At 48.8% G+C, this 57,056-nt stretch overlaps 1 protein-coding gene across 1 annotated transcript; it reads left to right on the top strand.

The window, feature by feature from the left end:
• Positions 1 to 3,626: 3,626 nt before the first annotated feature.
• Btbd16 (BTB domain containing 16) lies at positions 3,627 to 54,877 on the top strand. Its single transcript, XM_045141768.1, has 16 exons — positions 3,627 to 3,638; positions 4,549 to 4,770; positions 6,034 to 6,230; positions 11,938 to 12,011; positions 14,311 to 14,454; positions 17,943 to 18,032; positions 19,326 to 19,440; positions 22,901 to 22,970; positions 24,873 to 25,003; positions 33,505 to 33,624; positions 44,066 to 44,157; positions 46,539 to 46,621; positions 48,399 to 48,476; positions 49,854 to 49,952; positions 52,290 to 52,478; positions 54,809 to 54,877. Exons 1-16 carry the CDS (start codon positions 3,627 to 3,629, stop codon positions 54,875 to 54,877), a joined length of 1,785 nt encoding a protein of 594 aa, XP_044997703.1.
• The last annotated feature ends 2,179 nt before the right edge of the window (positions 54,878 to 57,056 follow it).

Raw genomic sequence — 57,056 nt, 5'->3', positions numbered from 1 at the left:
CCATTCTCTCTCCTTTCTCTATCTCCCTCTCCTTCTCACTCTCTTTCTCCTTCTCTCTTAAATAAATAAATAAAACATTTTTTGATACAGAACACTAGAAATATGCCAGGGCTGGGTGAGCTCTAAGAGTCTTCTACTCAAATCTTTCATTTTCAGCTGAGGTCTACTGGTTTGAGGGTAGAGCCTCACTGAGGCCCTTTAAGGACTCCGCTAAGCAGCAGATGCTGTAGGGAAACCAGAGTGCCCCGAGGAATAGCAGTGACACCCCTGGCCACAGATGGGGGCCGAGGAGGAAGGACATGCCACCTGTCATCCACGGTCCACCCAGCCCTCCACTGAGAGCCTCGTCTCCCTCAGTGACAGCCTGGAGCCTCAGGCCACACTGACACCAGAACCCAGAACAAGAAGTGCTTAGAACCTTCCTGCTGTTGCCTTGGTACCACAAAGACCCCAGGAAGCGAAAGACAAACTCCCCCACCAAAGCACCTTGGCCCATAAGGAGTAAAGTGTGAGCCCCAAATGTCATGAGCGCTTTTAGGATTCAAGCTCAGAAAGTGACCAGCCTGCAGCTCTCCTGTAATCCAGAGACAAGAACAACGGGTGTTCCTCCTCTCTCCACACCTCTGTGAACGCTTCCTGTGGGCAGCTTCAGAACTGTAAGTGGGACTGGTCCCTTCACCCATTAGAGACCAAGGGGCCATCTAGTGAGGGGAGCTACCTGGCCATGGTGCCATCAGTCAAAGCGGGGTGGGAGAAGCTTCAGGGGTTCCTGGGATGGGTGTTGTGGGGTCCACCAGAGGAGGGGCCATCAGACAACCCTAGTTCACTCAGAGAGAATTAGAGGCCAACAATTAAAACCCACCAAGGACACATGGCCTGATGGGATATAAAAAGAACACATATATTTCAGGACTGCTTAGGTGCCCCAGGGTTCAAGATCTGCTAGTAAGACTCCTGGGTGTGGAGTCAACAGAACAAGAGCCAGGGTAGTTGGGGATGGGCCCGAGCCTCCTCCACACCGAACAGTCTCGCTGCATGGAATCCCGGACAAGTGTGGACCAGCTCTGCTATCGGCCATAGGGAGCCTTCGCTCTGCTCAGCTTCCTCTAGGCCACAATGAGGGCTCCAAAGTCCATAGCTAGGGCAGTGGGGAGCGAGGCAAAGATTGTCCGTGGGGAGTTGAAGGCCATTCTGAAGCCTGTGTAGAAGATAGGTTAGAAAAGCACCTGTGAATTCCCTGGGGGTGGGACAGACCTCCTTGTGCAACATGGAAAACCTGCCGGGAGAAAAAGGTTGAGCTTGTGTGTGTGTGTGTGTGTGTGTGTGTGTGTGTGTGTGTAATCCAGGGTCTCACTCTTGCAGCTTCACCAATGAGCTACTTTCCTGTCCCAGGGTAATTTTAAATGAGAGATGGTCGAAGAAAACACACACATGCATGTTTCCCACAGCCAATTAAATAATCTTTATACTGTAAACAAATACCAGAAGCTGCATCAAGGAGAACCTTTGCAGCACACAAGGCAGACCAGAAGCGTGTTCTGAGTACTGGAGACAGAAAGCGCAGCCCATTGGGAAATGTCCAAGATGAGGTCATTTGCAGGAAAAAAAGTATATCAAAGATTGTGTAAATATATTAAAGAACACTCAACTTTATTACTGGCCAGGGAAAGTCAAATTAGAGGAACAATTTGAAGCCGTCTGTCAGCAGCTTTGCAAAAATACTTACGGTGATTATACCAGGACTTGAAATGATGTGGGAAAAGTACTGAAAACTTGGTCCTGAGAATGCAAATTGGTACAACTTTTGGGAAAGTGATTTGGCATTTCTCTATGTTAACTAAATATGTATATCTCTAACACACTCCTTCCACTTGAAGAATCTTTTATAGAAATAAAGGCAGTAGCAGAAAAAGAGGTGTATTTATATGTATGTATATTTAGGTGCAGATATAGGTTTTATATATATACACACACATACCATGTGTATGTATGTGTATATATATATATATATATATATATATATATATATATATATATATATATATGAACACACATACACACACACAAGCTTAATAATGTGTGTTTTACTCTCGTTTATAGGAGTAGAACATAAGAAACAACCTGAATGGTTATTGATAGGGAGATATTTTGACCTAATAATGTGTCCACAGAATGAAATATTTATTTTTTAAATTACTTATTTATTTATTTGAGAGAGACAGAGAAAGAGGCAGAGAGAGAGAGAGAGACAGAGAGACAGAGAGAAGGAGAATGGGCACACCAGGGCATCCAGCCACTGCAAATGAACTGCAGAGCATGTGTCACCTTGTGCATCTGGCTTACATGGGTCCTGGGGAATTGAACCTGGGTCCTTAGGCTTCACAAGCCAGTGCCTCAACCACTAAGCCATCTCTCCAGTGCAGAATGAACTAGTTATACTCTTGTCAAATTTTTCTTTACCTGCTGTATCTGTTTTGCAATTTAAACAGTATCTAGTTATTAATTTAAAAGGAAAAGAAAATTATTTCATCCAAGATGGGGTAGAATTTCCATGAGGTAAGGATCATGTAAATTTTTCCCACTGATTATCTTAGAAAAAAGTGACCCTTCCTTGCATGTGGCAGCTATATACGAGGTACTCATGGAATAAATGGATGAGTGGGTGGGTGGGTGGGTGGGTGGATGGATGGATGGATGGATGGATGGGTGGATGGATGGATGGATGGATGGATGAGTGAATGAATGAATGAACACATTGCCATGGCTGCCATTCAGGTGAGGCACTGTCTGGGGATCACAGCACAGTAGTTGGAGGTCGTGACCAGTGAGTGTTGTGCATTTCTGGCATTTTCTGCTTGCCCAGTTCCCCTTCTCCCCAGTGTTGCTCTGGGGAGCCACCAACCCCCATTGGTGTTAGGCCAGTGGGCTTCTCACTCAGAGTTTGCTTGAGCAGAATCACGTGGCGGTGGGAGGTAGCTTCTGAGAGCGCGCTCCAGGTCTCGCTGGCATTCTGTGAGCACTCCTCTCTCTGCATCTTTCAATCAACCCCCCTCCACCTCCATAATGCCTATGGCATATCATGAATCAAACTGGTTTCTGTCGCTTGCATCCAAGTTGTGTTAATTCTGTTCTGGAACAGCTGAAGAAGCCTATTGATCCTCTTTCATGGCCTTGAAGCCGGAACAGCCATAAATCCATTGGGTCCAGGATGGCTGTCTCCATCCAAATGACAAGTTGCACAGTCTGTGAACTTACAGCCACCCTGAGCTCTTCAGCCCCTTGGAGGCTGCGTTTGGGGCTGTGAGGGCGGGAGCTCGGTGGAGACGGGGTGGGGGAGGCTGGGCGGGAGCTCGGTGGGGGAGCACTTCTGTGCACAGCGCCATCCTCAGCACCACAAGACAAAACAAACACAGAAAGCAGAGGTCCCAGTGATTTGTCAAAGGACGCCCATTGGAAGCTTGCTTGTTAGTACCTTTATGGCAAAGTCTAGATTCCTTTGGCTAGTTGCTTCTAGACTGTTTCGGAGAGACCCTTTGGAGATTTATTGGAAATTTCAAGCTCAGCTCTTTTCTCTTGCAGTTGCTCATCACCTTTCCACCGTGCCGTCTCCGCTCTCGTTCGTGAACATGTCGCGTCCGGTAAGCAGATTGGGTTTAAAAGAAGACAGATGATGGAGTCTGGGCAGACAGCTCAGTGATAAAGTGTTGACATACAAGCATGAAGACCTGAGTTCAGATCCCAGAACCTATATAAAATGCCAGCTGTGAAGCCAGGCATGGTGGTGCACATCTTTAATTCCAGCACTTGGGAGGCAGAGGTAGGAGGATCACCGTGAGTTCAAGGCCACCCTGAGACTCCATAGTGAGTTCCAGGTCAGCCTGGCCCAGAGTGAGACCCTACCTCAAAACAACAACAGCAAAAAAAGAGTCAGGTGTGCTAGATCGTACCTGTAATCCCAGCACTGGGGAGGGGGAGGCGAGAGAAACTTTGGGATTTGCTGGCCCTCCAGTCTAGCCGAACCAGTGAGCTGAAGGTTCATTGAGAGGTCCTTCTGAAAGAACAAATTTGAGAGTGACTGAGAAAGACCCTGGCGTGGGCCTTTAGCCTCCACGTACATATGTACTACACACGTGCACACCTGTATGGGCTTTATAGTCCCACACACATGGACATAAACACACAAGAAAAAAAAAAAAACACTTGAGGGTAAAGTGGTGTTGCTAGGATTCCTCAAGGGGCTGAGGCCCACACCACTGAGGACCGTAGGCATTCCTAGCTGGCTGCTGGGCAGGGCCTGACCCATAGGCGGCACGAGCCAGAATCCAGAGAGTAGCCACTGTGCTGGGCAGACCCCTGCTCATGCCTCACGCTCACCACAGCAGGACCGCATCTAGACTTCACGGCTTACAGTCGCCCCCCGTGGTCTTGGCACTGCACCATCATACTTCCCAAACTTATTTTGTTTTACCCCACTAACAACTCTGCAAATAGGGTGTCACAATTACAATCGCCCCATTGTCATCGCCACCCCCCCATCACCGCCATCAGCACCAACATCACCACTGCCACCATCGCCGTTACTACCACCACTGCCCCATCACCGTGACCACCGCCGCCATCCCGTCCGCCATCCTCACCCACATCGCTGTGGCCATCCCACCACCCGCTGTGGCCATCGCCTTCTCACTTGTCACCAACATCATGATCGTCTCTGTCACCACTTCTATTTTACCCAACTCCCGTCTGACACGCGGTCTGAGGAGCTCAAAGGTTAGAAGGGTGGCCCACCGCTGTACAAGTGATAAGTGACAATAACGAGGATGAACCCCAGGGGCCCCGTTCCAAAGCCCCGTGGTCGTTCCACAGCTAAGCCTCGATGGCTTAGGACAGATGGCGGCCACGCCCACGGGCCCCTCACGGGCAGCTTTTCTTACTCAGCTTCTTTGAGTCATTAGTCTCAGAGCTGTGGCCGTTCTCAGTGTTCTCCATCTCCATGAAGGACATTGTTTGACTCTCCCTGGCAATGCTGTTCATAGTATCTAAAGATAGACCATCCACACGTCCACCAAGTGACTAATGGGTAAACAAACTGTAGCATTGCCACACGGCAAAATGTAATCCAACCTTAAGAAGGAAGGAGGTGCCGATAACCAGGATGAACCTGGGAAACATTATGCCAAGTGAAACGAGCCAGACACAAAAGGCCACATGGTATGAGAGTCTATGTATATAATACCCAGAAGAGACACAGCTACGGAGTCTTTGGCAGGGGCTGAGGAACGGAGAATGGATGGGGAGCCGGATGGAGGAAGGGCTTTTTGGGGGTCTGGGGTAATGAGAGCGTTCTGGGCTTGGATAACAGTGATAGAGGTGCAAGACTGTAAGTGTCTCTAATCCCACTAAATTCTACTCTATAAAATGAGTTACATGATGAGCTTTATGGTTTGTATGTTTTTACTGAAAAATCTCCCTGCCCATGGCAACTCTGTGAATGTTAGACTAAGTACTGAAAGAACAGTACTTGAAGCACAGTACTCTCCCGGCTTGTAGAGTCTTAGCTTCTGGCAAAAAAAAAAACAAACACATTTATTTATTTATTTATTTGAGAGCAACAGACAGAGAGAGAAAGCGGCAGAGACAGAGAGAGAGAGAGAGAGAAATAAGGGGTGCACCAGGGCCTCCAGCCACTGCAAACGAACTCCAGACGCGTGCGCCCCCTTGTGCATCTGGCTAACGTGGGTCCTGAAGAATCGAGCCTCGAACCGGGGTCCTTAGGCTTTACAGGCAAGCACTTAATGACTAAGCCATCGCTCCAGCCCTAGAACATTTTTTCCCCCTCCCTGACCTTTTGCCCCAGCAGCTTCTGGTCTCAACCCTAAATTCCAAAGTGCTTCATGGCTTGAGGTCCTCCACCACAGAATGCAGCAGCCCGGCCTTGAGAAGACGCCCCCTGATAAACACTGGCTATGTCTGAAAAGGCACCAGTGGTTTCAAATTTGTACTGGTTTTCTTTGTGCCACACGGGCTGGGAAGCCTGAGCGGGAGGCGAGCTCACAGATCTTCTCTCTGACTGTCTCGCAGCACAAAGCCCGGCTGGAACGCCGGATCGTTGGCGCCACCAACCGGTGGCGTTTCCCCAAAGATCATTTCTCCACGGACCTGCTTGCACTTTCCCAGATATGCACCACGTTGAACGTAGACTTCAATGAAGCTCTGAAGGACCCAGACAGGTAGGGAGAGTGGAAAGCCTGGGGTAGAGCTGGCCCCTCAGAGGCCCTGCACTCCAGGGAGGGAAGGAACACCGGGGCTGGGCTGCTCTGACTGCATAGACCGGTCCTCATAGGCCCATCCTCCCTGGCCACCATCCCTTGCACATGGACAGGATCCAAAGTGACTCCTTCTGACAAGGGCTGTAATTTTTCTAGATTGTCCTTTGCATTAGGAATGTGGGGCCCTCGTGGGATTCTAAAGTCATCATCCAGGAACCAAATGATTTTTGGAAGAAACCCAGAGTTTAGGGTCTCAGGAGGGGCTGTTTCCACCCAACCCACGGATTCCCCTGCAGTGTCCGCTCATTCTCCTTTGAAGAGTGAAGATTACATGGCAGATTAAATCTTGTGGATTATGTCAGACAGTACATTGAACATTGGAAATGGTAGCTGCTCCACTGACTGAGCAATCAGCGTTTCAGTGTTAGTCATTGATCCTGGCTTCGGCCCGGCATCTTCCAGCCAGTACCTGCCATTCGATCTCTCAGCACTCCAGTCCTCATGGTCAGAACTCCTTGCCACCAACACCACAGGTACAGGAGAGCCAGTCCAGACATTTTCTTCTCAGGGGGTACAAATCCGCCCCTCCTTTGTGATGCCGGGAAACCCAGAGGCCACAACAGAGCTGATGCCTTCAGGCCTGGAGCAGGCTGCTCGCTCACACACTGGGGACCGAACTCAGTTCTGCTTGGGCACTTAGCTCTGCCCTGCGAGGCAGGAGGCTCGCTTGGACTTGTGATGATCGTGGGGACAGCCGAGGTTGGGTGGCAAGCCTGTATGCGCGAGTGCTTGCCAAATCGTGTCCCCTAGCATGTCATTATCCAAGGCAAGTCTCCATCTTATTGTTGAGAGAGTCATGACAGAGTCTACCACAGTGTGTGTGGGTGGGGAAAGATCCCCTTTTAATGAGTACAAGCTCACAGGTCTGAATCCATACAGTAGGCATTTATTGCATGTGATTGTGAGAAACTTCTTGGAAAGCACAGTAAAGGTTCCAGTTAAAATTTTTTATTTTGTTTATTTTTATTTATTTATTTGAGACAGACAGAGAGAGAAAGAGGCAAAGAGAGAATGGGCGCATCAGGGCCTCCAGCCACTGCAAACGAACTCCAGATACATGCACCACCTGTGTATCTGGCTTAAGTGGGTCCTGGGGAGTCGAGCCTCGAACCGAGGTCCTTAGGCTTCACAGGCAAGTGCTTAACAGCTAAGTCATCTCTCCATCCCCCAGCTGTTTTTTTTTTTTTTTTCATTCACGTATTTTATTCTTTATATTGGCAAATAATGAATGTCTACAATAAAAGACATTCCAAATTATTCTTACGTATAACCAGGCACCATGAAACTGTCAGATGTCAGACACCAAGGACAATAAACATCTAGCATTGTACCATGTAGCAAACTTGCGTGCCGAAGCGCTTGCCCTGACCAGCCAAGTCCCGATCCTGCCCTTGGTGCTGCAGTTGTGACTTCTCCCACTTGGGGGCACTGTTTACATTGACAGGAGCCCCATCCCACAGAGGTAGTTTTCTAGGTTACTCAGGTGAAAAGCTGGGGCGACTCGCTCCCAAATCCCTATGTAATTTAGGTCCTGTAGCTGTGCATTGTACAGGTCAGTGCCCCGAGTAGTGGCCAGCTGGCCAGCACTGCTAGTTATGTCTGTGGGTTCCCATGGTGTGGGGAAGTCTCAGGCCAGTCACACCAAGAAGCCACACAGGGCTACACATGGTTGCTGGCTGGCCTCGTCCAGGTTACAGAATGGCTACGGGGACCATAACCAAATGCTGACTTCCTTCCAAACAGCCTTAATTTCTTTATATGCAAATTAGATATGCTGTCAGACAGAGTCCCTGGGGCTGCCCAGCAGGTATGGGTGCACAATGTCACCTTCACCCAAGATGCGGCAGAGGCAGACGCTGCACAGTTAGGTGCTGGGGAAGGACCTCTCTCACGAAGGCTCCAGAGGTTGTGGTTGTGGGTGCTGGGCAGTGAGCCTGGAGCCCTCCCTGCTCCCCGGCTAGCGGCCATGCCTGATGTTTTCCTCTCATCCTGTCTGCAATGCCAAGTCCCTTCAGGAGTGGGAGGAGCTTGTGAAAAGAGCAGAGATGTCAAGGTGGGACCCCTTGAATTTTGCCTGAATGAACTTCCCAGAGAGGAGGGCTAGGGATGAGGGTCTGAGTAATAAAAGAAACAAGAGTGAACATCAACCAAGGCCGAGGCTATGGTGAGCACCCCAGACATTCATCTTCCTCCTCTGCCCAGGCATCTAGAAGAAAGTTCTGTGACCAAGGGGCTGGTCAAGGTCATGTGGCAGAAAATGAAAGGACTGGAATCCACCAGGGTCTGTGCGAGTTCCTCCCTGGGCATGTGCCAAGTACTGAGCCAACAGCTGACTTCCTTTAAACAGTCTTAAGTTCTTTCTTTCTTTCTTTCTTTCTTTCTTTTTTTTTTTTTTTTTTTTTTTTTGAGGTAGGTTCTCACTCTGGTCCAAGCTGACCTGGAATTCACTATGGAATCTCAGGATAGCCTCGAACTCATGGCAATTCTCCTACCTCTGCCTCCCGAGTGTTGGGATTAAAGGTGTGCCACCAGCCCCGGCCTCTGTCTTCATTTAAAAAATTTTTTTTTGTTTATTTTTATTTATTTGAGAGCAACAGAGAGAGAAAGAGGCAGAGAGACAGAGAGAATGGGCACACCAGGGCCTCCAGCCACTGCAAACGAACACTCGATGCATGCACCACCTTGTGCACCTGGTTTACGTGGGTCCTGGGGAATTGAGCCTTGAACCAGGGTCCTTAGGCTTCGCAAGCAAGTGCTTAACTGCTACGCCATCTCTCCAGGCCCCAGTCTTAATTTTTTTTATATACACATTAGATATGCTGTCAGGCAGAGGCCATGTGTGTGTGGCTTCCTTCAGGAGACCCATTTGTCCATGAGAAATTTACAGAATTCCTTTCTCCTTTCTTCATCATGGCTTACCACTTGGCGGAGGGAGCTCTCAGTCTATGATCACCCTCCACAGCCTTGAAAACCACTTCATCTCAGAATGAATAGCATTTATGCCATTGGCTTTTCCAGTGGTCCTAAGATGAGACTCTGCCCCAGGGCTTCAAAGTCTACACAGCAGACAGCATGTCTTGACACAGCCGTCACAGCCAGAGAGGCAGTGTGGTGACTCTGTCATCTGGCACCTCCTGGCTGAGTTAGTGGCAGGGATATTTACAAGTTGGTGGAGCTCATGAGCCTTAGCAGATGTTTCCCAAAGTCCATTGCTCCCTTTGAGGTTACAGTCTGAACTCTTAACCCTACCCAACTCTTCTTCTCAGAAACATCACCCAAGCCATGAGGGGGCATTGTGGGAAGTTAAAGAGAGTGGCCAGGTCCAGTCCACTACTCCCGCTGGGTAAACAACTCAGGCTCCCAGTGACTTCCGGGAGCTGAGTCACTTGCTGCCAGCTCTGCTTTGGAAACAGGGACATGTAGTCACTGTGCTTCCAGACACAGGCTCCCACCCAAGCTGCCTCCATGCACCTGGCCCACGAAGGCTCCCGAGATCACTGGGAAACAACATGCCCCAGAGGACACTGTGTTACACAGTCCAGCAGATGTGTGGTCACCAAGTGTCCCTTGGCTGGTTGGCTCTCTCAGGATGATCATCATCTAATGGTGTACATGTGACTCATGAGTTGGTTTATTTCCTTGCTCAGCATGCTGAGTACTTAGTGCGTGCGGAAAAGCACCTTATCCCTATTGTTGCTCCTATGTATTGATTCAGTGAATATTTATTGGGCACTTGGTGCAGTGGCTTGTGCTAGAACCACATGAGTAGACAGACAGCCTGCCTGCTGCTCAGAGGATGCAGGAGTGGAGGGGTAGTCAGAAGACAGCGTGGAAGTTTTCATGGGAGGTGTCCCCAGGGCTGAACAGGGTCAAGACACTTGAGCCAGTCTCCCCAGGGAAAGCAACAACGAGGTTCCTTTGGAGGGTGAATAGGGGCTCCTCAAAGCACACAGGAGAGCCCTGGGACATAGGAACAGGGTCTGGGAGAGAGTAGAAATGGAAGCTACACCCAGGGCTTCAGAAAGGGCTAGACCAGGGCTGGATAGATGGCTTAGTTTAGTGGTTAAGGCACTTGCCTGTAAAACCAAAGGATCTAGGTTCCATTTCCCCAGAGCCCACGTAAACCATATGCACATAGTGGTGCCTGTGTCTGGCGTTCGTTTGCAGTGGCTGGAGGGCCTAGAGCATCCACCCCCACCAATAAAAATATATAAATATTAAAAAAGAAGAGATTAATCATTTTCAGGTCTCTTTGCTGGTGATCGTTTAACAAACGAAAAGGAGAAAGAAAAGAAAGGGCTTAACCGGGAGTGGGAGGCAGGAGACTGCAGTTAAGCAAGAGCTAGGTATCTTGGCCAAGGAGTTTGAGCTGCCTTGGCAGTGCTGGGGGGACAGGGCATGGGGGGGCGGTCCCAACAGGAGAGGCAGGACCAGCTCTGCGTGTATGGTGGGGTGTGAGTCCAAGGAGAAGAGGCTTGGAGGCTGGGAGCCAGGGAGCGAGTGGGGAGACAGGATGGTGGTCCGGACAAAAGTCAAGCAATAAAGGCAAGATACAGGGACAGCTTTGAGAGAGTGTTTCATGAGCTCAAGATTGGAGTGATCCAATGTGGTAACACTGAACAGGCTGGCTGGGCATCATGGTGCCATTTCCTGAAACAGGACCCTGGATGGAGGAGCAGGGCTTTAGGTACGTTGTGACATTACTCTTGAGATGCACTGAGGCTGGCAAGTGTACGCTTACAGTTAATGCCTTGGAGAACAAACAGCACTGTCCTCTTCTCTAGCAGGTATTTATTGAGCCCTGTGGCAGTTTGAACCTGAAGCATTCCCTATAGCCTCATGTGTTTGAAATCAGTCCCCAGCTCGTAGAGCCTTTGGGAGGTGGAGCCTTGCTGGAGGAGGTGTGTCCTGAGGGCCCACCTTGAGGTTATTTTCCAAGCGCCAAGCCCAGAACTTAGACACCCAGATATGTGACTAAAGGGGCACCAGCCTCTGCTCTGCCATGCCATGGTGAATGCCCCTCAAGACCATAACGAAACGATCCCTTTGATCTCATAAGCTGCTTTCGGCCGGGTGCTTTGTTCTAGCAAAGAAACCTGCTGCTATAAGTACTAAATATGCTCATGTCAGAGACTCATCAGGGAGGTTGCCCAAATATCTCCTTGGTGAGTCCTGCCTACAACCTGGACCAGGAACCGGGGTTTGGGGTTATCCATGCTGACCCGAGGAAACCCTCCAAAGGGAGAGACATGACAAGGTGACTGACGGATACTTTAGGGACACATATGCCAGCATGAGATGTGAACCCAGTTTTTGACCCCTGGCTTAAAAAACACTATCATAAAATTGGATGGTAATAATAGGAGAAGTAGGCACCCAGGTCACACAGCCAAGATAATGGTAAAGGCAAGATGTAGGTAGAAGAGAAAAAGACCTGGATCCCATCTTGTGCTAAGATTTAAGATTTGGGGAGATTGTCTCCTGAACCAGCCCCGTCCCCAGCTCTGTCCTAATGGAGACGCCGAGACTTAGAGCGCTCACTCGCCCACACCTCTTGTGGCGGCTGAAGCTTTAAGTCGTGGATCTCCCCTTTCTATTTTTCCTTGAGGTTATGCATTTCAAAAATCCAGAAGCTTTTCTCTGAGAGTTTCCAGAACGATGACATCCAAAGTGGGCCGGCAGGTAAGCTCTCACCGCCGGGCAGTTCCATCAGAAGGCAGCCGACTTCAGGGGCCCCTTGTGTCTCTGCGGACGGAAGCCAGGCCATAGGCAGATCACTGGTCTGTGAATTGCAATTCTGGTCCACCACAGAATCTGACGTGTCACAGGCTCCTGTAAACATTTGCCAATGCATAATGAGCAAAATCAGGCTCAGTGCACAAGTTTCCAGGTGTGCTGAGGCCAATCAGTGCTCCTTAGATGAGAAGACTGTGCATGCTCTAGCCCGGGAGCTATTCCTTGACCCTTTGGGGTTTAGCCAGTCATGACTTGACCATCCATCCATGTTGACACTTGTCCAAGAAGACTTTTCATTTTCTTTCTTGTTTTTTTGTTAGTTTTAGTTTTTCAAGGTAGGGTCTCACACTAGCTCAGGCTGACCTGGAATTCACTATGTCGTCTCAGGGTGGCCTTGAACTCACAGTGATCCTCCTACCTCTGCCTCCTGAGTGTTGGGATTAAAGGCATGTGCCACCACGCCCAAGCCTTTTTTTTTTAATGCGAGAGAGAGAGAGAGAGAGAGAGAGAGAGAGAGAGAAATTGGCAGGCCCAGGCCTCCAGCCACTACAATTGAACTCCAGACGAGTGTGCCATGGGCATGTGCGACCTTACACACTTGCATCACCTTATGTGACTGGCTTACAAGGGACCTGGAGAGTCAAACATGAGTCCTTAGGCTTTGCAGGCAAGCTCCTTAACCACTAAGCCATCTCTCTAACCCAAGAAGACTTTTCTGAGTTAGGAATATAAATCAGAATTGGAAAAGGATCTATTGAGCCTGGTAAGGAAAATGAGAAGGTCAGCTATGTTTCTATCTTTCTATTTTAAAAATATTTTATTTATTTATTTTTGGGGTTTTGAGGTAGGGTCTCACTCTGGTCCAGGCTGACCTGGAATTCACTATGGAGTCTCAGGATGGCCTCAAACTCACAGTGATCCGCCTACCTCTGCCTCCCAAGTGCTGGGATTAAAGGCATGCACCACCACTGCCAGCTCTATTATTATTATTTTTTTTTTGAGAGAGAGAGAGGCGGGGGGGGGGATGGGTGCACCAGGGCCTCTAGCCATTGTAAACAAACTCCAGGTGCATGCGCCACCTTGTGCATCTGGCTTACGTGGGTCTTGGGGAATTGAACCTTGGTCCTTTGGCTTTGCAAGCAAGCGCCTCAACTACTAAGCCATCTCTCCAACCCTCTTTCTGTTTTTTGTTTGTTTGTTTTTGTTTTGATTGTGGTGCTGGGGAACTGAATTCACGAGCTCACGCCTGCTGGACAAGATTCTGCCATTGAGCTCTACCCCAGCCCAAAGTCAGCTTCTTAGAGGAGCGTTCAGGAGATGAACCCCCCAGAATGGCTGCCTGGCATCCAGGCCAGCCTCTTTTCCATGGAAAGGCTAATAATTCTTCTCACCTGTCAACTCTGACCCGGAAAAGTGGCCTGAGGGTATCTCCCGGTGAGGAGGAAGAACGGTAGGATTGATTAGTGATGTCTGCCATGCACTGGCCGTCTTGAAAGCTGATGCTGCCATCCAGTGAGGGAGTGTGCTCTGTTTGTAATGCTGCTTCTGCTTGTCAGCCTTCGGTTTGTGTGGGTTTGTTTTCTAATCCAGTATCATCAGACCACCCGGGGTGACCCAAAATTTGAGATGTGAACCCAGTTCCTTCACCTTGGCATGAAACAATATCATAAACTGGTGAGTAGCAATATTAGTGACATGGAGAAGAGCCCAGGCTGAGGAGGTAGCTCACTTGGGAAAGTGCTTGCCTTGCAAACATGAAGACCTGGGTTTGAGCCCTAGGACCCAGTAAAAATGCCAGTAAAACCCAGTAAAAATGGTCACTCATGCCTATGGTCTCCTCTCTGGGGAGTTGGAGATAGGGACCAGCTGGCTCGTTAAGTCTAGCTGAACCAGAGTCTCAGCTTCAATGACAGACCCTGTCATCAAAAATAAATAGATAAATAAATAAAATAAGGTAAAAGAATGATTGAGGAAAACACCCAATGTCAACCTTTGTCCTTCACATGCATGCGTGCACGTGCATACACACACACACACACACACACACACACACACACACACACACACATGCAAACACAGCTGCACACACAAGCGTACCCACACACACATGCTAATGAACATATGGATGAACGAACACATGAACACATGCACGCAGGAACACAGGCAGAAGAAGGTCACGTCTGGGCAGAGAAGTCACTGATGCTGCGGGCCTGTCACTACCCCCCACCCCCGTTTCTCTCCTCAGACGTGACTCTCGAGTGCCTAGGCTTCAAGTGGGAGCTCCATCATCCCCAGATATTTCAGTCTGAGACCTTGGCCAGACTTTACTTGACAGCCCTGATGCATGACACAAAAAGCCCCTCAAGAGAGCTGAAGAAGATTCTGAAAGGTAATTTCCCAGGGGACCAGGCCCGGAGCCCCACATGCCCTCAGACTTGAGACCCCCCCCCTCCAACTTGGCACACGGCTGTCACTCTGATCATGAGGAATGAGTGTCTGTGGTGTCAGTGTGTGATGTACTGAACCCCTGTTCCCTCAGCTGTGATGTGACTTTGGAGCCTAGGGGAGACTTCTAGAACAATGCCTGGCACATAGTGTATGTTCAGCACATCTCAGTTATCATCCTCACAAAAATCAAGTCTCTCTAACCCAGACTGACCTGGAACTCACTCTGCAGTCCCAGGTTAACCAAGTACTTTCTATAGTCCTCCTACCTCAGCCTCCTGAGTGCTGGGTCTGAAGTTGTATGCTACCTCGCCTGGCTCCACGTCCTCCTTCTTAGAAAAGAGGAAATGGGCTGTGTTGAATCTTTTTTTTAAAAAAAATTTTGTTTGTTTATTTATTTATTCGAGAGTGACAGGCAGAGGGAGAAAGAGGCAGAGAGAATGGGTATGCCAGGGCCTCCAGCCACTGCAAACAGACTCCAAACACCTGCACCCCCTTGTGCATCTGGCTAACATGGGACATGGGGAATCGAGCCTCGAACCGGGGTCCTAGGCTTCACAGGCAAGCGCTTAACCACTAAGCCATCTCTTTAGCCCCCCATCCCCGTGTTGAATCTTATGAAGAACTTCCTGGAAGGAAGGATACCTCCGGAACCTGTGCCTTGTTTACGTACATATGCTAGATAGACATCATGTACACATGTATTTGTCCTTCCATTCCCTGTCTCTTCCTTTTCTTTCATCATAACCTTACCTCCTTCCAAACAGAACTCGGGTTACATCATCGAGCAACATAGAAACAGGGCCCGGTGGGAGGGTGGAAGGATCTCTGGGCCGCCCTTCCCTATGGGGAACGGGGACCAGCAGGAAGCCCATCACTTCAGCAGCCTCCTCTTACTGGTCCTGTGTGTCTTCTCCAGCCACATCACTAATGCCTTCCCTGGGTAACAGCTTGGACACACCCTAGGCTGACTTATAAGCAGGTGTCATGGTCCCCAAAGCCAGCCATCGTGCTGGTCAGGGTGGGACTGCCTTTCATTTCCAGGATTCACAGCAAAGCACCACCATTCTGGATCCGGGTAGGCAGCTGGGTTCCCGGAGGCTGCCTCGTGCCGTGTCTGCAGTCTTTCCTGCTGCAGGTGGGGCTCTGCCTGGGACGGAGCTCGGACTGGGCCGGAAGTGTGAGCAGCCCTGCATGGCAGCCAAGCCCCTGCTCATGATGCCTTTGCTCTTCATAACTTGCGAGAGAACAGAGCATGGACCAGGCCACTGACAAAGGCTCTGGTGACCTAGACAGTGAGGGCATTGGAAGGCAAACAGAGGCTGCCAGTGGAAAGGGAGGTACGTCTCTTTTTAAACAAAATTATTTTAGGGCTGGAGAGATGGCTTAGTGGTTAAGACGTTTGCCTGCAAAGCCAAAGGATCCTGTTTCGACTCTCCAGGACCCACGTTAGCCGGATGCACAAGGGGGCACATGCATCTGGAGTTCGTCTGCAGTGTCTGGAGGCACTGGTGCGCCCACTCACTCTCTCTAGAGAGGCAGAGAGAGAGAGAGAGATTGAGGGCATGCACATCCTATCGCTACTACAAACAAACTCCAGACGCATGCACCACCTTGTGTATCTGGAGAATTGAACCTGTGTCCTTTGGGTTTGCAGACAAATGCCGTAACTGCTAAGCCATCCCTCCAGCCCTCATGTGTGTTCTCTGGGATGAAATCCGAAAGACAACGCTCTCTTTTACTCAGCACACGACGAGGGCTTTGCTTGTAGAGAGTCACATAACGGAATGGTTAGTTGACGCGGGCATTTCACTGAACCTGGAGGAAAGGTTGAGCTACTGACCTTCCTTCCTTCAACAGACACTGGGTTCTCTGCTTCAGCCAGGCGTTGGGCTGGGTATGCGCCATCTAGGGGACAGACAGGCACACCAAACTGACGACAGCACGTGGTAAAGAGCGTCGTCCACACGCGCCTGCGGTGCGCCGGACGCCGGTGCTCAGTGTGCGTCTCCTACCCCCTGCAGTGGAGGGGGTGGCCGGCAGCGATGTACACGGGAGGCTGTGCTGTGGTGCCCCAGAGGCAGGTGAACCTGAGCTGGGGACAAGACCTACTATTCAGAAGGTGGCCCAGTGAGAGTCTGCGCAAAGCCAAGTGCCAGAGGATTGTGAAGGGACCTAAGGAAAGGGGACCTGTGTTGGATCATTTTTCTCCAACATGATGTACTTCAAAAAATGAATTTTAACTCATTTCACAGAGAAAGAGAGGGAGAGAGGCAGATAGAGAGAGAATGGGCACACCAGGGCCTTCATCTGCTGCAAGTGAACTCCAGACACGTGCATCTGGCTCATGTGGGTCCTGGGCAATTGAACCTTGGTCTTTTGCCTTTGCGGGCAAGCGCCTTAACTGCTAAGCCATTTCTCCAGCCCATGACATACTTTTCAGTTCCCGACTTGTGTCATTTTTCATTACCTGCCACCTTGAGCTCACTGGTGCTGGAATCTATTCATCCTCAATTCAGATACTATTTATCAAGCACCAGTGTGTGCGAACCACGCAGGTGCCAGGTGCCTGTTCAGTAGGTAACCAGTGCCCCAGACTACTGTAACGGCAGGTCGTGGTAAGTTGGTCTTTTCAAAAGAATCAAGCCAAGGTAAACTGCCCCATATATAGGGCCCGGGAAGGGCTCTGTGAAACTGGGACAAGTGGTTAGACCTCTGATGAAGGAGAAACACGGGGAAGGAGTGACACAGTACCCAGGGGAACAGTCCCAGAGGAGGCAAGTTTGGGATGTGTGGAGCAGAGCAGTGGGAAGAAGCTGGAGGCCATGTTCCTGGGGCCATGGGTGGGGCTCTGGCTTCTGTACATACAAGGGATGACCCTGGGGACCTGAGAGCCACAGTTTAGAACATTCCCTAGTGGATGGGCTTGGCTAGAAGTGAATTGGGCTCCCATCCATTCCTCCATAAGTCCTCAGCAAGAAGGATTCCTGGTTCGAAGACCTGTGGGGAAAAGTGTTGAGAGTCACTATGTAGACATCAAGTCAACCATCCTTCATCCTGAGTGCCCATCTGATGCCTTTCCTGCCTCTGGTTCCCAGGTCCCCAAACTGCTCACAGCCTGGAGTTTAGTGGCAAAGAGACAGAGTAGTGGGAAGAGAGAGCAAATAATAATCAGTCATGGTGCTGGGAAAGCATTCACTCACCCATTTGGGCAATGAGCAGATGTTATGGAGGAAGCAAAGGACACACGGGCTCTTCTGCACAACTTTGCAGCTCCTCACGAATCTTAAATGATTTCAAAATGAGTAGCTGGCCTTAAAATGCATCTACCAAGCAAGGGAACTAGATGCGGTTGACACATGCCAAGACCCAGGTTGAGCCAAGGGTGGTAGAACCTCCCCCAGCGTATTCACGCCAGACTTCCCTCACTAGCTCAGCCATCTGGGACGACCGAAGAAAAGTCCCCCCTGAAGAAGATATTCATTTCCTTGAAGATCAATGATCCGGCTGTCACCAAAGTTGGTAATGTATGAAACAGTCCTTCCAGAGTCAAAGTAGACATCAGCAACAAGGGATGCATGCTCCTTACCCAAAACTGGAGAGGAAGAAGGGACAAGAGGGCAGGGACACTTGGAGAAGCGGGGGAAGGAGGAAGGCTCCCAAAGAGCACTTGGACAGACCCAGACTTCCTGAGCTCACACCTGCAGGGAATGGGGCTGTCCCGGGGCCTGCCCTTCCTTCCTTCTCAACACACCTAACCTTCCCCATCTTCCTCCCTCCTCCACTGGCTGGTTTCCAGTAGCAGAAGGCTCTCTCATGCTGTCCCCATCCTTCCCAGCCACAGTCACCGAGGCTAATGCAATGTGATTGACATCATGTGATGCCACAGGCCTATGGTTGGTAGGTCTGGAATGAAAGCCCTCGGGCCCCAGCGTAGACTTTTGTCTTCAGGACACATGGTGACAACGCAGCAGCACTATGTGGGAACGTGCTGCACTTGGAGGAGACACATCCATCTGGGCCCTGTCCAGGCAGTCTGGTTCCGGAACCATCGCATTACCTTAACTCTTCCTTGGCTTTTTCACAATTCCCCAAACTCTGACAGAATTCCCTTATAAACTCCGTCGTTAGAGAGACAAGCCTAACCACCTGCATTTGTACTCTGCCCAGATTCCCATGGGGCCATGGATGCCAGGTTAGGAGAGACCTCTGAGATGTCTCACCCTTGAAGCCATGCAGGGTACAGACCCCGAGGAGGACTCTGGGGCTGAGGACATGGCTCTGTGAACAAGGGGCTTGACACTCGATCATGAGGCCCTGAGTTTGGATCCCCTGAACTCACATAAAAGCTGGGCGTGGCGGGCATGTGTCTGTCACCCCAGAACTGCAAACTGAATACAGTGATACAAGCACCTGCTAGCTAGCAAGTCTAGCCAGATGGGTGAGCTCTAGGTCCGGTGTGACACCCTGTGTCAAAGCCTAAGGTGAGGAGCCACTGAGGACGACCCTTGATGTCTACCATCGACCTCTGCACCCGTGTACACATCTCTCTCTCACACATTCGTGTGCCCCCCCCCCACACGAACATGCACCCCCACACAAAAATGGACGGTCCTTCTAGCAGAGCTCAGTCTTCCTTACCTTCATCCTCAGCTTCTGTAGGGAACCAGGGTCCAAGTGGCCACCTGCCTGAATGGGGTCTGCGTTTAGGTCAGAGCTCATCCTTCCGTTTCCACCCGCCCAGCTGTGGGCGGAGGTGTAGAGAGTCCCTGCACAGAACCCACGCTGACGGTCCCTGTACTGCCACCTCCACAGCTTTTGCCCTGGCCTTGAAGAACCTCTACATGACCGACGTGGAGATGAACGTAGACAACGTGCTGGGGGTGATGGCTTCTGCTCACATCCTCCAGTTCGACAGCTTGTTTCAAAGGTAAGGGGTCAGCCCTAGCAAAACCAGGAATGTCCTTCCTGTCCTGTCTCATAGAACATTCCACTTCCCTGGGTGGAGACTCCTGGGATCCCTTGGCATTAAGCATGACTTAGAACCCAGAAAGGGATAAGACTCAACTCACGTGAGCCTCCGTGCTTGTTTTACACACTCCGTGTTGCTGGGGGTTTTGTTTGAGACAGGGTCAAACTCTCCATGTCGCTGAGGTTGACCTTGACTTTCTGATTTCCTGCCTTTACCTTACAAGTGCTTGGCTTACAGTCACACAGTAACCATGCACTGCTTATTTGGTGCTGGGGCCAACCTCAGGGCTCTGCACTGGAGCTACACCCCCAGATCTCTCTAGAGGTGCTGACTTTAGCCAAGTGATTCTTGGCTAACAGGAATGAATTACAAGTGGGGATGCTTCTGTGGCAGAGATTGTGCAGGTACGAAAAGTTACAGGGACCCCTGAAGCTGGCTTGCTAATCAATTTCACCTGAGTTCATTTTGGAGTAGCAATCTCTCTCCATTCAGTAAACAAACACATGTGAACAGGTTTTATTCGGCTCATTCCAGACACAGCCTTGTTTTATTATAAATAATTTTATTGTTATGAATGTCATATACAGTCGCTGCAAATCTTTTTGAAGGGAAAAAAATGCCATGATCAAAAGCACGATTACTTACTGATCCCAATGCCCACTTGGGGCAAAGCTTCTGGGGCTGGGCTGCAGTGTAAAACTGGGTGCCCAGTCAGTGTGTGCGTGGGAGAGGTCAGGGAGACCTGGAGGCCTTGAAAGAAATGGGTGTCAAGTGTTAGGGCTTCCACACCTCGAGGTATCACCTGGGCCCTGGATGCCCTGGGCTGTGGACACTGAGAGCTTGGGGGGGGCGTGACGGACTCCGCCCAGCATTTCAGCCGTAGGGAAGCAGCCTGGAGGGGTTGGGTCAGAGGCTCCCACATACTCCTAGGAAGGGACTTTTCGTCAGAGTCCAAGCAGTCGTGTGCGTGCGTGCGTGCGTGCGTGTGTGTGTGTGTGTGTGTGTGTGTGTGTGTGGTGTGTTTAGTCCTACCTACAGTCAGCTGCCTCTTTGCCTTCCTGTGCTTCATTCTTCTATCCCACAAAGTCACAAAGTGTGGCTCAGAGCTCCATAGGACTTTACTGGGGACCAGGGAATGCCAGCTGGATGCTTTGAGATAGCACGTTGACCATGGTCAGGCACTGTTTCCAGCTCTTTGAAGGGGTTTGGAGCCTTCACTTCCTTGCAGCCCGGGCATTGGTCCTTTATTTGAGCTAACTCTATGGGAGAAGGCTGGGGTCTTGTGAGGCCCACTTGCTTCGGGTCACAGGTTTCTGAACAGAGCAGCCAGGGCCCAGTGGTCAAAGAACCCCAGCCCATGAGGTGGCTGTACTGTCTCGTGCTCCTTTTGGACCTCTCCCGTCCGTGGCCCTCTTCAAATGGAGTTTACTTATCTAATCAGACCTTTCTCCACTCCTCTGCAACTTCCAGAGCCATTTCTTGTTTTATTTTGTTTTGTTTCTTCTAGAATGCCAGGGAGACAAAGAGGGGCAGATGGGTGGCTGTCTTTGGAGACCTTCTGCCCAACAGTCCCCAAAATACAGGAAATGAGTCAAGTCATGCAGAGTGAATAGCAAGAACTCCCAAATGGAACATTATGGGTAGGGTATAGTTAATTTCAAGTACAAATGGTACTTATGACAAGAATAGCATTTCTTAGAAATACCCTCTTTTAGCCTCCTGTGATGTCCTCCATGTTTTAATGCCCATGAAAGGTTACTGGGGTGCCCAACCTTTCAGCACTGTGACATGATGTTGTCATCTGCAGACATGTTAGACCACATTCGCAGCTCTCTTGGGATGCATATGGCCCATGGGCCATAGGTTGGACACACCTGGATATGAATGACATAGAAAATACTTAGTGGGATGCATCTTTCTAGAATATCTTGTTCCTTCTTCTTCTATTCAGGGGTGTGTGATCACTGTGCCAACAAAGTCCTAAAGATGGACATGGTATAATGTAGTGTATTCGTTTTCTGTGAATTCTGGATTCAGTTCAGTACAGTTTGAGGGCAGGGATATTTCACCTCTTCAAGCCTCAGTGTGCTTTTTTTATTTTTAATATTTTTTATTTATTTGAGAGAGAGAGAGGCAGAGAGAAAAAATGGGCATGCCAGGGCCTGTAGCCACTGCAAACAAACTCCAGACATATGTGCCACTTTGTGTATCTGGCTTACATGGGACCTGGAGAGTCGAACCTGGGTCCTTAGGCTTCACAAGCAAGTGCCTTAACTGCTAAGCTATCTCTCCAGCCTGGTCTTCTGTTTTTGTTTTTCTTTTGTTGCTATTGTTGCTTTTTAGGGCAGGACCCTGATGTGTATCCCTGATTGGACTTGAACCTTATTTCTGTGTGTGTGTGTGTGTGTGTGTGTGTAGGTGTAGGTGTGTGTGTGTGTGTAGGTGTGTGTACAGGCTCATAAGTGTGTGTGCTCATGTGTGGGCAGATATGCATGTGAAGGTGTGTGGATGTTAGAGAGACAACCTTGGGCACCATCCACCCCCAGATCACTGCCTCGGTTTTGTCCTCTGACACCATATATGAGCTCTGCTCACTTAACGTTACTTCATGGTCTGTAGCCTCTCCTGCTGCAGGGCCTTGGGACTTGCTATTTATTTTATCTTGGAGTAATGGTCTCTCAATCTCTGGCCTGACCAATTCTTTGTCCCACAACTGCAGGTTCTCAATATCACATTTTTAGTTTCCTATCAATTTCTGACTTAGTCACACTAGGTTCTGTTCCCCCATTTTCTACATTCCTATGGCATCTCATCCTTTAACTTTTTGTGTATGTGAGTGAACACATATGTGTGTGTATTTGCATGTATGTGCATATGCGTGTATGTGAGCAGGGACATTTGAATGCCTTAACCTCTAAGCTATCTCTCCAGCCCAAAAAAATCAAACTTTAATGAGTAATTCAACCACATGAACCAGGTCTAGCTATGAGAAAGATGAGATTTTCATCAGAAAGTTGCTCTTGAAACCCATTTGTGCCCAGAGAGAAGCAGCATTTGAGGCCTCTAAATAGCAAGGCAGGAAGGTCTCTGTGGAAAGAAAATGCCTTGGGCAGGAGAGCACACCACAGCCATCTTGGCTAAGATTAAGCCTCAGCTAGACAGCTTTGGCTGTTCTGGCTCTCACCAACAGTCCTTCTCCTTGGGATGGAGGCTGCTTTGTTACCTTCTGAAGAATTTTGACCTCTGGACTTAACTTCGCTCAGCCCAGAGCTCTTTGTAACAGGCCTACTTGGGACAATATGCACATAAACAATGCTCCCTTCCCTGTGAGAGGTCTCTGAGCCCCCCCTTTCTGACAATACCTAGAAGTGTTTCTGGATCAGCAGCTTTCTCTCTCTCTCTCTCTCTCTCTCTCCAGGTGTGTAAACATGATGATGTGCAGGCTCACACCAAGCACAATCAAGAACTTCTACCTGGCCGGCTGCAAGGTGAGAGGACCTGGGCAGTGTCCGTGGCTCCTGGGGTTCAGGAGCATCATGAGGTTCCAAATCCTGGGATCTCATCCAGTAGGCAGGCCTGGCTCCAAAACAAATCCATTCAAAGGCACCAATTTAAGGATAAAAAAATATTTAATTTTGAAAACTGAATGTTTGATCTGGAAAGTGTTTTTAATTTATTTTTATGTATGTGCATATGTAGAATGTATCAGTGGGTGTATGCATGTTCCTATGTATGTGGGTGCAAGTGTGTGTGGGTACACATTCAGATATGTGCATCAGAGGATAGCCTTAGATGCCATCCTCAGAAACACTGTCTACCTATGTGAAAGACAGGGCCTCATTGACCTGGTTGGAGCTCACCAATTAGGCTAGCCTGTGAACTCCAGTGAATCTCACATCTTTATCTCCCTAGTGCTCAGATTACAGGCAAGCACTACCATACCCAGCAATTTTATGTGGGTACTGGGGGTCAGACTCAGGTTCTCATGCTTGCAAGAGAACTTTGCCCACAGAGCTATCTCCCAGCCTATATTTCTTTCTTTTTTTTAAAAAAAAATATGTATTTACTTACTTAGAGAGAGAGAGATAGTGAGAAAATGGGCACACCAGACCTTCAGCCACTGCAAACTAACTCCAGATGCATGTACCACCTTGTGCATCTGGCTTCTGTGGATACTGGGGAATTTAAACTGGGTCCTTAGGCGTCATAAGCAAGTGCCTTAACCACTAAGCCATCTCTCCAGCCTTACTTGTTTTTAAAAAAATCCATTTCATTAAAAAAAATGAGCATGAGCCAGGCGTGGTGGCTTACACATTTAATCCCAGCACTCGGGAGTCAGAGGTAGGAGAATCACCATGAGTTCGAGTCACCCTGAGACTACATAGTGAATTCTAGATCAGCCTGGGCTAGAGTGAGACCCTACCTCAAAAAAAAAAAAAAAAAAAGTGCATGAATAATGACAAAACCATTAAAAGGCCTTAATTTCAGGCTTTCAGGGGAAGTTAGCAGGAAGGCCTTTCTTACTGAAACAGGACTCCTAAGACATTCTGGCTAGAGCCATGAGATCTTGTCCCACACGGGCCCAGTCCATGGTGAGAACAAATGCACTCCAGCTGTCACGACCAAAGGAGGGCGGGATGACTTGGGTTCATCAGCTGCTGAGGCAGCACTGGGTCCCAGCCTCAGGCCTCCTGACTCCACTTCCTCACTCACAGTCACTACTGACCCGTGGCTCATACACCGTCACGAACTCGCTGCAGGGTAACATTCAGTTCACTTACAGCCAGCGTATCACGATGGCCTTAAAACTACATACAGGAACGTTCTTAATGTCTGTTTGTCAAGGAACCATGTGGTCCTCACTGTCACTCTGTGATTTTACAGAGTCACTCTTGGTAACATCTTTGAATTGTGGTTGACATTTCTCAGCAAGTCCTTAGCTCTGGAGAGACCCTCTGTCCTGAGGACACGAAAGACATACTATGATGCTTTCCAGGGTCCCTGGCTCGGGAAGCCTTTCTCACCTTCCCTGTTCTTTCGTTCTTGTTGAAAATATGGGTGTGGAGCAGGCTCTGGGCTCCCCAGGGCGCCTGTGGTTGGTCACTGACAGCCCCGGGGTTCTAGCCCGCAGCGTCAGGCAACCTGACGTTGTGCCTCGCTTTCTCCATTGAAATACGGTCTAGGGAGCTTACTTCACAGGGTGGGCTGAAATCAATGGAGTGCAGGGCTTCAAGCACCTCGTGCTGTAATTTGCTTGTTTTCTTTGAAAGATCTGGGCTGCTGACGTGGTGGTGATGGTGAGGGGGCACACGCGGAATGTCCCTGGAAGCCAGCAGAGGGGCTGGGAGTTGGCCATTGCTCCTCAAAGGCCTTCACTTTTGCCTCCTCAGTACAAGGAAGAACAGCTCATCATGGCCTGTGAGAAGTGGCTGGCGATGAACTTGGTCCCGCTGGTGGGGACCCAGATCTACCTCCGGAACATCCCTCAGCATCTGCTGCAAAAGGTGCTGAGCTCCCCCAGGTCAGAGCCAGTTCTGGGGTGCCGCATACACCCGGGGTGGCGTGGGGGGAAGCGGGTGGTGGGGAAGGGCTGGGGTGGCCACACGCTTACATACCTTTGGACATTACCCATGGTTCCCAACTCCCCACTTTTCCTGATAGCTGGATGCAAGCCCATGCCCATGGGACATGTCTGATGGCTCAGGGGTCAATTCACCAGTACCCGTGTGAAGCCAGACTCACAAAGTAGTTCATGCATCTGGAGTTTGTTTGCAGTGGCTGGGCACCTGGCACACCTATTCTCAGTTTCTCTTATAAATCAATAAAATTTTAAAATATTTTACTCGAAAAGATTTCAAACTTAAAAAATATAAGAGCCGTACAAAGAGTATTTGACTTGTGACAACTTACATCCACGTGCACCATCTGAAGCTGAATATATATGAGGTTGCAATTGAGCGAAACACATGTAACTTCCGAGGCCTCACAGTCTTGGCACACAGCCACGGAAGAATGCAACCAGTAATGACTTCCTAAGGACAAGAACTTTCCATAATGACAAGCTAGGTGTCAACTTCAAGAAATCTATTATTTGGCTGGAGAGATGACTTGATGGTTAAGGCACTTGCCTGCAAAGCAAAAGGGCCCAGGTTCAATTCCCCAGTACCCACATAAAGCCAGATACACAAGGTGGCACATGTGTCTGGAGTTTGCAGCAGCTGAAGGCCCTGGTGCACCCATTCTCTCCTTGCCCCCCGTCTCTCCCTCTCAAGAAAAATAAATAAATTAATACAATATGTTTTAAAAAGACACTTATTGGGATGGAGAGATGGCTTAGCAGTTAACATGCTTGCTTGTGAAACCTAAGGACCATGTTCGACTCTCCAGATCCCAAATTAGCCAGACACAAAACGGTGAGGCAAGCACAGGTTGCATATGCCCACTAAGTGGCACAAGTGTCTGGAGTTCAATTGCAGTGGCTGAGGCCCTGGTGTGCCAATTCTCTCTCTTTCTCTCCTCTCTCTCTCTCTCTAAAAAAAAAAAAAGAAGAAAGAAATTTACTATTGATATGATGCTTTAATACCATCAACACAATACTAGTTCCCAGTAGCATTATCTCTCCCTCTACTTCAAGATTTATCCTAGGATAACACACTGCATGTAATTGTCAAGTTTCTTTGTGATTCTATTCATTTATTTGTTTGCATGCATATGTGATGTGTGTGTGTGTGTATGTTCAAATGTGTGTGGAAGCCAGAGGTTGACCTCATGCATCTTCCTCAATCACTCTTCTAACTTTATTTACTTATTTATTTTGAGGTAGGATCACTCATGAAACTGGGCACTCACTAATTCGGCTAGACTACCAGCAACTCAGGGGTTCTGCCTCTGCCTCTTTAACACTGCAATTACACGCTTTACCTGGGTGCTGGAATCTGAATTTGGGTTCTTTTGCTCATGTGGCAGACACTTTGCTCATCGAGCCATCTCCTCAGCCTCCTCTGGGACTCTTTAAATGGCTCTTGGCACCCAGTGCCAGTTTCCAACGGTATGTTTCTTTTGGATGAGTTTCAAGAGTAGACACTAAAATCTACTAAAGAGAGAGAGAGAGAGAGAGAAGAAAGAGAGAGAGAAGTGGTATCTTAGAAAACAAATGTTTAGTCGTGGTTATGAGGTAGAAAGTGCTCTTCAATCTGGAAAGATTTTTCTCCATGCCAGATGATTGCCTTTATGCTAAAGGAGGCGAGAGGGTGGCAGGACATTAAGAACCCCCCCAAGAAGAATGGAGTTCAAAGGGGAAAGTGGGGGCGAGGGAGGGTATTACCATGGGATATCTTTTATAATCATGGAAGATGTTAATAAAAATTGAGAAAAAAAAACTATATAAAAAAAAGAACCCCTCCAAGAGCCCCTGACCCAGAGCAGCAAGCACCCTGACAGGCCCCGAGTCACTCCGTTCTGCTTGCCCGTGTTTCCCCACTGCTGCCCCTGCCCCGCCCTCCCGCGGCACAGCAAAGAGCACAAAAGGGCAGAGCGTGTGCACATGGCATCGAGAGACATTTCGTGACTCCATCCCTCCCTTGGAAAGGCTGAGCTGTCCCACCCTGGTTGCATTTCCCTGAAAAAGAGGAAAATACGTCTGACCACAACCGGAACGCTGGTCATGGCACGGGCCTGACAACAAGCTCACTTGCAAGAAAACAGCTCAGAAGCATCGCATGTCAAATGTCTAGACTCAACGGCTCGGAAGACATGAGCAAAGTGGAAACTGGGTCCTGTTCCTCTGGCCCTCCACAGGCGGCATCTGTGCAGATGGCCCAGGCCTGTTCTGCTTGAGGGTCACGTCCTTGACCCACAGCCCTGACGTAGGCAAAGGGATGTGACCAGGACTCCTGTCATCCCAGGCCACCCCACGTCACTTTAAGTTGTTCTCCAGTGGTCACTGGCTTGCAGCTTATGGGAGGTGGGAGGCATTGGGAGCAGGAAGGGGGGCACCTGTTAGACATGTAACCACGCTGAAGATCCTCATGTTAGGGCATTTACTAAAGTGAGATTGGGGGTTGGAGAGATGGCTTAATAGTTAGGGTGCTTGCCTGTGATGCCTGAGGACTCAGGTTCAATTCCCCAGAACCCACATGAACCAGTTGTACATGGTGGTACATGTGTCTGGAGTTCGTTTGCAGTGGCTAGAGGCCCTGATATACAGATTGTCTCTCAAATAAATAAATAAATATCTTGAGTTGGAGAGATGGCTTAGCAATTAAGGAGCTTGCCATCAAAGCCTAGGGACTCAGGTTCAATTCCCCAGTACTCACATAAGCCACATACACAGGGTGGCTCGTGTATCTGGAGTTTGTTTGCAGTGGTTAAAGGCCCTGGCATGCCCATTTTTTCTTGCTCTCTCTATCTTCCTTTATTTCTCTCTCTTTCTCTGTCTGTCTTAAATAAATAAATAATAATAAAGTGAGGTTGGGACCACTGCCCCAACCTGATCAAGAATCCTCCCTTGGTGGCTGGGGAGATGGCTCAGTGACTCAGGTGCTTAGAGCACACGCATCAGGACTAAGGACCCAAGTTCGGACCCCATTAGGCATAGACACTGTGGCTTGTCAGGACCTGTGCCTGGCCTCCTGGTACTGTGAGGTGAAGGCAGGGAATCCTCGGAGCTTGCTAACCCAATCAGAGAGCTCTGAAGTTCAGTGAGAGGGCATCACTGATAGAACGAGACATTCAACGTCTACCTCTGGCCTCTGCACATATACACAGCCACATACATGAAGCAGAGCACCTTGGGCATGTACCGTTCTGCGTATACTAACGCCCTCAGTCTCCTCAAAGCCACACTATCCTCCCTGCGATAAGAGGCTTGGCGAGTAGGCAGGAAGGGCCTAGACTGGCCCCAGGGTCCACTTCCTGCCCCTGACATAGCACCCCTCCATCGTTCATCCTGGAGCCGAGACACCCCTACACTAGGGGAGAGCTCAGTGGGGTCTGGAGTATCCTGAGAGGTCAAACGTCAGGTCAGGAGCAGGATGTCCTTCAGCTCCACTTGGTTGACCTGCCAGCCTCCCACTGTCCCCTGACCCCTGGGCCTGTGGCTGCACGTGGTTGGAATCCGCTCTTCTCCTGGAGGCGCTACAGCCAAGGCTCGTTCCGCCTTTCCTGTCTGAAGGCCCTTTGACCTCATTGTTTTGGGGGATTTTGCTTTCCACATTGTAAACGACCTGGGGTTGAAATCTGCACAAATACACACTGTTTTCCTTCCCTCCCTGGGTTTAATTTGTTTGCCGAGGCATTTGGTTCTTGGTTAATTCTCTCTGTTGAGGTCACTACTGGTGACCCTGTTCTCGTAACTTGAATTTATGAAAATTTCCCTCCAAGTTCTGTTTCCCTGCAAGCTAAGCTCCCTGTAGACGTAGGAGGATGAAGACCCCCAAGGTCCTTCCAAGTTCCCATCTGTAAGAAGACTGCCTTGCAACAGGGGCCTCCAGTCCCTCTGTTTCCAATCCTCCCCACTTTGGTCTGTGATCTAGGAAGGCTCATGACCTCAGGAGTGCACCCTCCAAAAAACAAGACACCCCTGTCATTCCTTTCATGCCTGCCCTGTGACGGCGTGGGCCCCCGGTCTCAGTGTAGTCCTTGCAGCCAGCGGTTCTCGCTGGCCAAGGAGAACCATGCCCACCAATTACCGAGTACCAGGTGTAGAAAGAATACCGGGTGCTTGTCCACACTGACTCAGTCCCTCAGCAGCACGACAGGGGTGGGTACCGACACCTGCGTCTTCACCTGTGAAAGGAACATGACAGGAAGTGAAGAGATGAGCCAAAGAGCCCTGGCTGTGGGAAAGCTGGGAGCTGAGCCCAAGTCGGAGGGACCTCCAAGCCATGGGTATTACCAGCCTTCTAATATGCTGTGCATGGTGCCCTTTTGCAAAAATGATCTTGCCACTTCTTTCTCTTTTTGATTTTCTCTCTCTCTCTCTCTCTCTCTCTCTCTCTCTCTCTCTCTCTCTCTCTCTCTGTGTGTGTGTGTGTGTGTGTGTGTACATGAGTGTGTATATGCCTGGCATGTCTGTATGTGTGGGAGGGATGCACCGACAGAAGTACACTCATGCACACGGACACCAGAGGTCCATGCAGGATCTCTACCTCAATTGCTCCCCACCTTATTTTTCAGAGAGGGTCTCTCAGTGAACCCGGAGATCACTAACTCAGCCACACTAGCCAGCCAGCAGGCCCCAGAGGTCCTTTTGTCTACCTCCTCAGGGCTGGGATTAAAGGCATGTGCCCCATACCACCAATTTTAGGTGGGCATTGGCGATCAAAACTCGGTGGCAAGCATTTCACCCTTTTACCCACTGAGCCATCCTCCCAGCCCCCTTACCCTTTTTTTATTGGAGGCAGGGTCTCACTCTAGCCCAGGCTGACCTGGCACTCACTCTGTAGACGCAGGCTGGCCTCAAAATCACGGCAATCCTCCTACCTCTGCCTCCTGAGTGCTGGGATTAAAGGCGTGCGCCTACCACTCCCTGTCCATTACCATTATTTTATTCTAGAATTATTTATATGACCGGGAAGATTATACAAACCACAAATATATTCAACTTCCCAAATGAACAAATAACACTGTGTTGTAAGTGAAGAAATAAAATATTACCAGCAGGGCTGGAGAGATGGCTTAGTGGTTAAGCGCTTGCCTGTGAAGCCTAAGGACCCTGGTTCAAGGCTCGATTCCCCAGGACCCACGTTAGCCAGATGCACAAGGGGGCGCATGCGTCTGGAGTTCGTTTGCAGTGGCTGGAGGCCCTGGCGTGCCCATTCTCTCTGTTTCTCTGCCTCTTCCTCTCTCTGTCTGTCTCTCTCAAATAAATAAATAAAAATAAAATATATTTAAAATATTACCAGCAAAGCAGATCACCTCTCCTCTTCCGTCCTATTCCATTCCTAAAGATAAGTGGACAGCTGTTGGGAATGTGTGCGCATACAGTCATGCGATTAAGCTTACTATATATGCAAATACTGCGTAGGTTGTCTTGAGAAGATTTCAACTTCAAGCAAGTGTCCTCAGGTGGTGGGACTGTGCTGCCCTCACTCTGATGCCAGCCCTGTGCTCTGTGACAGTAGATGCCGTGCCTGTCATCAGCATTTTAATTTTGCGCAGTGCAGGGTTCTGTGGAAAAAGAGACACAGGAATCTGCTTGCATCTCTTCCCCAAAGGCCTTTTGTTCGTTTGTTGCTCTGACAAAGAGGGCAGTACCCGTGTCCTCGCTCATGGGCCACTTGTGTGGGTGTGGCTTTCCCTATGGTTTGTGTTCAGAAAGAAAGTTCATTGTTTATATAATCCATTGTCGTGAGAAAAAAAAGTCAGTGTCTTGTGGAAGGCATTTATTTTTTTCCCCCGAAGAGCAAACAGCACTTGCATGGCAGTGGTCACCCACAAGTGCCCTGAGGCGTGAGCAGTACAGGGTCCTTGGTGGGGTTACTTGTTGTGGGGGTGGCAGTGCTCATGCTTTTGGGAGTGATACTGACCTAAAGGCAAAGCGCTTTCCTTTAGTACTAGGATCAGAACTAAAGTATTTAGCACGAGGCCCTGTTACTCCCCTTGTTGCTGTAAACCCCTCCCTGAAAAGATCTCAAGACCTCAGGACCTCAAACGTCAAGTCTTCCCTGGGAGCTGCACAGTGTCCCTGACCCGCGAATGAGGTTCTTTGTGGGGGGTACACAGCACCCAGTGGCTCTGTGAAGTGCTGGCTCCCTTTCCTGCCTTGTTGCAGCCCAGACAGTGACCAACTTGGTCCTGTCTGGCCAGACTCAAGGCCTGGGCAAGGGTAGGTGGCCTAAAAAACCAAGTAAGAGGAACCAGACAGTTCTACTGGTCCACTAACGGGATGAGAGATGGGATGGTGACATTTCCATTGCCCTTTCAAAACACAATTTCGTTTGGTCTCCACCCACGATGACCCCTGAAGGTGATGGATGACCGGGATGTGACACATTTCACAGTCAGGTGCCCTGTCCACGGCCAGAGACCAGAAATGTTGGCATCGCTCCTTTGGCAATCAGGCCAGCAGAGGCTGGTAGAGAAGCTTATGAACGGGACCTTAGGTGGCCACAGTGTCCCTGGCACATGCATTCTTGAGGTGAGGCTGCTGGCTGCTGTGGCTACAGTGTGGGCTCTGGAGCCAGAACCTTCCACTGTCCATTGAGTAAGAGCTTCCACTGGCTGAGTGCAATGCCACGGCCAGAAACCATGGGTAGCACTTTATCTGGGCACAATAATGGGCCTACAGATGTCCACATCCCTGTCTCCAGAACCTGTGAATGTGTTACAGGGTATATCAAAGGGGAAGAGATGTTGTAGGCAGAAGGCTGGGGAAATGGCATTGTGGTCAAAGTCCTTAGTTTGTCCGCCTGGGTTTGATTCCCAGATATTCACATAAGGCCGGATGCACAAAGTGGCACTTGCATCTGGAGTTATTTGCAATGGAGAGAGGCCCTGGTGCATCCATAGTGTCTCTCTTTCTCACACTCTCTTAAATAAATAAATAAGAAATCCCCCTGAGTCCTCATAGGTAATTCCAGGTCAGCCTGGGCCAGAGTGAGACCCTATCTTGGAAAACCAAAAGAAATGAATGAAGTTGGTGGACTGAAGGTTGCTAATTGCCTGATTTCCCAATGGGAGGAACCAGCAGGCCCGACATAATCACCAGGAAGATTCTTCCTATGTGCAGATTGATCAACAGCATCAGAAATAGAGGGAGACCAGAAGACTGTCTCTGGACTGATCAAGGAAGGGGCCATGGGCCAGGGAAAGAGAACTTCCTAAACAGCAGGAAAGGCAGAAAATGATTCTCCCAAGAGCCTTTGGGAGGAGCCAGTCCTCACATTTGGATCAGTTCCCGGAAAGACCCCTTTGCACTCCTGACCTTCAGGAATATAGTAGATCTGTGCTGTCCTCGTCCATTCAGTCTGTTACAACGGCCGTCAGAAGCTCATGCCATGTGCCCCTCCTCTGGTCTTTGGCACTGCCCTCTGGGAAGCTGCTGTCCGGGTCTCTTACAGCTGAGGAGTCACAGTTGCAGGACAGCTCAGCAGCACTCAAGAGGCTCCTAACCCCGGCCCCAATGTGAGCACAGGACCGTGTGACCTGGGATACCTTAGTCATTAGTCATGCGCCACTTTAGGCCAGGACAGGACCAGGTGAGGCCAGTAAGGCACTCACTTTGGGTGCAAAACTGAAGGGGTGAGGCATTTGCAAAATCTCAGTCATCAGGATTAAGTATAGTTTGTGCACTGTTTTAAAAGTCCAAATTAAGGCAAACAGTCACAACGAACAAAACAACAATATTCAATAAACATAAGGCCAGGACAAATCTCCACAGCTACCAAAAAAAAAGTCTATTAATGTCAACTTCACAGTATTATGACATGGAATTAAGTTTTAAAATTCATGTGTTATGTCTTCAGAACACATGTGTGTGTCACAGACGGCATGTAAAAGTCAGAGGACAGCCTGGGCTGTTGGTCCTTGCCTTCCGCCTTGTTTGAGAAAGGTTCTCTGCTTATTTTACCACCAGAAACCTCAGGTTATCTGGATTTCAAGCTTTGGGAGTCTCCCAATTCTGCCTGCTGCTGCTGTAGGCACATTTGGAATTGTACGACCCACATCTGTCTTTACATGGGCGCTGAAGGTACAAACCCTGGTAACTAGGCTTGTATAGCAAGCTTCGAACCACCGAGCCATCTCTCCAGCCCAAGGATACCACTTTCGTAGCAGTAGAGTGGGTGCAAGGCCCAGTGTCGGGCTGCTGAAGTTTGGGGTGCAACCCTGTCATTTACCAACTGAGTAACCTTGAACACGTTATTTAGCCCCTCTTGGAGACCTATAGAGTCAGGACTGGCATAACCTCATTCATTCCCAGACTCACTTCTAACTTTGGTTTCTTACAAGTACTGCGTTTTTCTTGTTTGTTTGTTTTTTCACTGTTCCCAACATTTCTTCTCCATGTTTTATTTTGACCAGGTTGTTCACCTTCAGCGAGTTTCATCTTGTGAAAACCTTACTGACGTGGGTCTACTTGCAACTAAACTGCAATATCCAGACAACTCCAACTCATGAGACGGTGCTGGTCTATTTCAGCAGGTAATGTGACTTAGTGCTGATTGATGAAATGTACCTTTCCAGGTATTCATAACCATACATACACGTATGTATGTACACGTGTATAATTTTCATTTCAACCAGATAGCACAGGATGCAGTTTCATCACGAGGCTCCTGAGTCCCACAGTCCCTTAAACACAGCTGCTCAGAAGTGTAGATAACACACAATTGTTATCTGTGAGATACCACATGCTTCTGGGACTGGTGTGCACAGTAATGAGCTTGATGCAAAAGGTAACTCTGGATGGGTAGGAGAATTATCATATTACATTGACCTCAAAGACTTCTTCTATTTATTCATTTATTTGCAAGGAAGAGGGCATGGGCACACCAGAGCCTGTTGTTACTGTAAACAAACTCCAGATGCATGTGCCACTTTGGGCATCTGTCTTTACATGCATACTAGGGGATTGAACCCAGGACATCAGGCTCTGTAAGCAAGTACCTTTAACCACTGAGCCATTTCTCTAGCTCAACTTCCTTTTTTTAATTTTGTTTTTTCAAGGAAGGGTCTCGCTCTAGCTTAGGCTCTCCTGGAATTCACTATGTAGTCTCAGGCTAACCTTGAACACACAGCAATCCTCCTACCTCCGTCTCTTCAACTGTGATTAAAGACATGCGCCACCATCCCCTTCTCAAATTCATTTTTATAATGAACCCAAATCAGAGCAGGCATTTCCATTTATATTTCACTAGATAACATAAAAAAATTCTGGGCTTTCTGGGAAAGTGTAAAAAGTATTTGAATGGCTAAAAGCATCATAGCATGAATCCAACTTATTATTCTCTCTAAGCTTAAAGAATCTAAATTTTCATACTTCTGAATTCAAGTGAACAAAATAATAATTAAAACAATACTCCTGGGCAGCCTTGAAAGATGACTTACTGAGACCTGTAACTGTTGCAGGAGTTTTCTGCTCACGGTCTCTGTTTATCTGCATAACTATAAGGGGGTAGTTTTGTGATTCCCATTTTACAGATGGGAAACTGAGGTTAAGATGACAGCAATCTTTTAAATGGTAAGGAATGAGCCTGGCTTGACGCAGATCTATCAAAGCCCAAGACACTTTGTTGGTAATTCCAGGAACAGCTAACAGGATTTCTCTTGTGAAGTCTACTCCAGTGGGCTCCGTAGTAGCTCACTGGGTACAAGGTTTAGAAAAAAAAAAATTTGAGATTGACTCTAGCATTAGTTTTGTTAGCCAAGGACTTCTGAACTTGTTTGTATGTCCCTCCATCTGTGTTTTCTGTCTGTTTAATCAAGAGTGCCCCATTAGCAGGGTCTGCTGTGGCCGTGTGGGGACAGGGAGCAGCATGAAGGACTTTACCCTGTTTCTCCTCAGCCTTGTGTGACAGGCATTTTCCATCCCCGGGGAAATCAACTTTTGTTTTTTTATTAAGTGTGTACTTTGTACAGACACATCATGTGCTGGTGCCATCATTTCCCTCCTCCCCGCCCCCACTCTGCTGAGGGCCCTTCTTATGGGGTTGCTGGTGTTCCCCATGGGATTATGAGTTGTAAGAGCAGCAGTCGGTCACTGTGGTGGGAGGAATGTCTCCAGATATCCCCTCCCAACCTGTGGCTCTTATAATCTTTCCACCCCCTCTTCTGCAAAATTGCAAAAAAAAACCCAAAAAACAAAAACAAAAACCTGGTGGGTGTGTTTTTCGTCTACTGCAGTACTGAGCTCTCAGCAGCTTCTGGACTTCTGCTGTGGCGCTGAGTCTCCTCAGTGTCTGTCTCCTTTACCCTGGCTCAGGTGGCCAGACTTGGCATGGAGGCAGCCCTCTTGCTCGTCTCACCAGCTCCTCTGGTTTCTCCCGGGCCCTGGCTGAGATGTGCGGGGCGGTTCATCTCCTGCCAGGGAGTCAGCTAGCTGTTCTTGTCTTGTTAGGTTTTGGTTGTCCTCAGTTCTCACTGCCTTCTGAAAAAGAAAAACCGGTTTTTTAATCAAGAGTGAGATCAGCATAGGTTCAATGGGATAAGCATTGTTAATTTAGAGGTTGTTTTTTTTTTTATATATATATAGATGTAGCCCCTCTTTTGGCCAAAAACCAGTGGGGGCTTGTCAATGGACATTATAATCTTGGTCTCTATAGGATTCTGACTTCGTTCCCCATTCCAGCTATGGGTTCCTTTCCACTGAGCAGATCTCTTAGCCAACTAGAAAGCCATTGGTTACGCACAGAGGCTGTGGGCCACTGCTGCACTGGTGTGTACATCTTGTCAGGGTGGTTGCTTTTGAATGGCAGCATCCTTGATTGCTCACAATGTTGAAAATCAACTTTTAATGAGGAAAAGTCTTCTATCTTCATTTTAAAGGTTTCAAACCCACAGTCAACTGACTTCCTTGGTTTTGGTCCTGTGATGAAACGGAACATCATGGAGGGTGCAAAGCTGCTCACCTCATGGTAGCCAGGAAGCAGAGAGAGAAGAGGCTTGGGTCCCAATATCCCCTCCACAGGCACACACCAAGGACCTCACTGTCTCCCATTAGGTCCTACCACGCAAAGTTTCCTCCACCCCCAGGAACAGCACAGACTGGAGCCCAGAGCTTTAACACATGAACCTGTGGGGCACATTTAAGGTCAAACCATGGCATCTCTATTAAAAACTTTAGGAAATCATGTCCACATCATCCAAGCTTCCTGGGGACTCTGATGACCCTGTAGCCAAAGACAGCCCCAGGTGGCCATGAAGGTCTACCCTAGGCAGGAACTCATTGCCAACATAAGCCTCATTCTCACATCTACATCTCTACTCCCCAACATGAGCAGGAACGGGGCCTTGAAGCACAGCAATGCATGTTCAAGGAGGAAAGACCTCCATTGAGTTGAGCAGATAAACATGTCTTCACGCACACAAAGGTGAGGCAAGCACAAGGTCACACATGCTCACTAGGTGGCACAAGAGTCTGGAGTACAGTTTCAGTGGCTGAGGCCCTGGCAAGCCAATTCTCTCTCTAAAATAAAAACAAAACATGTCTTCACATTCTAATCAGCAGATCAACCTGTTGAAGCCAGATTTCATTTATCTTGTTTTGAAGCATTTAATCTGTTGTTCTTGGAACATCTTAGCACCATGTTAACTAAGTAGCCCATTTTTTTCTTTTCTGTCTTGTTATTTGGGGAAAACATTACTCAGTGTCAGAAGTACATGTGCCTTGGTGGGTTTCTATATAATTTGCTTTGAACCCAAATGTTTTTGCTCCTCCTCCCCTTCTTTTAATAGCTCATAGACACTCTTTCCAATGAGTCATGCCCAACAGGAGAAATTGCTGCTTGGCTACAAGTCAGCTCTCATCCTAGAAACATCTTAGCACAGGGAGATAGGGACTGATCTAGCACTGGGTATGGTGAAACACGCAGGAAGGAGGGGGTTGAAGAGCTGCTGGTCCCTCCGTGAAGAGTGGGCTACTAAGCTGGTGCTCTGGCCTCTTTCCAGCGTATAAAACACACGGGCATTGCTTACCCTCAGAGCTTCCTGCTAATCTGCACCAACTTGCATTTGACCCCAGACCTTTCCACCTCCACCCACCTTGCATTGTCCCAAGCCTGTAGTTTGTTTTCCTTGTTGGGTGTCTCACTGGCCCAGGTAAGCAATAATAGGGTCTTTTCATGGGGCAGTGCAGGTGTTCCCACAGCTGGACCCTGCCCCGCTCACCTCCTCTTTCCTCTCGGGCCTCCCTCTTCTCCAGCAATTCTCCACTCTCCTCTCCTACAGGACTGGGGCTGGAGGCATGCGTAGCCATGCCCAGCTTTTCACAAGGTCACTAGAGAGGGAACTCACACACTCTGATGCCCTCATCCTGGCACGGCAAATGCTCTTATCCACTGAGCCATTTCTCCAGCCCCATCTGAACCTTTTTTTTTTTTTTTTTTTTTTTTTTTTACTTTATTTTCTTTCCTTCACCGGTCTTTTTTAAGTCTCTCATTCACCCAATGTTTATTGAACATTTCTGTGTGTCTGGAAACAGACGGGAGGTTTCTCAAGCTAGCCCGATGTTTGGGAACATCTCCAAGCTTAGTTTTTAACTCTTTTTCTTCTGAGTTATTTTTATTTATTTATTTGAGACAGAGAGAGACAGAGGGAGAATGGGCATGCCGGGGCCCCTAGCCACTGCAAATGAACTCCAGATGCGTGTGCCACCATGTGTATATGGCTTACGTGGGTCCTGCTAGAGGTTTTTGTCCCTGCAATAAAGAACACAATTCCTATGACCAGGCACAGTATCTTTTTTAAATATTTATTTATTTATTTATTTAATTTTTATTAACATTTTCCATGGTTATAAAAAACATCCCATGGTAATACCCCCCACACACTTTCCCCTTTGAAATTCCATTCTCCATCATATTACCCCCCATCTCAATCATTCTACGTACATATATACAATAACAACCTATTAAGTACCCTCCTCCCTTCCTTTCTCTTCTCTTTACATCTCCTTTTTAACTTACTGGCCTCTGCTACTAAGTATTTTCCTTCTCACGCAGAAGCCCAATCATCTGTAGCTAGGATCCACATATAAGGGAGAACATGTGGCGCTTGGCTTTCTGAGCCTGGGTTACCTCACTTAGTATAATCCTTTCCAGATCCATCCATTTGTCTGCAAATTTCTTAACTTCATTTTTCTTCACCACTGAGTAGAACTCCACTGTATAAATGCAGGCACAGTATCTTTAAGGTTCACCGGTGATATAACACATGTCATATATCTTTTTTATTGACAACTTTAATAATATTATAGACAATAAACCATGATAATTCACTCCTTCCCTTCCTCACTTTCCTCTTTGCAACTCCACTCTCCATTAAATCCCCTCTCCCTCTCAATTAGTCTCTCTCTTAAAAATTGTTTATTTATTTATTTGAGAGAGCGAGAGGGGGAAAGAGGGAGAAAGAGAGAGGGAGAGAGAGAGAGAAAAGGAGAGAATGGACATGCCAGGTCCTCCAGCCACTGCAAAGGAACTCCAGATACATGTGTCACCTTGTGCAGCTGGCTTACATGGGTCCTGAGGAATCGAACAGAGGTCCTTTGGCTTTGCAGGCAAATGCCTTAACTGCTACACCATCTCTCCAGCCCAAGTCTCTCTTTTATTTTGATGTCATCATCCTTTCCTCCTATTATGAGGGTCTTTGTAGGCACTGTGAGGTCATGGGTATCCAGGCCATTTTGTGTCTGGAAGAGTGCATTGTAATGGACCCTGAGCCTTGGAAGATGTGATAGAGATGTTTCAGTGCTGAACATTCCTCTGTCAGTCAACATCTTTAAGGTATATCCATGATATACCTAACACATCAAAATGCCCAAGTACATTGCTGCTCTAAGTGGACACAACATCTTTAAGGTTTGTTTGTCATACAACACATGTCAGACAAAGTCTTTCAGGTTCATTCGTGTTACAACGCATGTCAGAATGCCCAAGCTTGTCCTTTCTTGTCTCAGATTTGAAATGCCGGCATCACCAGAGCTGAGGGTCATCCTTGGCAGGAAGAGTCATGACTCCTGCAGGTGACAGGAAGGAGGAAGTGAGAGACCTGTGGCTGAAACTGTCCCTAAAATTACACACTGTGACCTCAGAGGGAGACTTGCCTCAGCACTGTGTTTGAGGTTTGTGGGGAGCTTGCTTTGAGAGCATGAACCAGAGGCAACCCGTATGTGCGTTTCACTATCAAGGAACTGTGACCTGCCTTCTCAAAAGGGGTCACGCCCTGAGTGTTGGCTGAGGAATTTTAGGAAGTTGTCCCCCCCCCCCAAAAAATAAGTGCAAAACCAAAAGGCTGTCTTTACACTGACAGAACTCAGTGCCTGAGAAACTGTGCAGGTTTCAATTCCCCCAAGACAGCCAGGCACAGAAGTCCCCAGACTCCGCAGCCCATTGCTCCCCTTCTTACAACACCGGACGAGCGCCGTCCCTGTCAGGAAAGAGTGGCAAATACGTCCACTCCTCTGTCACCTGGCCAGCAACAGGCATCGGGCGAAGTAGAAACGTGCTGGCCTGGGAAGTGTCACAGACAGTGGACCTTGGTCCTCATTAGGAGAACAGAGATACTGGCTGCTTCCAGAGCGTGGGCCACACCTCCCCAGGTCCTTGGAGAGTTTAGAAAATGAGAGGCTGGGCATAGATGGGTCGTGGCCTGAATGATTATAGAGCAGCAATGATGGTGGGAACCACCAGGAACAACCTCGTGCCCTTGACCAGCCCGAGTCTGGGTCACTTTGAGGTCAGAAGAACAATGGGGTACTTATGAGATCCAGAGAACTTGCTGGGTTCCAGCAACGTGCTAAGTATTTCCCCAGGAGTTGCCTCAGCGCCCCCATCTACCCAAGGAAGCACAGGTGGCGATTGTCCCCACTAAACAGAGAGGGGGAGTCAAGCTAAGAGAACCTCAGGCACATGACTGAGTGAGCGACTTGACTCCAGGACCCCAGCGCGGGAGGCTGATGAACCGATCTGCGATCTCCCCTGGCCAACTATCGCCGTGGGCTTCCTCGACACTTCCCCACAGGGTCGTGAACTCAACTACCTGTCTCAGGAAAGCTCTTCCAAACTCCCCCTGGCAGCAGAAGGCTGTCTAGACAGAGCCTGGCTGGTTGCCACTTGGATCCAAGTACCTGTGAAAGGGAGACTCGGGCCCTGGGTCTCTCCCAACAGCCTTCTCTCACTCCAAACAGTGCAGCAAATGCCTGTGGCTTCTGGGTTACAGTAGGAAGCCTGGCCCTCCCCTACTCTGAGAACACCCCAACCAGGGATGGCTGCTGGGGGCAGCCCAGGTTGGGGAATCCCTGGCCATAGGTTCATTCCCCAGAGAATGCAAGGAAGCCAGGGAAAGCTGCACCCACTTGGTTTCTCCCTCCTTGGCACCTGTTGCCCACCGTGATTCCTCTGGACTTCGTCCTCTGCTGAATGGCGAATGAGGCAGACAAGGACTTGGCACCCAGTTCACGAGGTAGAAGGGACAAAAGGCAGTGTCGTCTGTCCCATGAAGACACGCCCCACACTAGCCTCAGCTCCACTCACCCTGGGTGGTGGAGGATGGACTCCAGGATCAGAAGCCTGACAGTATTAGCCTTCGGGGTGTGTGTGTGTGCATGTTTGTACGTGTGCTGCAGGTACATGTGTTTGGGAGTGTGTGTGCACATATACGTTCATGCATGTGGAGGCCTGAGGACAACCTCAGGTGTCATTCCTCAGGAATATCATCCACTATTCTTTTTATTCATTTATTTATTATTGGTTTTTCAAGGTAGGGTCTGGCTGCAGCCCAGGCTGACCTGGAATTCACTTTGTAGTCTCAGGCTGGCCTCAAACTCACAGCAACCTATTTTCTATTTATTTGAGAGAGAGAAATAGAGAAAGAAAGAGAGAGAGACAGAATGGCATGCCAGGGCCTCTTGGCAGTGTACGCGAACTCCAGACGCATGTGCCTCTTTGTACATCTGGCTTTACTTGGGTACTGGGGAATCAAACCCATAGCACCAGGCTTTACAAGAAAGCTATTTTTATTTTGAGGCAAGCCCAACAGACTGGTCTTTTTCTTTTTTTTTATGTGAGAGAGCGAGAGATACAGAAAGACAGAAAGAGAGAGAATCGGCACGCCAGGACCTCAGCCACTGTAGTTGAACTCCAGACACTTGTGCCACCTTGTGTGCATGTACCACCTTGCATGTTGGTATCACGTGGGTCTGGTTTACGTGGGACCTGGAGTGTCGAACACGGATCCTTAGGCTTTACGCGCAAGTGCCTTAGCCGCTAAGCCGTCTCTCCAGACCCTCATCCACTATTTTGAGACAGGGTCTCTCTTCAGCCTGGAGCCAATCAAGTAGACTAGGCTGGTTGGCCAGCGAGGCTCAGGTTCCCGGCCTGTCTTCTCCTCTCCTGTTCTGGAATTTCATGCTTATGCCTCCATGCCTGGCTTTTTTTTTTTTTTTTTTTTTCCATGAGTTCTCAGGGATTGCATTCAGGTCCTCGTGTTTGTGAGGCAATCACCCACCATTCTGAGCCATCTCCCCAGCCCAACCTTCTTTTATTTATGCCTCAATAGCCGCCCCCAGACACAAGCACATGATAGGGTCTCGTAAGTACTATCAAATCGGATGAGAATGCATTTGTCCTTCAGGCCCCTTCTCACAGCTCCAGGGCACCCCTACGCTCATGTGATGGGACCTCTGACCTGAAGAAGAGCTAGAGATCCCAGGAGTTCCCAGGTCTCCCAAAGACCAAAGGCTCTGGGCAGGTTGGCAGGACATGGGGCCAGCTGTGCATCTGGTTCAGCTGGGGACAGAGCGTGATTTGGACTCTCGCTTCACGGCGAAAGATTCTAAAAGTGTCCCTGGTCAGCTCCATGGGATCTGTTTCAAGGGAGTGACTGCATTTCCAAAGGGATTTGTAAAAATTATTCCCCCACTGTCCTTATTTGTGAAAAATGACTGTTTTATTTATTTTATATTTATTTATTTATTTTGTGTTTTTGAGGTAGGGTCTTACTCTACTCAGGCTGACCTGGAATTCATTATGTGGTCTCAGGGTGGCCTTGAACTCACGGTGATCCTCCTACCTCTGCCTCCCGAGTGCTGGGATTAAAGGCGTGCGCTACCATGCCTGGTTGAAAAATGACCATTTTATAAAGTGAATTATTTCCAAGCAAGGGTGGTAGATGTGTGTGTGGCTGCATGCCTTTCCCAAGGGAATCTGATTTTCTCCAGCCAAGCCTGACCTCCGGCCTCTGTGGCAACTAACTGGTGTTTAGCACTGACGCTGGCTGTGGCGGAGCAGATGGTGAGACTAGGAACCCGAAGCTGTGTGTGCCTTTCCTGCCTCACTCTACCGGGAAACACTTTAGGAGTGCTTGACTTGGACACCACTACAAAGGGAACATCTGTGTACGAAGTCAGGTTCAGGGCCAACTTCTTTTTATCCCATGTGTGTGAGAGAGTACTGTGCCTGTGTTTGTGAATGTCTGGTTATGGGCACATGTGTGAGTGGGTAGACATGACCACATGTACTCAGATGTGTGGAGGCCAGAGGTCAATGTCAGATGTCCTCCTTAGTCACTCTCCAATTTATGTTTTGAAATATTTAATTTATTAATTTGATGGGGTGTGCAGACAGAGAGAGAATGGATGCGCCGGGGCCTCTAGCCTCTGCAAATGAACTCCAGATGCATTCTCCTTGTGCATCTGGCTTCTGTGGGTCCTGGGGAATGAAACTTCAGTCCTTAGGCTTCACAGACAAGCACCTTAATGACTAAGCAATCTGTCTAGCCATCCACATTATTATTTTTTTAATTTTCTTTATTTTATTTTATTTTTATTTTTTAATTTTTATTAACATTTTCCATGATTATAAAATATATCCCATGGTAATTCCCTCCCTCCCCACCCCCTCACTTTCCCATTTGAAATTCCATTCTCCATCATATTACCTCCCCATTACAATCATTGTAATTACATATATACAATATCAACCTATTAAGTATCCTCCTCCCTTCCTTTCTCTTCCCTTTATGTCAATCCACATTATTTTTGAGGCAGGGTCTCTTGCTAAACCTGGAGCCCACTGACTTGATAGACTAGCTAGCCATCAAGCCATCAAGGGATCTGCCTTAGCTCTACCTCTTCAGTGCTGGGATTACAGGCACATGCCACCATGCCTGGAATTTTACGAGTCCTGAGGGTCTGAACTCCAGTCCACATGCTTGCACGGTCAGCACTTTACTCACTGACCCACTCTATATGCCCGAGGCTCTGCTTTCATTCCGTGAAGTCAAGCTGATGGTATTTACTTGTGGGTTCCATAGGAAGTTTGTGACACTCAAAGGAGACATTGGATTGAAATCCTTATTATTTTTTTAAAACTTTTTTTCTTTTCTTTTTTAATTTTTTTTGTTGATTTTTATTTATTTACTTGAAAGTGACAGACAGAAAGAGAAAGAGGCAGATATATAGAGAGAATTGTTGCTCCAGGGCCTCCAGTCACTGCAAACGAACTCCAGACGTGTGCGCCCGCTTGTGCATCTAGCTAATGTGGATTCTGGGGAGTCGAGCCTCGAACCGGGGTACTCAGGCTTCACAGGCAAGCACTTAACCGCTAAGCCATCTCTTCAGCCCAATAGAATATATTCTTGTTAGTCGCTCAATATGTACATGCTGGACACTTTCTGTGTGCAAGGCTCAGAGGCAGACGCAGATAAAAATGTAGCCATGCATCTCACTACAGTCTCTGGGGTTCAACTGCACAAACCTTATCCAAGCTGCCCCTGCTTCCACACACCTGCCCTACCCAGAGTGACGCAGCCCCCATCTAGCCCTGCGGGGGAAACCACCAACCTCTACGTCATGGCATGTGGGAGTCCTGGCTCATTCTGGGAAGGAGTTTGCTGAACGCTTTCTGTTCCTCTTTGTGTCTCCACTAAGCTTTAGCAAGAAGTGCTGCTTTCTGGAGCGGGAAGAAGGGCAGAGCTGGATGCCGCTCTTCCTCCGCTTGCGGCTGCATGGCATCACCAGTGGTAAGTGCCCGCATGACTTATGCTTGGGAACATGTTGGGGACCCACCTTGCCCTCCAGCCACCCCCCCACAAGGCCCCAGCACTCATTGTTAAAGGAATGAGCTGAGATATGGCATTGTTGCTTTCAAAGTGTGTCACCGATTATAAACAATACGTAGCTGCAAAGGGGTGTCTTTCTCTTTCCATTTCTTCCTTCTTTCCTTCTGTCTTTCATTCTCTTCCTTTCTTCCCTCTCCTCCTCCTTTTCCATCTTTCTATGTGTTTGAGACATGATCTAGCTATGTAGCCCAGGATCACATTCAAGGTGAGCCTTCTGCCTCAACCTCCTGAGCGCTGGGATTACAGGCACGCATGACCTGCCTCCACATAGGGCTCACTTCTTAGTCACTATTGGACACTGTAAGTAGAAACTGGATCCACTAAACCATTTGTGCCAGCAATTCAAGTTCCCAAGTTACCCTCAGCAGAAGGAGGTCCAGTTTGCTCTGCAGCCAGTTCTATTTCATCAGCCAGACCTCATTTCTTTGCATAAACCACAATGACTTCTGCTCACGATGCTGTCTGTCTGTCTTGCAACCTGTAGTTCAGCCTGGCTCCTCCCTTCCCGCTGTTCTGAGAGCTGAGAACTTGCAACCTCTCCTTGGTGTCCATGTGCAGGCTAACCACAATGATCACAACTTCTGTGTCCCGGCCCCTCTGGGCACGCAGAGCCCCAACATTAAGTCTTACTGGAACACGTGTGAAACGAAACACAAGCCCAGGAGAGGCGTCCACAGCTTGTTGGACTCCTTGCTGGCCAGACTGGTGGGCTCCACAGACTTGGGCATGATGCCTTCCGTCCCCTTTATGGCATTTATCAGAACCATTTCCTACAAGCTAATGTGATATTTCTATCACTGCACCCATCAGGGACAAGTTTCCACTTGAATACATGTGAGAGACAAATTGTTTTGATTGACCCAAAATCTCTGGGTCTGTGCCCAAGCTTATGGCTCCTTGACCTCGGCCTTTGGACACAGAAAAGGCAACTGCTACAGGGAAAGGGGAGGAAAATACTGGAATGGATGTTCTGAGCAGTCCAGGAGGCCACCCAGAGAGACAGCTGCATCTGAAAGGGCCTTTGATAAACTGTTTCAAGCCATTTGAGCCCTCTGAATTAAATGTATCAGGAAAGCTCAGAAATGCCTGGTAGAATTGAGTAGTTCTGCCCAAGTTGCAACCAGATATTCCAACACTGATAATAATCGTTTCAAACCCTGCTTGGCCATCAGTGTTCCAATCAGCAGGCTAGAACACTTGGTTGAGGGGAAGCTGTAAGTTATGTGTAGCGTATGGGACCCAGGAAGGAAGAGTGTGTGTTGGGGGAAGTAGTGAAAAAGTCAAGTTTTAACTGGATCCATGTATAGTCTACAAATCTGCTTCTTTTTTCCTTTGTAATGTTTTAAAAATATTTTTATTGATTGATTTGAGAGACAGAGAAAGAAAGATGGAAAGTGGCAGATACAGAGAAAGAGAAAGAGAAAGAGTGAATATGGGCTTGTCAGGACCTTCTGCCACTGCAAACAAACTCCAGACACATGTGCTACTTTGTGCATCTAGGTTTACATGGGTACCGGGGAATCAACTCCAGCCATCAGGCTTTGCAAGCAAGTGTCTTTAACTGCAGAGCCATCTCTGTGGCCCTTTTTTGTAATATTTTTTGTAACACGATGAGGATGGAGATACCTTGGCAGTGCGGTAGATGATGGATCAAAGCTGGCCTTTGAGCGATCTCGATGCTACCTTCCTTTAACAGGGTTCCCCAGGTGCCTTGACAGCAATACCTTCTTGCAGAATTGCTAGGAATATATTTCTTTTATAAATAATGCAACTTAAATTTGAAACATCAATAATATAGCACAGAATATTTCCTATTGAGGTTGACATTGCCCTCCCCTCCAGTTTGGAGTGGATCTATTCATTCCTTTGAAATTTTCTTTACATATATGCATTTTTGAAAGAATAAATTTGGAGTAATAAAAAAATGGACTCTGGGCTGGAGAGATGGCTCAGCAGTTAAGGCGCTTGCCTACAAAGCCTAATGACCCAGTGCAATCTCCCAGTCCTCCCGTAACCCCAGGTGCACAAAGTGGCACATTCGTCTGGAGTTCCTTTGCAGTGGCTAGAAGCCCTGGTGCTCTCATTTTCTCTCTCTCTCTCTCCTTGCAAATAAGTAAAATATTTTAAAAAGAGAAATGGACTTTGTATATAGTCACACATAAGAGACCAGCGCTTCTCTGTCAATAAGTGCCTGATATCTCCCTATCTCCTTTCTGTGCATCAGACTTCTGAGGTTGTGTTATGAAAAAGCCTGTAAGCCTTTCTCCTTTTGCTTCCCCTAGGCAAGGAACTGGAAGAGCTGAGGCACATTAACTTCTTCCCTGAGTCCTGGCTGATCCGAGTGACAGCCAGCCACTACCACATAGTGAGTTGGCTGTGCAAGGAAGCAATTAGCAAAATTTACTTCCTCTCTGGCTTTGCCTTTTGTGGAGATTTGTTCCATATGTGAAACCTGTGGGCCTCTGAGGTCGGGACATATCTGGATCCTCTTCCAAAGAAAGCAGGGAGCTGGCCTGGAAGGAAGAAAGTGGGAGGCCCAGCCGGGCACCCAGATGCCGTGGGTGTTTGCCATGCTAGCCTGGAGATTTGACAGGGTGGGGGGCGTTCTAGTCACACTCCTTCAAACCAGGATACAAATGGAACGTGTGCCTATTATTGAAAATGTTCAAACTACACAAAGAGAGAAAGAGAGAGAAAGAATAAGTGCCTTTAGACCATCACCCAAGACAACCATAGTTAACATCGCATTGGATCTGTTACCTGTCAGTTATTTAAGAATATATAATGTAATCAGTTCCTAGCGCCATTTTCAATGGCTGCCAAACTCTCCAAGAGGATAGCAAATGCCACTTTGTTATTCCTTGTAGAAAACACAGGGAGTCTCCAACTGTGTCCCATCACAAGTGACAGTGTAGGGAATGTGTTTTTACCTAACAATTTATTTTGCTGTGGCTTGAATTATTTTCTTGCAGGAAATTCTCAACAGTAGAAATGATGACACTGGAAAGGGTATACAGTTTTGCTCTTGTCAAATATTAATAAATGTTGGGGACTCAACTACTTTGCCCCCAGAAAGAAATAAGCTGCCTCCCTTTACACACTTGGCAATGTAAAGCACTTTAATTTCAAATCATTTTTGTTAGCTGAAAAGGGAACAATGGCTCCTCACTGTAAGTTAGGCATGTCTTCTATTATGAGGAAATATGAATAGATTTCCACAGGTGCCCTTTGTGCATTGTCCATGCAAACTGCCATACTTCTGACGTGTTTCCAATTGTGTGTTTTCAGCAATAAAGCAGGGCAGTGTTTGAGTTCTGACGACATATGAGTCATGAGTTAAAATTCAACCAGCCTCACAAGTACTGATTGTGATGAGCGAGCCAGCACCCCCAGGCCCTGCTCCCTGCATGGGCTCACGACTCCACGGAAGGGCACTTCTCTGAGACAGAACTCTGAGCTATGCTCTGATACAGCAGCCAAAGGAACTGGCACCCTCAGGAAGTCCGCATCTCCCTCTTCCTACCCTCTGACCTCTGACCCTCTGGTCAAGTCTGCTTTCCCCCTTTGCTGCCAACATCACACTCCTGAGATCCCTCCCTCCCTAAACCCCACCGTGGAGTTATTATCATACAACAGGAGCCTGGCTTGCTCTTTTTAAATATATTTTATTTATTTATTTGGGGAGGGGTGGTGAATGGGCACGCCAGGGCCTCCAGCCACTGCAAAAATAACTCCAGATGCATGTGCCCCCTTGTGCATCTGGCTTACGTGGGTCCTGGAGAGTCCAACCGGGATCCTTTGGTTTTGCAGACAAATGCCTTAACCACTAAGCCATCCCTCCAGACCCTAGCCTTGCTTGTTCTTGATTCTTTCTGTGACCATGGTCACTTTTGACCTCATGATGGGGCTAGTTAGGTACACATTTTATTTCCCTAGTTATACTGCTCAGACGTTTCTCTTTCTCTTCTCTCCGCATCCTCTTAAAGCACCAAGGACAGTATCTGGCACATAGTAGGTTTCAATAAATATATGAAAACAGACCTGCCTCCTGGTCTGGGGATCCGAGAATGGGTGTGAAGATGGTGAGAGGGCTCCTGTCTGTGCCCTAGGCTGCTGGTAAGCTGTGTTCATTTCCCTTCCAGCTGGAGAGCGGGGGCAACATGCTCCACATGACAGATCTGTCCACCCAGGCTATGAGGTTTGGGCTGCTGTTTAGACAGGTACTGGCCACTGGACCCCAACAAGGATAAGGGCAGTCCCTGCTGTGCTTGGTAACAGACCTTTGTAGGGTCTCCTGTGATCATGTGACCTCTGGGAGGAGGACCAGCAAGCTTCTAGGAAATAAAGTTCCTAAGACAGGGGCCTCCAACAGGCCACACAGCAACCTGATGTGTGCCCCAAATTTTCCCACTAGGGCAACCAACTGTCCTGGTTTGTCTAGGACATAGGAGTTTTCCCTGGATTAGATAGTTTCCATTCCCAACCCAGGAGAGGTCTAAGAAAATGGTGAGTTAATCTTTTCCCCCAACTCGAACAATGACAGTTACCTAAGGCTCAGCAAGCCTCACTCCAAGTACCAGTTGAAGGTTGCAAGGGCCTTCTAAGTCTGTTCAGCTGTTTTTGCTTGTTTGGTTCGTTTTTGGCTTTTTCGAGGTAGGGTCTCGCTCTAGCCCAGGCTGACCTGGAATTCACTATGTGGTCCCAGGCCGGCTTCGAACATACACTGATCCGCTTATGAGTGCTGGGATTAAAGGCGTGTGTCCCCACACCCGGCCTGGCCACCTGTTTTGGTGGGTCCCCCAGGAGCAAACAGCAGTGGGCTCAGGAGCTCCCCACACGGCGTCTCTGCGCTCTGGCTCAGGAAGGTGGGGAGGACGGCAGCGGTGCTCTGCCTGGGGTCTGCTGTGATAGACAGAATTTTCAAAACAACAAAAACAAACAAAAAATAATAATAAAACCATGCAGTCCTCCATCTTCTCTAAAGGCAACTTAGCAATGATCTCAAAAGAATTCATGGAGCTGGGCATGGTGGCGCACGCCTTTAATCCCAGCACTCGGGAGGCAGAGGTAGGAGGATCGCCGTGAGTTTGAGGCCACCCTGAGACTCCATAGTGAATTCCAGGTCAGCCTGGGCTAGAGCGAGACCCTAGCTCAAAACAACCAAAACAACAACAACAACAAAAAATCAAATCATGTTTTAAGGACTTGAGACTCTGAGCCCATCATCTGAGAGACCCTCTGGCTTAGCCCTTTGGAAGTGGGCAGACAGGAAGCAGATTTCAGGGGCCAGGACTTCTATCAAGTGCCACAATTGTGGCGCTGTGGCATGTCTCATAGGACAGCCAGTATTGTTACAATCACTTGTCAAACAAATTGGCTCAGATGTGGGAGGAGCTCTGTGGGTCTGAAGTCAGCTGTGTAGTTCAAAACTACATACTGAATTTCAGGTCAGCCTGGGCTAGAGGGAGACCTGACGTTTAAAAAAACAAAAACAAGAAGTCAGTTTTATTGTCACTTGATTCCGTTTTGTGCTGTCCACTTGCCTTCGAATACTGATTGTATTTATTCCTCCTTGTTGCTTCCTTTTCTGGATATAGGAATACAACAGTTATTCAGAAAAAATTGCTATATATGGATACTTTTTTGAGATGAAGGGACTCAAACTCGATGCTACCACGTACAGTTTCTTCATGCAGGTGAGGAGGATGGACACAACCCAGAAACATCTTTCCAGCAGTCATCTGGGATCAGTCAGTTCATATGGAATTGACAGTAACTGATGAGTCATTAATTAGTTACTCAAACGGGGCCCCTCATGAAGTGCTGTTCACAGCAGGTATGTGAAGGATTGTCCACGACTCTCGGCATCGGGTGACTTCAGGTCCATGTTCGTATGGCTTCGGCTGGTAAAGCTAGGGCTCAGGCCCCATCTTCCGCCCTGCGAGTCAACTTAGTTTCAGTTAATACATGACAGCGATGCTTGGCCGACACGCATTCTTCCCTGGAGGGAACAGGCAGGGGCTGCTATGGGAGAGGGGACGCGTGGGACACCTGGGGAAGGCGAGAAGGTGACTTCTCAGTACTCTTGCTGGACTAGAGAAGCCTTGTAAGAGAAGAGTTTCAGTCAGACATTCATGAACATGGTGTTGCAGTCAGGTTTGCATTGCTGGATGAAATCACCTGACCAAGAGCAGCTTTTCGGAGAAAGAAAAAAGGCTCGAGGGGATGCTCCATGATGGCAAGGGAAAACAATGGCATGAGCAGAGGGTGGACATCACCCCCTGGCCATCATAAAGTGGACAACAGGAACATGAGAGTGTGCCAAGCACTAGCAAGGGAAAGCTGGCTATAACACCCATAAGCCTGCCCCCAACAATACCCCGCCTCCAGGAGGCTTTAATTTCCAATTGCCATCATCTGGAGAGACTAGCATTCATAATACTTAAGTTTATGGGGGGTGCCTGACTCAAACCACCACACCTGGTATACAGCATGAACTTGGCAAGTTCTAAGAACCTTCCACCTTTGCGATGGAGACAGTAGCAGGGCTGACCTCACCGGGTGGTTGGGAGTTAAATATGTTAATTTATGCAAAGGGATGCGAATAGAACCTGACATAGAAAGCACTGAATGTGTTTGGCTTTTTGGTACTGGGCATGGAACCCAGGGTCTTGTGCCTGCTAAGAATGCACAGTACCACTGAGCTATAGCTCAGCCCAATACTACATTTTAGAGATGATGGTGGTGGTGGAGAAGGACTGCTGTGTCCCCTTCACAGTTTGCTTAGAAATCTCTCTTCTTGGGCTGGACAGGTGGCTTAGCAGTTAAGGCACTTGCCTCTGAAGTCTAAGGATGCAGGTTCAATTCCCCAGGACCCACATAAGCCAGATATGCACAAGGTGGTGCATGCTTCTGAAGTTCGTTTGCAGTGGCTAGAGAACCTGGCACGCCCATTCTTTCTATTTGCCTCTTTCTCTCTTAAATAAATAAAGATATTTAAAAATAGAATATTTTTTAAATGCCCATCACGAGCCTACTTTTATAGATTTTTAAAAATTTTTTATTTATTTATTTGAGAGCAACAGACACAGAGAGAAAGACAGATAGAGGGAGAGAGATAATGGGTGCGCCAGGGCTTCCAGCCTCTGCAAACGAACTCCAGACGCGTGCGCCCCCTTGTGCATCTGGCTAACGTGGGACCTGGGGAACCGAGCCTCGAATCGGGTCCTTAGGCTTCACAGGCAAGCACTTAACCGCTAAGCCATCTCTCCAGCCCAAAAATAGAATATTTTAAAGAAAGAAATCTCTCTTCTTTAAACTCAGGGAGAAGCCAAGTTTTGCTCAGCTCTTTACTGTCACTTCAATCACTGTCCCTGGAGTCCAGGGGAATGTGAATGACTGACTGAATGAATGAACAAATGCTATCTGAATTTTAGTCTCAGTTTTACCGCTATGTTCTAATTTGCCCTGAAACCCTAATTTGCCTTGTCCCTTCTCTTCCTTGGCCCTCCATTCTTGGGCACCAGCTCCTCAGGCATCTCCCTAGCCAGTAGGTTTTGCTGGATAAAAGAGGTGACTGGGGCAAGCCACCAGTCAAACCACCCATACACACACTGCTTTGGAGTTTTAATTCTTTTTTTATTTTATTTTTTTGTTTTCCAAGGTAGGGTCTCACTCTGGTCCAGGCTGACCTGGAATTAACTCTGTAGTCTCAGGGTGGCCTTGAGCTCATGGTGATCCTCCTACCTCTGCCTCCCGAGTGCTGGGATTAAAGGCGTGCGCCACCATGCCCAGCTGGAGTTTTAATTCTTGCCAAGTGATAAGGAAGCTTGATTGGACGGCAGTTTGTGGGATAGTGAGGGATGTCTGTGGATTCTAGTGGCAACCTCAGGAAATGACCCCATCTGGAGAATGTCCTCTTGCCGGTCTGTCCACATACATGAAACAGAAAGGTTGTTTGTCAGGAGTTCCCTCTTGCTATTCCTGGTCATTCGGGTCACAGGGCCACACGGGATGGGTCGTTGTCTCGGCAGAGAATAAAACACACGGACTTGGAGTGCACTTCCAACGCGTGTGAGCACAGCACCACCAGCCTGCGGACAGACCGCCTGGTGAAGTACGAGGTCAGAGCCCAGACGCTGGTGGACGGCCAGTGGCAGGAGTTCAGGACAAACCAGATCATGCAGAAATTTGGGTTGGCCAAGCCCAGCTGCAAAAGCCACGTGAGTGTTCGTCTTGTCCTCCATCTGTGTCCTCTCTCTCTCAAAGATAATAGCTCAACAGACTGGCCTTTCTTTTTTGTTTTCAAGGTAGGGTCTCGCTTTAGCCCAGGCTGATCTGGAATTCACTGTGTCGTCTCAGGGTGGCCTTGAACTCATGGCAATCCTCCTACCTCTGCCTCCCAAGTGCTGGGACTAAAGGCATGCACTACCATGCCCAGCCAGACAGCCTTTTTTTTTTTTTTATGATGGGGAGTGAGAGTGAGAGAGAAAAAGGAGAGAGAGAATTGGCATACCAGGGCCTCCAGGCACTGTAATTGAACTCCAGATGTGTGCGCCACCTCGTGCACATGTGTGACCTTGCACACATGTCTGGCTTATGTGGGATCTGGGGAGTTGAACATGGGTCTTTAGTTGCAGGCAAGCACCTGAACTGCTAAGCCATCTCTCTAGCCCCATTTTAGTAGGGTTCCTGTGTGTAAGTGTGAGTGCACGCTATGACACACAGGTGAAGGGCAAAGGGCAGCATTGGCTGTCAGTCCCCACCTCATTTGACGCCTCCTGCTGCTTACCATTGCGTATGGCAGGCTAGCTGGCCCCCAGGCTTCGGGGATTCTCCTGTCCCCACCTCCCATGTTGCAAGAGAGGCCTGGGATTTGAGACGCTTGCTCCTGCATCCAGCTTCGTGTACCCCTGGGGAAGCAAACTCAGGCTGTCAGCTTGCACGGCCAGCACCTTACCCACTAAACCCCTCCCCGCCCCTCTGTTGCAGTCCGGTTCGCATTGCTGGTAGAAATCACCCAACCAAGAGCAGCTTCTGGGAAAAAGAGATTTATTTTGGCTTACAGGCTCGAGGGGAAGCTCCACGATGGCAGGGGAAAACAATGGCATGAGCAGAGGGTGGACATCACCCCCTGGCCAACATAAGGTGGACCACAGCAACAGGAGGGCGTGCCAAACACTGGCATGGGGAAACTGGCTATAAAGCCCATAAGCCCGCCCCCAACAATACACTCCCTCCAGGAGGCGTTAATTCCCAAATCTCCATCAGCTGGGGAGCTAGCATTCACAACACCTAAGTTTATGGGGGACACCTGAATCAAACCACCACACCCTCTTTTCTCTCTTCTGCCCTTTTTCTTCCCTCTCTCCCGCTCCCCTCTTTTTGGGGATCCTTGGCTTCAAGTCACCAGTGACCTACACAAACATTGTACTCAGTGTCTTAAGGAATAGCAGAGAACCCTTCTGGAATGAGATAATTTTTCTGTTTTGTTTATTTATTTATTTGAGAGTTACAGACAGAGACAGGAAGAGGCAGATGGGGGGGGGGATGGGCGCGCCAGGGCTTCCAGCCACTGCAAACGAACTCCAGATGTGTGCGCCCCCTTGTGCATCTGGCTAACGTGGGTCCTGGGGAATCAAGCCTCAAACCGGGGTCCTTAGGCTTCACAGGCAAGCGCTTCACTGCTAAGCCATCTCTCCAGCCCTAGAATGAGATACTTTTTTGACCACTGATAACTCTAATGTAATCACGCTGCTCACCAGGGTCACAGCAGACCCGGCTTGTAATATCAGCGGTTCTTTGTGTATGGAAGTAGGGAGTCTTAGTGGGGCGCAAGGGCTTCTAACACCTTCTCTGGTGACCAGGCATAAGCCCAAGCCCAGGCCATCTGACTGTCTCTGGCTCACCCAGCAGAATGGAACCCATCAACTCCAGGGCGGGGCCAGCATCCAGGTGGACTCGATACCTGGTTCAGCTTGTGACCACCACAGTCCCCCACCAGAAAGCCTAGGGAGGAAGTCTTGATCAGGGCCTCTGCAAGTGCCATGCCGGGAAAGGGACTGTGCCACCAACCATGGGGTCCCAGGCCCAGATTCGGAGGGCACCTCAGCATCGCCTGTGGTCTTGAAAAACCCCTGCTGGAAAGCAGGAGACCTCCCTGGTGGCGACACCCGAGGCTCCAAGGATGGGGCCTGGGTTCTATGCCTCTACAAGCCTGCCTGGGTCAAGCATGCTAGGCTGGGAACCAGCCTCCCCATTCCCTTTGTGGAATGCAGGCAGGGCGGGGGAGGGGAGAGGCTGGGGTGGGATGACTGACTCTCCCCTCTGGGGCTGGGGATACACTTCACCTCAATAGGGTGATGGCTATGCCCTTAAAATGTATGCACTCCATCATGTTTGAATTATGCCTGGAATGCTAGGTTGATGTGCTCCTCTCCAAGGGCCGTTCTGAAGAGCAGTCGGGACTGGGAGCGGCCAGTTCAGTCAGTCCACACCGGTGCAGTGCGCTCATCCTGAAAGTCCATTTGCTTCGCTTGTTTTCCTGTCTTAGGCCTTGAAAGTCCGGACCACGGGCATCCCGATCCATGCGAGTTTTACATTCCTTTTCCCAGTATCTTGACTTTCCAGAGGAATCTATGGGATCCCACTCCCCCACCTATCTGTGTAAAAGGAAATAAAGCGGCATCAAAGAGTGGAGTCCAGTGTTCGGCTTTTGTGCTCATTAGCTAATTGTGCTGATTCCCATTAGAACGTTTGCCCACGCTTGTGCCACACGATGGTAAAAGGCGACATAGATGTGAGTCCCGTTGCCAGCCTTGCCCGCAAAGCACCTGAATCCAGACTCCAGGGTGTGGTGGGTCACTTATGCAGAAGCAGGCTTCACCCGGAGCGCCAGTGTTTCCTGATGTAGAGTTCTGCCTGCTACAAGGACACACGCCTGACAGCTGTCCCTGGCAGCTATGGCTCAGCCAGAACAAGAGGCAAGAAGGCCACAGGTGATCACAAGGCACAAAGTCAATTTTTTTTTTTTAATCATCCCGCCTTTGTGAATGGATACTTGGAACAGTGGGGCAGAACGCATTCATTTTCTATGATAGGACAACATTGTGGGAGACAGCTTCACGCTGCTGGGGTGAACCTCTGATGCAGACACAGTTTGTGGGAGGAATGGGATTTGTTTCGGGCTTACAGCTCCAGGGGAAGTTCCATCATGGTGGAAGAAGCTGGTCCCCTTTCACAGATCCACGCAGACAGAAAAAACCACCACCAGCACCACGAACAAGAGCTAAAAATCTGGCAGCCAAACAACAGGGAACGCAGGCAGAGCTCCACACCCTGCGTACTGTTAGGCTGGGAATCAGATCCGCTCCCCAGTGACGCATCCTCCAGCCAGGCGGCTGGAGACCAGCTTTTAATCAACACACCTGACACTATTGGGGGACATTAAAACTACCACAAACATCATCCCACAGGCATTGTGACCTAAAGCCACATGTGCTTATTATGGTTTCTATAGCTCCACTGGGTCCTTTGTTAGGGTTTCATGATACTCTTTAGTGGCGAACTGTCTAGGTTTTCATCCAAAAATATGACCAAGGAGAATTCATGTCCAATTTCATTCAGGTTGTTGGTACGTTCATCTTCTTGTAGCTGTATGAGTGGGGACCCCAGGATCTACAAACAGTCCATACAGTGTGCTGTAATCCTAAGAGTGGCAACATCCCATCCCCTGTGCCCTAATCTCTGGGTTAGATGTAAGTCACAAGCTTTCCCCTTTCCCCAAAGAAGGGATTGCACAAAGGGACATTTTAGGGCATGTCTACACTCCGGGCCACCTACATGGTCTTTGGAAATGTGAAGGAGGATGCTATGCAGACAATGAGGTGGGTACTTGTAGTCTAATGACTTTGGGGAGTGGGACGCAGCTACGGGAGCCTGCTGCCCAGCAGAGAAGCCTGGAAGGGGGAGCTCTGGTGTGAGGGAGAAGCCAGGCTTTGAGAGCGCCACAGCTCTGACCCTCCCTGCGGCAAGCCCAGCGTCCCGCACTTCCTCGCCGCTGCTGCTTGCCACGGCGGAGCTGAGAGGAAGGGAGAAGCTGGGTTGGCCTCACCCCTGGACATGTGTGGCATCTTCCTGTGTGCCTGGAACAGAGGGGCCATGTTTCACAGTGTGTGGCTCCATATACCATAACCTGTGAGGGTTTATATTGACTGTCAACTTGACAGGACCCCAAATCACCCAGGAAATGAACCTCTAGCCAAGCGGTGGCTTGATTAGGGTAACGGAGGTGGTAAGACCCATCTTGACTATGGCGGAGGGTCGGGAGGAGGGGGCATCATCCCATGGGCTGGAGGTCTTGGACCAGATAAGGAGAGAGCAGGCCAGCAGGACCATCATTCATCCCTGTCTGCACCCTCACAAGTACGATCAGCTGCCCCACACTCTTGCTGACACATCTTCTCTGCCATGATAGAATTGTAACCTAAAACTACAATAAGCTGGAATAGGCCCTTCATCCCTTAAGTTGCTTCGGATCAGGGATTTCAGCACGGCAACAAGACAGTAACTAACACACGATCCTGCCACCGTCACAGGGCCCAGCACAAGGCCCTGCTCCCGTTCCAATGCCACCACCTCATCCCGCAGCCGGCCCACCACGGGCAGCATGTGTCCTTCGGCCCGTCTGAGGCTGCCTCGTTCTCCCTCGATTGTCTTCCCAAGCCTTGCTTCCGTTGTAGGATCCATTCTCTGTTACACATTTGTTCTGCCCGAAACCCCGGGACTATTTACGTCTTCCT

Source organism: Jaculus jaculus, chromosome 1, assembly GCF_020740685.1.
Source record: "Jaculus jaculus isolate mJacJac1 chromosome 1, mJacJac1.mat.Y.cur, whole genome shotgun sequence".
Taxonomy (NCBI): domain Eukaryota; kingdom Metazoa; phylum Chordata; class Mammalia; order Rodentia; family Dipodidae; genus Jaculus; species Jaculus jaculus.
Note: the sequence above shows the minus strand (reverse complement) of the source record. Positions and strands in the feature narration are given on the sequence as shown.

Bases quoted from the DNA above. Each gene is read 5' to 3' on its own strand.
- Btbd16 (XM_045141768.1), top strand. The intron at 25,004-33,504 runs GTCAGAGCCAGT...TATTTTGACCAG, and splicing joins AAGGTGCTGAGCTCCCCCAG to GTTGTTCACCTTCAGCGAGT. The intron at 46,622-48,398 runs GTGAGTTGGCTG...TTTCCCTTCCAG, and splicing joins CAGCCAGCCACTACCACATA to CTGGAGAGCGGGGGCAACAT.